This window comes from Lactuca serriola, chromosome 7 (genome assembly GCF_051521515.1).
Source record: "Lactuca serriola cultivar US96UC23 chromosome 7, Lser_US96UC23_V15, whole genome shotgun sequence".
NCBI classification, from domain to species: Eukaryota; Viridiplantae; Streptophyta; class Magnoliopsida; order Asterales; family Asteraceae; genus Lactuca; species Lactuca serriola.
Window position 1 is genome coordinate 77,232,710 of NC_136414.1, and position 72,089 is coordinate 77,304,798.

At 37.0% G+C, this 72,089-nt stretch overlaps 2 protein-coding genes and 1 long non-coding RNA gene across 3 annotated transcripts; 2 read left to right on the forward strand and 1 right to left on the reverse strand.

Annotated features, from left to right (window-relative positions):
- Positions 1–20,563: 20,563 nt before the first annotated feature.
- LOC145063054 (uncharacterized) lies at positions 20,564–21,928 on the reverse strand. Its single transcript, XR_013687825.1, has 3 exons — positions 21,439–21,928; positions 20,913–21,194; positions 20,564–20,824 (listed from the first exon to the last, which is right to left on the reverse strand). It is a non-coding gene; the product is annotated as an uncharacterized LOC145063054 (long non-coding RNA).
- Positions 21,929–21,966: 38 nt separating this feature from the next.
- Positions 21,967–22,555, forward strand: LOC145064130 (AP-2 complex subunit alpha-1-like). Its single transcript, XM_079011640.1, has 4 exons — positions 21,967–22,029; positions 22,097–22,203; positions 22,276–22,380; positions 22,465–22,555. The coding sequence occupies exons 1-4, from the start codon at positions 21,967–21,969 to the stop codon at positions 22,553–22,555; spliced, it is 366 nt and encodes a 121-aa protein (XP_078867766.1).
- A 26,236-nt stretch (positions 22,556–48,791) lies between these two features.
- Positions 48,792–51,597, forward strand: LOC145062174 (PTI1-like tyrosine-protein kinase At3g15890). Its single transcript, XM_079009805.1, has 4 exons — positions 48,792–48,863; positions 48,943–49,090; positions 49,251–49,513; positions 50,679–51,597. The coding sequence occupies exons 1-4, from the start codon at positions 48,817–48,819 to the stop codon at positions 51,388–51,390; spliced, it is 1,170 nt and encodes a 389-aa protein (XP_078865931.1). The 5' UTR covers positions 48,792–48,816; the 3' UTR covers positions 51,391–51,597.
- Positions 51,598–72,089: the final 20,492 nt, after the last annotated feature.

The following is a 72,089-nucleotide window of genomic DNA, read 5'->3' on the forward strand; positions in this document are numbered from 1 at the left end:
ACAAGTATATCACCAATACAGAGATATGAATTCAAGCTCAAAGGAAGTTTCCAGCCAAAATTCTTTCCAAGGAAGAGTAAAGGATATGGTTTGATGTATCATGGCCATCATCGTTAGCTGACGTACTTCAAAGAAGCCGTGAAATGGCTAAGAAAAAACCAAGCTGACTATTGATGCTTTCCGAGTCACTCAGTCAATGATGCCTCTAATTCTCTCACCAAGAATTGTTCCCATCGACGAAGGTTCTCCACTTCGGAAACCTGACAACATTCTTAAAGGGCCCCTAATTCCTCATCCTCTTGAATTCACCGTCAATGAAAACATGCAACATATCATCTCAGTCCTCAAAAAGCAACAATACAAGGGCAAAAAGCCCATCTCAGAATTTCAAATCCCTGAACAGACCACCTAGAAGCCTGATGGTTGATCTCAGCAATAGATCGCTCAAGCTCTTGAAGAGAGCATCCTAATTCAAGCTCTAAAAGACAACCCCAATCCGATGTTAAGACTTTCCCCACTCTACAGAGAAGGAAGAATTCATAATCTAGATATTGTTCCTTTAATGTATTATAACCTCCCAACCTAGGATTCAGACCAACTTGATCTTCCTATCTCTCCATATGGCAAGTTTTATATCAGATTTGATCCTCTCCACCTAGAAGATGATCCTAAAGTGATTATCAGAAACAAAAGAGAACGTTTGAATACTTTCTACTCCTTGAATGCACGTCCCCAAAAAGAAGTGTGGTCTCGGAAGAGAATTACCAAGATTTTTGGGTTCGGAAGGAAGGTGCTGACAGAGTTTTATTTGGATTGCCTCTTACATCGCTTCTATGTGTATTAGAACAAGACAACACAACTCACCATCACGGACACCGACTTCCCAGTCATCAATCCTACCATTGTTTTCCATTTCCAAACGTGTAAAGACAATCAGATGAGCATGGATGCATAAAGCGCTGCAATGATTACTTGAAGGATTATGTAACTGAGTTTTGTAGATGCGACTTTAAATTGGCTCCCTTGTTCATAATTGAAAAGTTCCCAGCAAAGATTGACTATAAATTGCCAGAAGCTGAAATCTTGGCAGAAGGGCCAATTGATGAACCGGTGTTAGTGTACGTCTACCTTCAAAAGAAGACAAACAAGGACTTCTTTTGAGTCCTAGATAAGCATCTCATCCCCTCCAAAGCTCTTAAAAAGTTTATCAAAAATGAAGCTAAGTCTGATGCCCCCAAGCATGTAAAGTCTAAGCTTATAAGTTAACTCCAATGGTATCTTGAAATTCGAGATTGGTTGTTTAGAGCTCATGTGTTTATCTAAGAGGAAGCCAACTAGCTAACTAGATTGCTAAGTTCACTTAGGGGGAGATTGTTAGAACCTGAAAGTGAACCTCTAGAAATCACAAGTATTGAAGATCTGAAGTCAGCAGGTTCCAAAGCAGAGAGGAGTCCAAAGTGAAGACCATTCCGAGATGAAGGAAAGATTCGAAATTGATAGTCTGTTTATGCATTTGTTATTTCTTGTATTTTCTGTGATGTAATGTTTCATAGTAGTTAGCTTTTTGTATATGTTGGATAATCAGTTGTTAGAAGCTGTTTATTATCCAGTCCTAGGAAAGTATTGAAGTTTGTACGATGTACCTCATTTTCCTATATAAGGAGTGATTTTAATGACAAGAAAGACACAGATTGTTCTTCTAATGATAGCAAATATTTCTCTTAAATCTCTTTTAGTTTTCTCTCAAGTAAAAACCCTTCACAACATTCTTGTTGTTCATTTAATGTATTTACATTGATTACACTGATGGTTTCTTCATTTAATACTTGTGTACTTTGTTGAATCTTTACGTCAAGTCTCGATTGGTATTACCAGACTTGATTGGAACATCAATTAAAAGCAGACATTGATCTTTAAGATTAACTCATGGTTTTAGTTTTCAAACCTTGTCCTTACGCATTGATTCTTGTACTCACAGGGAGCCAATGGCATTCCAGGTAAAGACTAATGGGTGAGCCTATGGCATTCCGGATAAAGACTATGGGGGGAGCCCATTGCAACTATATGTATGTTGCATGATAATCTGTGGTTGTATGTTGTATGGTATTTTGGGGAACCCACTAAGCTTTGTGCTGACGGTTTTCAATTTATGTTTTAGGTACTCTGGTTTTCAAATGGGAGAGCTCGAGATGATTGTATAACACATACCACATGTTTCCGCATTCTATGAATTACTCTGATTTGATGATGTTTTGTTAAATATCGGTTTCCTTGGTTTTATTGAAATAATTTGTACTAACGAATTATTAATCCAAAAACAAAAAAAATTTATGCCATGCTTTTCGGGACGTTACAAGATATTTTGTATTTATTATGTTTAAAATCTATTTTATAGCAACAAAGACAATCTCGAGAGAAAAGAAGCTAAAAGTCGAGCTGGAAGCTGGAAAACTGAAGACAAGCATCAGAGAGGAAAATTTGATAAAAAAGAAAACCACAACTGTGCGGTTATTTATTTACCACGTTGCGGTGACGTGTCATGACAAATAAATTTCCAGATTACATATATAGTTGCATGGGGGCTACATGAAAGGGTGTCCACCATAGTGCGATAATACATCTAACGCGATGCGGTGGTGTATAATATGGAAAATTTATGAATATATTATTAAATCATTCTGAAAAGAGAGCTGTAATTTTATTAGACAAAAGGTGACGAACGACTTTAGAGCAAGATTTGAGGAAATTGAGAGTTAAAGAACACGCTAATCATTTGGTTTGCTTACATAACCATGTTTAGTAAAGTTTACTACATTTTTATCTATTTTTCCACTCTAGTTATGGGCTAATAACCCTTTACTTTAGTTTGGTGTAGAGAAACCTCAAAACTATGTGTCGATTTCAATTATTTTGGATTTTACTAGTGTGGTTGTTAATTGTGTTGATTGATCACTTATCTATCGTGTTAGAATTATTATTTTTATCACTTGTTACTAAGTTATGTATTGTTTAGGTGATCAATCAGATTACACTAACTTTTATCTTAATAGCTTTAAGAATATAAACTATTAAGACTAGAGATTAAACAAGACCTAGGGTTAGGTGATATTAATTGTCAAATTTGATTGTGTTAGAGAGCATTAGATATCCATGCTATATTCTTGATTAATTGTCATGACCATTAATAAGAAATCATTAGATCATATCTCCATATTCTTAAAATGTTAAATTAATTATGCGTTCACTGATTGCATGATTGCTGTGTTAGTTGTACATTGATTAAAGTACTAGAAAATCCGACCAAGATAACTAGTCACATTAGAATTTGGTAACCAACTAATAAAACCATTATTAATGAAATTAACCATAGGAGAGAGGAGAGACGAAACTAAATGGAAGTACTCTTTAACATTTGATTTAAATAATTATCTATTTTGTTTGTCTCAGTTTGAATAACTATTTGCTAGTTTCAAAGTTGAATTGATGTTATAAGTTTATGAACTTGAAAATTCTTAAAACCCTTTCAATTTACAGTATTTTTTTAGTTTAATTAGTAGCAGATACTTTTATTGAAATCATATTCATTCCCATAGTGTTTGAAAACCCATATTTGTCATTCCTATACTATCTAAGAAATAGGTACACTTGTGTTGTTGTGTAGCAGAGTAGCTGTGATTAAGTGTAATTATAAATATTGAAATTAGTAATATAAAAAATACACATCAAAATTTTCACGTTGTTGCCGACGGACGGTTTAATTTTAGTGAAATTATCTGTCATTAGTTATTCAATCCTTTTTGTGAGGTTAAATCAATAAAAAGTTATTTTTAATCGTTAATCAAAGCTAGTAACTGCCTTCAACGATCCATAATCAAAGTTTCACAAGCGAAAAAAAAGTAAGAAAGAAAAATGGTACGAATCAGACAAAACCGATCCAAAACCAAAATCCAACTCACTGAAAGAGAAGGAGACGATAGTGACTTAGAAGGCTTGGCTAACAGTTCATACATAACTATGGATCAATACACGAACCAAATCCGGGAAGATAACGTACCAAAACTTGTGTGACCAGCAATCCTGCCCGCAACCAAATTCGAGTGAAAAGGGCAATTTCTTAATTTGCTGAAATAAACACCATTTTATGGGAAGGATCACGAAGATGCCGACAAGTATATCAATGGAGTGATAGAGATAGTTGACTAATTCAACATACCTAGGGTCACGAGAGATACAATTATTCTTAGAGTTTTACCAGTTATGTTCAAGGACGTGGCCAAGCATTGGATCAAGTCTTTACCACCAGGTACAATTACGACATGAGACCAATTAAAGAGAAAATTTATTGAGCAATTTAGACCTCCGTCCAAGACTGCCAATTTGAAAATCAAGATCATCAACTTCCAACAACTTGATGTGGAGTCACTCTATGAAGCATTGAATCGATATAAAATGATGCTACAAAATTATCCACAACATGATCTTAATGTCCAACAAGAAATCTAAAGCTTCTACAACACAATCAATGTGTGTAGAAGACAACTCGTAGATTCCCAAGAGCCACTTATGAAAACGAATCCGACGACTAATGATGCTATAATCGAGGAATTCACAAAACACCCTCGTGAGTATCATAATCCTGGAAATGATTTCATACGAGGAAAGTCAACCTGTGATGTAGCGTTAGAAGGGTTAACTGCTATAAATGGAAAGCTTGACACGGTGGATCGTAGCATAAAGAAGATTACTTAAAGTATTCATGTCATTCAAGTTGGGTGTGATAATTGTAGTGGGCCTTACTTAGCAAAGGATTATGATTTGGATGAGAATGGAAACAAGAAAGCTCAAGTGTGCTACTTGTGTGGTGATATATATAATAAGGATTAAAGGAAACCAAAGAAAGAGTGGAAGATTTATGTTGAGTATAAGAAAGAGAAGGAAGAAAAGTATCAGCAACAAGGTTGGGATTTTTACCAAAAAGAACACCCGACTTCCAAAAAGAAACCCGAACTAGAGGCAATCTTAGCTCATTTTGCCGAGGCATCCAAAAAACGATAAAATGACACTGAATCTGCTTTAAAGGACCAACAAGAAGCACTGAGAAACCATCAAGCTTCAATTCTAAATATAGACACACAAGTCGGGCAACTTTTGAGACGTTTGTGTAACGTCCTAATTTTCAACCCAAAATTTTCACTTTTATAAAAAATATTTCATTTATTTATAACAACTATTTGGGCTTTTCAATCAAAAGTCATTTATTTTATTTCAGAGTATATGCAAAAACATGATTGCGAATATGCATGTACAAATAAGCCTTTGCCTTCTCATGAAGTACCTAAAATACATTTCTAACAATCAGGTAAAGCATTATGCTTAGTGAGTTCCCCTAATACACTATATACCACAATACACATAAATGCATACAAATAATGGTTGTATTTTAGACTTACGGCCTACACGCCATTTCGTCTTCAACACGAGTCTATGTATACTTATGACCTTCATGCCATTTCATGATGCGGTTCTATGCGTACTTACGGCCTACACGCCATTTCGTTAACATGTGGGCATATAGGCTCCTGACCTCTTTGGCGTTCTGCCATCATCCCCTAAATAATTCGCTATAACTTATAAGTATATCAATAATCAAGTAAGTAGATACTACATATTCAACTCTATAGGCACATATAAAACTATACTATGGGTTATACACTATTGGTTCCTACCTCATAACATACACTGATATATATTGGGATACATAATATAGTGAGATGAACTCACCTGCACAATTGCTATGAAAACTAACAATAGTTTACGGACGATCCAACTGATGGTAGCATACCTAAACAATATTAACCTATAACACTACTTCTTATTAGATACTAGGGAAATCTAGAAATGTAGGTTAGACCTATCACTAATCCCAATGGATACTAATAGTTCAATCAAACAAGGATCAGCCAGGTAGGACAGTTAGGAGGGATGACCATTTTGGTGTATAGCCTTTTCTGAAATCTAACAACCAAGACAACATGATCATTCTAGTAACCTCTTTCGTAAGTAGATCAATCAACATAAGAACTTGGAATTACTAAGAAATCTTAAATATAGGTTCCTAATAACGAATCATAACTATAATTATAAATTACACGGAGCGTAGTAAGTATAGCTTACATAGAGGGTACTACTGATGAGAACCGGGCTCTAAGCAGGCAAAACACAGATTAGAGAACTCCTACTTGAAGATTAAAAATAGCAGAGCAGTCAGGGGTGTCACAGGGCTTCGACACAGGTTGTAAAATCAAGGAAATAGGGGCTACAGGAGGGAGAATTAAGAGAGAGAGAGAGAAAGACTCTAGGGGATTCATGTGAGGAGCTTATACGATAGAGACTATTTATAAGATATTATACTTGGTGTACCATGTGCTTCTGAGGTGTGCATCGTGTGATTTTGCGACGTTGCTCCTCTCCCCCCGACTTGTGCCATGTGTCGCAATAACACTGGTCCATATATGCCTCTTCGAAAAGGTGGCATATGTGACCTTCCTATGGTGTCATGTGTCACAACATTTTGGAGCCATTTCAATATATATCAAAAGAAAGGGGCAACCCCAAAATGGCCACGTGACACTCTCTTGTGGTCCAACATCATCATGTACGTCGTGCACTTTGGGCGCACGATTTTCCATATTTTTAAAATGGCGTAACTTCTTCATACGAGATCCGTTTTTGATGTTATTTATATTGTAGGAAAGCCCTCGATGAGATCTACAAGTTTCCTTTAATTCCCAATAGCTAGTTGTCACTATATCAAAAAGTTATATTTTCGATAGGCTTACACTGTTTACAGATCGCTGTAGAAGGCATAACTTCTATATACATACTCCATTCTTGATGTTCTTTATATTGACAGACTCCTGATGAAGAGTTATTCACCTCATGTTTAGATTATTTTTCGTATTAATCACCATTCTAAAATTTTGATTTTTGTATCGCGTACTAGTATACCCGGTTGTACAGAAACTTCAGAAAACCATATATATTCCATACCGAGTCGAATTTGGGTGTTCTTTATGTTGTAACACTCCAAATCAGGTATTACCTTGAAGCCATTGAAGAATTTCAAATATAGCATAATAAGTCTGTTAAGTATGTTGGGCATACTTATGGGTACGCTTAGCGTACTTTGCAAGTAGGATTGCATAGGGGCAGCACGTACGCTGGGCATACCAGGAATACGTGGGGCATATGAGATAGACATCTAGAACCCTAATTTCCGGACTTGAGGCCTATTTAAATGTCCTTAAGCCTCTTGGACCTAACCCTAGACAGCCTCCACAACCTTATTTTGCCCTTTTACTCAGAGAGAGTTTGTGAGATCATTTATGAGCTTAGAGAGTGCATTTGGGGACATTTTAGTGTCCATTCAAGAAGGAGAAGTTGTCAAGCAAGCTTGGAGTGACATTGGGCTTCAAGAATCTGCACCTAGTTCACCTTGAGGAGCTTTTGGAGGTATAAAGCTTTGATCTTTCCATATTTTTCATTAGATCTAGTTAGGATTTTCTAGTTTGGTCCCTTTTGTTGGTTTTGGCCTCCTCTTGTGAGTTGAGCAACTCCAGAGGTTGGAAAGGTTATATCTGAGGTCCTTTGGTCCATTTATAACATAAAAAAGAAGTCTTGATGGGTGTTGTGACCTCATGCATGGATTAGGAACCTTAAAAAGGTCTTAATGGGGTTGTTGGGAACATATGAGACAAGCAAAGGCATAAAGTTGCCAACTTTACGCCCTAGGTCGTCTTAATAAGCTTATATCTGACTATTGGATGTGAGAAAATCGAGTATTAGGCACTTAATTAAGAAAGCGCTTAACCTGTTAGTACGTTGGGCGTAACCTAGCGTGCGCAGCGCGTAAGGCCCAGGGACTCAGTACGCTGCGCGTACTAGGGTGGTATGCTAAGCGTACACACAACAAATGGACTTGGATTTGTTTTGGGGCTTTGAGCTTTTCGGCCTCAATTAGTCATTGGGCCTGGTCTTTTTTTTGGGGTTAGGGGGGCAGTTTATCTTTTTTGGACCATGGATGCTATGATTGGGCTTTATTGGGTCATGAGGACCATTAATGAATTTGGATATGGACTTTTGGCCCATTAGCTAAGAAAGACCTTTTGGGCTTCTATGAATGGAGTTGGGGATTTGGGTTCCGCACTTAGATGGTGTTTGATCCCAACATTGGGTAATATTATTATTGTTCAGCACGAGTGTCTACGAATTGTTAGGAGAGTAGCCTTCGGATTCTACACACTGAGTTGAGTCTTCTCACCATACCAGCGGATCTAAGGAACCAAGGCCGGCCCATTTTATGTTATGAGGTACATTAGCATTTGTAGTGATATGTGGCATGCTAGTGATTTTATGTTATTGCATGAAAGACCCCGGGGCGAGCCCGTGGCAATTGGATATAAGACCATGTGGGGTAGCTAATGGTACGAGGGTGTAGGACCCTGGGGGAGCCCATAACATCCTTACAGGTTTATGTATGTGTATGTAGTATGTTAGATAATTATGTGATATGATATGCTAGGTTGATTATGTATGTTATTGCATGAAAGGCCCTGGGGGAAGCTTGTGGTAGCTGGATATAAGACCATGTGAGGTAGCCCATGGCATTACCAGGTAAAGACCACTTAGGTAGCCCATGACATGAAGGTGGAAGACCCTGGGGGAAGCCCACGACATCCTTACACGTTTATGTATGCATGGTTTATGTGGTATGTGTGACATCCCCAAAATCACAGCCAGAAAAAACCGGTTTCATTTATGCTTTTAAAATAATTTCAGAGTAAATCCATTGATTTAAAAGAGTTGCGAAATTTGTTCCCAAAAACAAAATATGATAAAAATAATATTTACTAAAGCATTTCATAAAGAAATGTATTTTCATTATATAATCAAAACTCGGGATGTCATGTTCCGATACAGACACAAAAGCATAAACGACAAAATATAGACCATACAACAGTTACATATAACAACTGGTCTAATAAACAAAATAACTTGATGATTCATCCATCTTATGCCCTCGCGCCACTACCTGTAATACAAGTAAACTGAGTGGGTCAGACTTGGAAGCCTGGTGAGCATATAGGGTTTTCAACCCACAATAAATAATTATATTTAATTTCACCAACCAACAATAACCTGATTACCTATTCCCGTTATCCTCACTTTACGTCCCTAAAACAACATCTATTACTAGGGACCTAATCTAGGATTTTCATCGGGACGAACATTACTGCAAAGGGGTTTCCTTGACAATAGATGTCCTAAAGGCAACAATGAGGGGGATAGAATACACTGGTGAACACATCGTTCACAACACCTACAGGTTACGAACCTACTAGTGTTCCACTGGACTGTCTAGAAAGAGTCCGTCGTCGTCATCCATACTCCGCTAGATGACTAGGTCAACAACAACATCGAGGCCTCTCATTTGTTTATCGCACATCAACTATCTACCCATGTTCTACCCAACATATTAGTAGATTAAAATATACATTTTTATACATAGTTTAAAACCTGTGTAGCATTCTCATTCAATACATATTCCAAACAACAAATGAGACACATACACATAACACGTATTTCATAGAGAACAAATCATATCTATGAGATAGAACAAAGTGAATATACATTCACACATGTAACAAAAAAATATACACATAATACGTATTTTATATAAAATACTTCATAATTATGAGTTAAAAGAAAGTAACTACAAACTCACTTGATCAGAAGATGATCGGACAGTGCTACGGCTTGTAGAAGTAGTATTCTTCGGTAGATCTGGAAGATCTTCACAAAAATTGGCTTCTCGCGGGCAGAGCTTCGGCTCGGGAATTGCACTTCTCGGGATCTTCGGGGCTTTGGGACTTGCTTCGGGTCTCTGGGTTGATACTGGGGCTTCGGGGTATTTCTTGCACGCAAAACGAGGTAAAACGCGAGAGAAAGGGAAGAATGGAGCACCAAAACTCGGCAGCCCTCAACATCTATTTATAGGGTGCTGGAAGAAGGATTACGCTGGGCGTAATCTTTAGTTACGCTGGGCGTAACCTGGATAAGTCGCTGACTCCCCCCCCCTTTGGATAATATCATAATTTATAATTAAATTTAATATTTTAATTATTTAATAAACTTCAAAAATTCATATCTTCCTCATACGAACTCCGTTTTTGACGTTCTTTATATCCACGCATAGGTGAGAATACGATCTACAACTTTCGTTTAGACTCTGTTGACTAATTTTGATTTGATTTTTATTATTTATTTTTAGTAAGCCGGGACAAGAAAACTCCGTTATAAATTCATAACTTCTTCATCCGACGTTCGTTTTCGTCTGTCTTTTTACCGTTAGATGACTATCGACGAGATCTTCGATTCTCGTTTAGATTGTGTCGGCTAAAAACCACTCGATGTCAAATCGATTATTCGGGCTGCATACCACTAAGTCGAAACTTCGAAAAATCATAACTTTCTCATACGAAGTCAGATTTGGGCGTTCTTTTTATGCACGCTTTCAGTTAAACGTATTCTATGACTTTAGTTTACATTACTAAGGCTAAATATCACTCTATTGTAAATTCACTATTTACGTCACGCTGTGCCGTACCAGTTTTGTCACGAAACTTCGACAGGTCAGAAAGCTCGTTCCGACCACTACGTCTTCATGTATCATACCGGGCTTATCTAATATTTAATTTTAACTCATATTTTTATCCTTAATTCATTTAAGTCACACAATTAAGCACAAAACACATAATACTCAAATAATACATTCTTTTTATTTCAAAATGGGTTACAAAGGTTAACCTAGATTATTACATTGCTATTAATTACAAGCCCAGAAACAAGGGCGTTACAGTATGGGTAGCTTTATAACTAATATGATATGTGTTATGTGGATTGTGTGCGGGGTGTGCTCTAGGGAACTCACTAAGCATTAGCTTACAGTTGTGGATATTTTTCAGGTACATCGGATCCCAAGGGCAAGGGCAAGACGTGATGGCACGATGTGCACTCTCACACAGGCATTTTGCGGGACCCTCTGATGTTTTTAAATAAAGTTGTAATGAATGTGGATTTGAAAACAATTGTTTTAGGATTTCATGGTTTATGGAAATATGTTTGATTAATAAAAAATCTGAAAATTTTTCTTTTGAAAATTGGGTCGTTACAAGTTGTTATCAGATCCTTGGTTTGAGGGTTTCAGGCACCCTTTTGGGTGTGTTAGAACTCAAACTAAGGAAATGGTAAAATTGTTTTCAAAAATAGAATGAAAAATCTTTTAAGGAAAGGAAAAGATGAGAGTGCAACACACGTGATCAGCCGAGCCAAGTAAGTAGTTTCCCAATATGTTAGCCATGTTATACACATGTTTGAACTTTGTTAATCATATGGACCTTGCTATATGTATGCTTTTAAAATTATATACAGTTAGGAGCTTATAGCCTCATAATGATTGATTTGGCCTTATTTGCTGTTCCTTGTTTGGTTGTGGTCCTAGGGTAGAATCTTTTATTCGAAAGTCTATTTGATCCTTTTATGTGTAAAATTTGCATGCATTAAAGCAACCTGTGATGATCGGTCTGATTGATGTGAGTAGAGCAACTCTTAGACAACCTGGGATTTGATGTATGTGGTAGTCTGTGGGATATGGCTTATTTTGGGACGAATTGGAGTTTTCAGATAGAGCTTTGGGGAAATGTCCAGGTAGGTGTAGAAGGTAGTATTGGGCCCGTACTACTGAAAGCGCAGGACCTATACCCAAATCAACTTTAGACCTGGGAGCTCTAAGGAGGGCCAGTGTGGGAAGATCCATGCTATGGATATCCTGATGATTATCTTTTATGGTATTACAGTACAATATGATGGTGACACGACATGGGACTGGGGGATTAGGATCGGGATCTAAATCTGGGGGTGGATCAGGCGACACTACCGATGTCATTGACGAGAGGCTGCGTGAGCTTATTGCAGCCGAGGTTACGAGGGGCATCCTTTGTGCTACACTATTCATCTTTGGGACGGTCAATGAGGGTATGATGGAGATTATGGAGGAGAGGCTCAGGGCATTTAGAGCTGATATTAATGCAGGTCAGGTTGGGGCCCGGACTCCCTCATTCAGGGAGTTCAAGGCATGCGGGGCACTAGAGTTTTTCGAGGTCAGGGACCCCATTGTTAGCCGATGTTTGGTGACGGATATTTAGAATGCCCACCGTACGAGTTCTTTCCCAAATGCGGAAAAGGTTGGATTTGCTTCTTGCATGCTAAGAGACAGGGCCGGAGATTGGTGGGGCAAGCTTACTAGCCAGGCGGTAGCAGACGGTGTGGTTGGGATGACATGGGTCGAGTTCGTTCGGCGATTTGACTTGGAGTTTGCACTAGCCAATGAGGTGCAACAGCTTGTGAGAGAGTTTCATGACCTTCAGCAGACCATCGAGACTGTGACAGGGATCACCACCATGTTTCGGGAGTGAGCTTTGTTTATCCCACAGTACGCTACCGATGAGGAGATGCGGAGGACAAGATATCATTCCATGCTGCGGGTTGATATTCGGGAGTTTGTGAGCTTTACAGGGTGCAAAACCCTGAATGAGATGGTGGAGAAGGTCCAGGAATGAGAGATAGAGTTAGACTTCCGCACCAAGAGGAAGCCGAAGAAGGCACAAGCAGCGGTGGGTCAGGCTAAGAAGCGTAAGACCTTAGAAACTTCTAGCAGGGCCAACAGAGCCAGGGATGATGTGCCAGGTGCGGTAAATCACACGGTAGGGCTTGTCAGACAGCAGGGATATCGAGATGTTACTCTTGTGGTTAGCAGGGCCATTTGAGCAAGGATTACCCCAAGAAAGGCTTGATATGTTTCCACTACAACCAGAATGACCATAAAAGGCCGACTGTCCGAGGTTATAGGGAGGGGGAGGAGAAGTGGTGGTGCCTGCATCTGCCACAATGAGGATCACCGATGGCCACCCTACTAAGGAGGATGCCCCAATGGTAAACAGTCGCACATTTCAGCTGACTACCGAGGAGGCTTGGGCAACGCCAGATGTTGTGGCTGGTATGTGACTATTATTCTCTATTCTTATTATTTGTATGACTTATGTGTACTTTATGCTTGTATGGGGACCATTTTGGTCAATGTTATGTTTGCTCATGTTTTATTTGATTCGGGTGCTACGCGATCGTTCGTGTCTCTTGCACTTAGCAATACGTTTCAGGACACGACGAGAACTTTGGATTCCCCGCTCTAGGTAGAAATTACAGATGACTGCACTGTGAGTAATGCGAGGGTGTATTAGGACTGTGTCTTGAATGTGCTTGGCGAGAGGTTCCGCGTTGATCTAGACCCGATACCGTTGTGAGGGTTGAAGATGACTATCAGGATGGACTGGTTAGGGGCGAATGGGGCCATGATTGCTTGCAAGAGCCAGCTGGTGAGGGTTCGAACACCAAGTGGGGGAGAAATGGTTATACATGGTGAGAGGGCCTCGCAGGGGCCAACTATTTGTTCGGCTGAGAGGGTTAGGAGATTTCCTCAACAGGGATGTATGGGAATTCTGGCTTATATCTCAAATACGAGGGTGGAGACTGCGACAGATGTGGGTATTGTGCCAGTCATAAAGGAATTTTGGGATGTATTTCCTGAAGAGCTACCAGGAGTGCCTCTGGAGAGATAGGTGGAGTTTTGCATCGATTTGGTGTTGGGTGCTGCTCTGATAGTGAAGGCACCATACCGTTTGGCACCACTCGAGATGCATGATTTATCTATGCAGCTTCAGGAGCTGCTAGACTGAGGGTTCATCCGTCCGAGCAGTTCCCTGTGGGGAGCACCAATCATGTTCGTGAAAAAGAAGGATGGAAGAATGTGCATTGATTACCAAGAGCTGAACAAACTAAGGCTGAAGAATCATTATCCATTGTCGTGGATCGATGATTTGTTTGATTAGCTGCAGGGTGCATCTTTGTTTTCCAAGATTGATCTTTGTCGGGGTATCATCAGATGAGAATTTGGGATGAGGACATACTGAAGACAGCTTTCAGGACTCGGTATGGGCATTACATGTTTGTGGTGATTCCGTTTGGGCTCACTAATTCCCCAACAACGTTCATGGATCTCATGAACAAGGTATGTAGACTGGTGCTGGATCGGTCGATGATCATTTTTATTGATGATATCCTTGTCTATTCTAAGACCAGGGAGCAACATGAGCAGCATCCAAGGGAGGTATTGGAGACCCTGAGGATGGAGAGGCTATATGCCAAGTTCTCTAAGTATGATTTTTAGCTGCGAGAGGTACATTTTTTGGGGCACATCATCACCCAGGAGGGCATTTCGGTTGATCCAGCCAAGGTTGAGGCAGTAATTCTTGGGTTTAGCAGGCTATTATCGGAGATTTATCTAGGATTTCTCAAAGATTGTTGTGCCATTGACCCATTGACCAAGAAGAATGTGACATTTCGGTGGGGCACGGATCAACAGTTGGCTTTTGAGACTCTGAGACAGAGGTTATGTGAGGCTCCGATTTTGGTACTACCCGAGGGGTTAGATGATTTGGTGGTGTATTGTGACACATCGATTTCAGGGTTAGGTGCGGTACTGATGCAGAGGGGGCACGTGATAACTTATGCCTCGAGGCAGTTGAAGCCTCATGAGGCAAATTACCCCACTCATGACCTGGAACTGGGGACAGTGGTGTTTGCCCTCAAGATTTGGAGGCATTACTTGTATGGAGTGCGGTTCACCATCTATACTGATCACAAGAGTTTGAAGTATTTGATGCATCAGCAGAACCTCAACATGAAACAGAGGAGGTGGTTAGATGTGCTGAAGGATTATGATTGTGAGATCCTATACCATCTAGGGAAGTCCAACGTAGTGGCCGATGCTTTGAACCGCAAGACTGCAGGGTCCCGGATTGTGAATGTTTGTATGAGGATAATGGTGATCTCTCCATTTTTGGATATGATCAAGGAGGCCCAGGTCGAGGGAGTAAAGAAAGAGAATTGGAAGATAGAGCATATTCGGGGACAATATCCTTTGTTTGTTAAGGATAGTCGTGGCCTTTTGACACACTGTGGCCGAGTGTGGGTACCGATGAATGGAGGAGTGAGACAGAGGATACTAGAGGAGGCACACAATTCCAAGTTCTCTATACATCCAGAGGCTACAAAAATATATAGAAACTTGAGACTGAGTTATTGGTGGCCTGCATGAAGTGGGAGATCGCCTGGTTTGTGGAGCGGTGCTTGACCTATAGGAAGGTAAAGGCCGAGCATCAGAGGCATTTATGTACGAGAGGTGGTGGATAGAGACGGGGTGCTAGTGTCGGTAGTCTTTGACAGAGATGTTCAGTTTACATCCAGGTTCTGGAAGAAGTTCCACAAGGAACTGAGCATTTAGCTACATTTTAGCACATCGTACCACCCCCAAACTGATGGCCAGAGTGAGAGGACGATCCAGACATTGGAAGACATGCTTCGGGCATGCGTGTTGGATTTTGGAGGGAGTTGGGACACATACCTCCCGTAGGTAGAGTTTTCGTACAATAATAGTTATCATGCAAGTATCGACCAAGCTCCATTCGAGATGTTATATGGTCGGAGGTGTAGGAATCTGGTTTGTTGGGACAAGGTTGGGCACCGAGTCATGGAGAGCACTAAGGTAGTGCTCAAAACTACTGAGCTGATTCAGTAGGTACACGACTGGCTGCGGGTCGCGCAGAGTTGTCAGAAAAGTTATGCTGACCGGTGGCGATCAGATCTTGAGTTCCAGGTGGGGGATTTTGTGTTACTGAATGTGTCTCCCAGGAAAGGGATCATCAGGTTTCAGAAGAGAGACAAGTTGGGGCGTCGGTACATAGGCCCGTTCAGGATCATGGACCGAGTTGGCAAGGTGGCATATCATTTGGATCTTCCGGAGGAGCTTAGCTAGATTCATAAACCCTTCCACGTGTCTCAGCTTTGGAAGTGTGTCACTGATGAGTCCGCAATCATTTCACTAGATGATATTTAGGTAGATGGGAGCCTGAACTACATCGAGAGGTCGGTTGCTATCTTAGACAGGAAGAAAAAGGGTCTTCGGAACAAGGAAGTGAAGCATGTAAAGGTGCAATGGCAGCACTGTAGGGGCTCAGAATGGACATGGGAGCCGGAGGAGGAGATACGAGAGTATTATCCCAATCTATTCACAGCTTCAGACTTTGAGGACGAAGTCTAGTTCAAGTTGGGGAGAGTTTTAACACTCCAAATCAGGTATTACCTTGAAGCCCTTGAAGAATCTTAAATATAGCATAATAAGTCCCTTAAGTATGCTGGGCATACTTATGGGTACGCTTAGTGTACTTTGCAAGAAGGATCGCGGAGGGGTAGCACGTATGCTAAGCGTACCAGGAGTACGTTGTGCGGATGTGACAGACATCTAAAACCCTAATTTCCAGACTTGAGGCCTATTTAAACGTCCTTAAGCCTCTTAGACTAACCCTAGGCAGCCTCCACAACCTTATTTTGGCCTTCTACTCCAGAGAGAGTTTGTGACATAATTCTTGAGTTTAGAGAGTGCATTTGGGGCTACTTTAATGTCCATTCAAGAAGGAGAACTTGTCAAGCAAGCTTGGAGTGACATAGGGCTTCAAGAATCTGCACCTAGTTCACCTTGAGGAGCTTCTGGAGGTATAAAGCTTTGATCTTTCCATCTTATTCATCAGATCTAGTCAAGGTTTTCTATTTTGGTCCGTTTTGTTGGTTTTGGAACTCCTCTTGTGAGTTGTGCAACTCCAGAGGTTGGAAACGTTAGATCTGAGGTCCTTTGGTCCATTTATAACATAAAAATGAAGTCTTGATGGGTGTTTCCACCTCATGCATGGATTAGAAACCTTAAAAAGGTCTTAATGGGGTTGTTGGGAACATATGAGACATGCAAATGCATAAAGTTGCCAACTTTACGCCCTAGGTCGTCTTAATAAGATTTGATCTAACTATTGGATGTGAGAAAATTGAGTATTAAGCACTTAATGGAGAAAGCGCTTAACCAGTCAGTATGCTAGGTGTAAGCTAGCGTAAGCAGCGCGTAAGACCAAGGGACTCAGTACGCTGCGTATACCAGGGTGGTACGCTAAGCGTACACACAACAGATGGAATTGGATTTGTTTTGGGCCTTTGAGCTTTTGAGCCTCAATTAGTCATTGGGCGTGGTCTTGTTTTGGGGTTAGGGGGCAATTTATCTATTTTCGACCATGGATGTTATGATTAGGATTTATTGGGCCATGATGACCATTAATGGATTTGGATATGAACTTTGGGCCGATTAGCTAAGAAATACCTTTTGGGCTTTTGTGAAAGGACTTGGGGATTTGGGTTCCCTACTTAGATGGTTTTTGATCCTAACATTGGGTAATATTATTATTGTTCGGCACGAGTGTCTATGGATTGTTAGGAGAGCAGCCTTCGGATTCTACAGATAGAGGTGAGTCTTCTCACCATACCAATGGATCTAAGGTACCAAGGCCGGCCTATTTTATTTTATGTGGTACATTAGCGTTTGTAGAGATATGTGGTATGCTATTGATTGTATGTTATTGCATGAAAGACCCCGGGAGCAGCCCGTGGCAATTGGATATAAGACCATGTGGGGTAGACCATGTCATTCCCAGGTAAAGACCATGTGGGGTAGCCCATGGAACGATGGTGTATGACCTTGGGGGAGCCCACGACTTCCTTACAGGTTTATGTATGTGTATGTAGCATGTTAGATACTTCTGAGACATGATAGGCTAGGTTGATTATGTATGTTATTGCATGAAAGACCCCGGGGGAAGCCCGTGGCAATTGGCTATAAGACCATATGAGGTAGCCCATGGCATTCCTAGGTAAAGACCATGTAGGGTAGCCCATGGCACGAAGGTGTAAGACCTTGGGGGAGCTTACGACATCCTTACAGGTTTATGTTTGCATGGCTTATGTGGTATGTGTAGCTTTATAGCTAATATGATATGTGTTATGTGGATTGTGTGTGGGATATGCTCTGGGGAACTCACTAAGCATTAGCTTACAGGTTGTGGATTTTTTTCAGGTACATCGGATCCCAAGGGCAAGGGCAAAGCGTGATGGCGCGGTGTGCACTCTCACACATGCATTTTGCGGGACACTCTGATGTTTTTAAATAAAGTTGTAATGAATGTGGATTTGAAAACAATTTTTTTGGGATTTCTTGGTTTATGGAATGTGTTTGATTAATAAAAAATTTGAAAAAAATTTCTGTTGAAAATTGGGTCGTTACATATGTGCATGCTCTTAGTTTAACAACTACTTTGAATTTTATTTAGATCTCTTAGGGTAAAAAGTGATTTATCAAAAAATTACTTTTTATGATACGCAGAGTCGTGTAGGTTAAATTGTGATACTTCGAAGAAGCATAACTTCATCATACGAAGGCGGATCTAATCATTTTATATATTTGTGAAAATCGTATCGATGATAATTACATGGGCTAACAAGTAATATATTTATAATTTTAATCTTATAAATGATGGTGTAAATTGAATCCTATGGAATGGTAAAAACAAGGTGTTACAAGTCTCCCCAACTTACAATGATTTCATCCCTGAAATCATACTCCTAGCACACCTAGACGCTATCTTACGAGAGTTATCAAGATATAGTCGAAATTGTTGCATCTACATATCTCATAGAAGTTTATTTTCTAACTTAGACGTACTCCTGAGATCCTCACGAAGTCTTCCAAAACTGGGAACTCAACGATTGGGACTCCCTGGATTAATATTTTATGATGAATGGTCACATTCAGACGTGAAATGTTGATTCATTTTGTTGACTAGGAACACTTTTGACTTGTTTTAATGCGAGTAGCTAGCGAAAATTATCTATGAAGTCCTAGTGGAAATCACTTTCAAGGACGTGCCTTTATAAAAGGCTTACAATGTACTATTTATTATGTGTCCTATGATATTTTCTATTACATAACCTTAAACCACTTACGGTCCTAGATTGTAGGTAGCTTATCTACTTAGTTAAGGTGTCCTAGCAACCTGAAATTTAACTAACGGGTTTACTAAATCCTTACTATGGTTTGAATTAAATTTATAAGTATTGTATATGTATTGAGTACTTGATGCTTTTTATAGTGATCTATGCAATCTACTGAATTTCTTATCTACCGATCCTCTATTGCGAGGATAAATCCTACATCCTACAAACTTATCGGGTCCTCTTGGTTGTTTGAGTTTTACCTAGGAATTTGGTAATTTACTAAATCCAATATGATGTTTCGGAGGAAAGAGAAAACCTTTCCTTAAGAAGCAAGAAGCTCATAGCCTATAGATAATCTTAGCAGGAGACTTTCCTTACCCTAAACCTAAATGAAAACTACTATCTATTTGGGTCGTATTCCTTATGACGAATATGAAATGAACAATCTCCACCTAATTGTGTTGCCACTCCTACACCTTGGTGTCGAAACCAAAAGTTAAGCTGCTCCTTGTACTTCTTCCTTAAGGGTTGCTCTCCCTCACTTGGGGTTGACCCATTATCTGCTACTATTTGTTACTAATCAAAGTTTAAGATGGATTCGATTATATAATTTGTAGTTCCTTTTTGAATTTGTAGAAACTCATGTTTATTATATCCAATGACCTTCTATATTCCTATCGTACTACTACTACTTGTATTCTTCACAAGTGACTTCATTAAAGTAGGATATGCATAGGTTGTTTGGAAATAAACTAATGCATACGTTTGACTATCCTTATCACTAGCAACTAGGTGTAAAGCAAACATCCCATATTTATTATAATATTGTCGTTATACATTTATTACATTAGTTGAAGGCGAAGAGTATTATTGACTTCTACGACATGATCTCACTCATGCCAGAGCTTTCCCTCAATCAGAAGAACAATCAACCATGTTCTCTGATACTACCTTTGATTCCTATGTTATGAGTTGAAAGGCTTGCCCTTTGACCCTTGGGGCATCAAATCTGCCTCGTCTTCCGTCATTTAACTTTAATGTTGCAGGTGTTTGAGCATTTATTGTGCCTGTTGGGTTTAGAAGAGGATAGATAGTCTTGATATGGCCCATTTGGTAGCAGTGGAAATAGATGCACACTCCCTATCACTACAAGAAAAAAGGCCTTTTACGACGCTCATTGCGCGTCGTAAATGGCTCAGACGACGCGCAAATGCGTGTCAAGGAAGGCCATGTCATAAAGATAGACGACGCGCATTTACGACGCGCATTTACGACACGCATTTACGACGCGCGGTTACGACACGCAATGCGTATCAAGGAAGGCTCTGTCATAAAGGAAGACGACACGCATTCGCGTGTCGTAACCTTACGACGCGCGTGTTAATGACACGCAATGCGTATCAAGAAAGCCCCTGTCAAGAAAGGCCATGTCATAAATGAAGATGACACACATTTTTGCGTATCGTAATTTTAAATTAAAAAAAAAATTATTTATGGATTTACTTATTTTCATATTAAATTTGCATTTTATGTCACATAATGGAAAATAAAATACCATATACAAATAATACAATGCATTGCACAAAAGTTAATGTTATACAAATAATCATTCGAATAGTAGACAAATGTAATACTACAAATAATCATTCCAATAGTAGACAAATGTAAGATTTCAACATTTTTTATATAATTAACTAAATTATTAGCCAAATTTCCTAAAATACCAACATACTTTTCTATGAAGAGCATTAACACTATTCTTTTCCATCAAAAACTTCAAAACCTGCATAATTAATTTAATGTTTAATCAGCTACAGGTCAATAAGGTAGGTTTAAGCAAAAGAGGTTCATAGTAGTAAGATTTTACTTACCACTGTTGTTAATGACATTGAAAGAAGCAGCCCAACAAACACCCCCTCAGAAGGATTATTACTAAATGAAACCACAAACAAAGTTAAAAAGTCAAGTATTTTGTGACAACCCCGGAACCAGGGGCAAGGCTGTTTTTACCCATGGTATGACCTAATACATGATAATAAAGACTTGTTTAACAAAAAGAAAAATGATTTCTCACGTGACATCACCATTAAGAATTGATGAAAGAGGGTACTCCACACTGTATTGCCAACAAGCTTGACACCAACACCTAAAAGCTGGAAAAAACAATAACATAAATAAAAATAAATGTAAGATTTGAGATAACAGATGCATAATTCACATGTCTACTTTTACCAATTTATTTTATGCAACATATATGCAGCTGACATGAATGAATTATACAACAAGTTAGGAGTAAAATAAGGGATGGTTGCATATTTAGTATGATAAATAAAGAGATTTGTGGCATAAGGGTGCATAAATAATAAAAAGCAAAAAGGAAGAGGAAAGCTGACTTACATAATCAGCAAATTTCTGAATTGGTGCTTTTAACATAATACATAAGAGTGGTCCCGAAGGGATAGCTGGCAGCAAAAAATCTCAGGCAAAAAAAATTCCAGGAGAAAACAATTAGTACCTCAAAAGCAAAGGTTTTATAGGGTTAGGCATGCACCAGCATGACAGGGACTAAGATTATAAGTGATGTGAATGGGACATAGTAATTAAAGGAATTTTTGTTACCATTGTTCCATGCATAGTGGTTGGGGTAGAGTGTTTTTCCATCACTGTTAACACGGAAGGGTCCAAGTTCTTCCATGGCTCCATATCCAAACAACAAGCATCCTAGCCCAGTAGAATACCTTCATTAATAGTGGTTCGATCTTACTCTAAATTTTGGTGCATTTGGATGATGATCTTTAGAATCTCCATTCTGATTCATGAATATTCTAATTAATTTGGTATTGTAGAATGTAGATTGGTATCTGCATTATTAAAGTTCATAGGACTTACTACTGACTCACTTTTCTTTTTTTAATCATTAGCCTTATGCAGCTCTCAAAGCTAGAGAATAATCTTGATAAGCCTGCAATACATGAGACAATGGTGAAGGTATGTAGATTATATCTTATATTTCCTACACAAATATAGACAACTGTATGCTAATGTCATTATGCAGGTTAGCGCTTATCTGCTTGGAGAATACAGCCATCTTTTGGCCAGACGACCTGGGTGTAGCCCAAAGGACATTTTTGTCATTATACATGAGAAGCTTCCTACTGTATCGTGAGTATTTCTATTTCCATACATCTATGTTTTCTTTTGTGATCATCATCTATTTTTTTTTTGTTTCTACAGGACTCCAACAATATCCATTCTTCTCTCAACATACGCAAAGATTTTGATGCACTCTCAACCACCAGATCCCGAATTACAAAACCAGATCTGGGCAATATTCAGCAAGTGAGTTTATAATAAATAGGAGCTACACGTTTTTTTTTTGTATATGCAAAATTTGATAATATTTAATTTCACACACATTGACAGATATGAAACATGCATTGATACTGAGATACAACAAAGAGCTGTACAGCTATTCATTTTCAATAGCACACTTGCAAAAATTTTAAACTTTTAAAACCCATCTTAGAAGGACTAAAGGTTAGAAAGGAGAAGTAATGAAGCTATGAGTTGAGAAAAGAGTAATCACAGCAAGGTCTCTAAAACAGACCTGCTGTTCAAAACGGATTTACTCCAAAATCTAAAACAGAAACATAGCTTTAACTAAATTTTATAGAAAACTATGATTGTTCAGGATTCCAGAACTATAAAGAACTCCTTCTAACTCCAAAGGATGAATTAAATATGAATTTTACAAAAAGGTGTATCACTTCTATCTCCAACAAGATAGTCAAGTGAGGTTGGCCAATTCTACCCAACTTGTGAGTAGAATTCGTCCATACCAAAATTCAGAGAAGTAAAGAACATACAAATGAAAGTCTCAGAGTTGGAATTGAATGAAAAGCATTTCCCAAGCTCCGGATATAAAATTTACATTGTGGACAATCACAACACTAGTAAAAGCTGGTGACTGCCCACTGATCTGGAGTCTGGATCAATTCTAACCAATTTATAATTGGAAATAACACCCCATCTGCTCCAGATCTTAAATTCATAATATCAGGAACATATAGAAACTTGGAATCACTCTGGATCCTTTTCCAAGCCTTATAAATGATGAAAACAAAATGACATATCAGAACAGACCCGGATCAGACCTAACAGCAAACATTCCATTCTTGCACATAGATAACGTCCTTACCAGTGAAGTTGGGCTGCTTAAGAAAGTTAGCCAACTCAATTTGTGAACTTTGGGAACTGGTTTGGGGTCCGTTTGAGTTCTATAGCTCAAGGTATGATTTTTACAATATGACTATAGATCTGATGGAAAACAGAATCATAGCCACCCGTGATTCCTTTTTGGCTTATCCATCCTTCTCCATTGTTAAAAAAAAGTTCTACTAAGAACTGATACAGATACAAGACATGAAATCTAAGTAAACCATTGAGATGAACATGTAGTCAACATTTCATAGATGTAAACATGATATCCCATGCCTCTAACATGGAACATGATATACACATATCAAAACTTTTAATTGAATTTACAAATACATACACTAGCCAAAATCAAGGGATATCAAGTACTTTAGTTGATGACTTGAGTAGTGAACTACAGTCATTTTCTGTGCAATCCATCATGTAGATCATTGAAACTGGGTAAAAGAAGAATAAAAACCAATGAGTGGACAGAAAAAAAAAGTAAACAGGTAAAAGGAGCTAAACAGAAAGTTATACGAAATGAAAATACAAATGCCATCTACGCCTTACCATTCCTTGAATGTCTGATATCAATATCATCAGAGAGTAGCTGGAAGCCTAAATCTTTAGCAAGTGAAAGAGGACATTTTGGGACCAAACTAAAAAAAAAACTAGCTGCACTCAAGGCCAGAAGTGTAGTTTACTATATCTTCTTTATAAACCATCATCTGGAATTAATTTTCACAAAATAAAAAAAAAACATATAAGGTTTTCTCAAGTATCAAATATAAAAAATAAAAACCAATTTCCACTAATCTCGATTGATGTTACTGCTATTCAGATGAAAGAAGAAGAGGAGAGAAGTAAAACAGAGAAAGGAAAAGAAGGAGCTACTGTGGATCTTATGCAAGTGCTTCTTGCCAGCACTAAAGAAGTTAAGGAACAAAATGATGGGTTTGTTGATGTGGTGAAGAAAACCAAAGGAAATAATGGAAATTTGTTTTCAAAAGAAGCTACAGGGGGGAAAAACAGTTTTCGAGTCAGGGGCATCAAGGGAATTTCTCGAAAAATGAAGGTTCAGGGGTTTTTGCTGGAACGGTTGACCTGTTCTTTCAAGCTCCCCATCATCCCTCTCATGCAAATCATTCTTTTGTAAAACTACATGAACAGGTGTGATTCCAAATAGAAAACAAACTGACCACAAGATTAGGAAAAAACTCATTTAAGAAACGAGTTGGGTGAAATTAAATGGAAAATAGAAAACAACTTCTGGTACATGTACAGATGAGAAATATATACTGTAAAATTTCAAAGAACATTGAGGAAGAGTAAAGATTAGTGAGAAAAACCTACCTCCAACGATGGATTTTCATGTGCATTCATCTTTTAGGTCACCTATTTCAATGCACTCTCATTTTAATTTTTAAAACTTGTAAGCACATACAAATTAGGGTTTTTTCGTATGGAGAAAGAGGAACGGTAGTGGTGGTGCGGTGTGCATTGCTAATGGTGATGGTGTAGTGGCTGGTGTGATGGTGGTCATAAATGAGCATTTTAGAAAGAGAGAGAGAAGGGTGGTTGCAGTGGTTTAAGAGAGGAGCAACAATGACGATTTGGAGTGGTAAGTGGGTCTAATGGTGGCGGTGCGGTCGTCTGACGTGTGAGGACCGACAATGGTGAGGGAGAGAGAGAGAGAGAGAGAGAGAAGAATGATTGAAAGAAGGTAGAGGAGAGCATGGCGGGGTTTTTAATTTTTTCAGAATTTCATTTCCCCCTTTCCCCCACTATTAAAGGATGGAACGCGCGTTCCATTAAAAAATATAAAGCGACATCCGTAGACGATGCGCATTTTATTATAGGTGCCCTCCGTGTTTTTTTAGACACTAATTTAAGGGCGCTCAATAATGCGTGTCTTCTATCCTTAAATTTTTTGAAGAGATGACATTTTTCTAATGTCACTCTCCTTTGCGTAACATAGATCAATGAGCGTCGTATTTTGCGCGTTGTAAAAGGCCTTTTTTCTTGTAGTGTATGCTACTTGCTAATAGTCTCGGCTGTAATGTCTCTCCTTGCCACAATTGTAGCATATTATAGCATCACAAATCCCTTTGTGTGATTTTCCAAACTTACCACATCTTAGACCTTTTTGTCCTCCAGACATTAAATCCGTGTGCTTGGATCTTTTGGATGTCGGCAGGGACATAGCCGGAGTCTGCCTATTTTCCTTCGCTTGAGTTTCCAGCTCAGTCTCCTCCTCCTGGCATGGTCTTTCATCTGTGCCAGGGTCTTATATCGATTGCTTGATACAAACTCTCTGATATTTGTCTTGAGTATGCTCAGGTACCAAGATATCTGCACCTATAAGTGGAACATACTCTTCTGTAAAATTTTCAAAAAAATTGTTCCCATGTCACTATGCTCTTCTCAGCATGTGAGTAGTCCTTCGTGACAAAATTCCACGAGTCTTTCACCCCGTGATGGAGAAGATTCTGCGTATACCTGAACTTTAGGTTGACTTGGAAAGCATAAGTGTAGAATCATCCTTCTACGTCGGAGATCCACCTCATTGAATTGATTGGATCCATGACAACTTCAAAATTCGAGGGTTTGGTGTTATTGAACTCCATATAGGGCATTTTCTTGTCCTTAAGAAAGGTTGTGGCAGCAACGACTGCAGTGGCTGTTGCGGCGGTGGTACTAGCTACTACAACATACCGTTCGTCAAATATGGCGATTAGTTCGGTCTTGATAGACCCAAACATCTCTGGAATCATTTCTCTTATAGCGGTTGATACTGCTACTTCTATCCAGTCACAAATTTCAGTTTCGCTTGGTCCTAATCCTTCTTATCCAAAACTTAAACCGCTTCCTCTTATGGTCATTACCATTCTGTAGATATATATGGGGCTAAATTAATAAGAATTTATAAAATATTTTGGGGTAACGATTGATCCTTTACAACTTCTTAGTAACCTTGTTATTCTTCTTGATTCAAGTATGAACCCTATATTTCCGGTAGTATGGGCCCTTATACTACTTTCCATACATGTTTATACTCATTCCACGAATTATCCCAATGTTTCTATGTCACTACACTCTCCTATATATAAGCCTTATCAAACACAGTGTTCAAGGGTCTAACTACTCTCTTTCCTAGACTTTGCTAGGATTTTATGTTTCTACTGACATCTTATTACATGAATATATATCCTATCGAGCATATATTAAATTCCATAGACTCTATTTCTAGGATTATTTCTGCTTTACCCTACTACTTGCCGAGGAAGATCTCCTACCAATACTAACTAATTATCTGATGATTACGATTGCATGCCTCTAAATCAAATAGTCTGTTGACTGAATGATCTGACACTTCAATGACTGGACTCAAACATGAGTTGCACAATAGTGCCAAATCAGGCAATATAAAATGATATCATTTAGGGAGCATGAAACCTAACATATTTGTCAAATACCTAACTAATATGAGTGTAATTTCTAAGTAGAAAATAACAAGTAAACCCCTAAGCTATAAGACATCTAATTTATCAGGCAATTCTAATCGGCAATTCCTGAAAAGATCCCTAGCCTACATGCTATCATGTATTTCTAATAGTTCATATATTAATTAACATAACAAATATGGATATTTTGGGAATTACTTTCCTTTCTGAGCTTTGGCTGACTGTACGCATCACATTCTTTTCTTTTGAATATAGTTCTTTTTCTTGAAAAGATTTGCTAAGAGATTTGAGTATGGGATCGCATGAGTTTTCATCCAATTCTCTCAAACCAGGCTCTAATACCAACTTGTAACATCCCGATTTTCAAACAAAATTTTTCATTTTTATAAAACAACATTTCATTTATTCATAACAACTATCTGTGTTTTTCATTCAAAAGTCATTTATTTAATTTCAGAGTATATTTGGAAACATGATGGCAAATGTGCGTGTACATTCGAGCCTTGCCCTTTTCACGAAGTACCAGAAAGATATTTATAACAAATGGGTAAGCACTAGGCATAGTGAGTTCCCCAAATATACCATATACCACAATACACACACCAGTCTATGATTACTGACGGACTTCATGTCATTTCATGACACGGGTCTATGTGTACTTACGGATGTGTACTTATGGCCTACATGCCATTTCACTAACATGTGGCACTATAGGCTCCTGACCTGTTTGTCGTTCGGCCATCATCCCCTAACTAATATGTAATAACTTATAAGCACATCAATAATCACACACATAGATAATACATATTCGAATTTACATGCACATAGAACTATACTATAGGCTCCACACTACTGGTTCCTATATCATAAGATACAATGATATATATTGGGATACATAATCTAGTGAGATGAACTCACCTAGACAGTTGCTATGACAAGTAACAACAATGTACTGATGATCCAACTGATGGTAACGTACCTGACGAGTATTAACCTATAATACTAACGATTATTAGATACTAGGGAAATCTGGCAATGTAGGTTAGGCCTATCATTAATCCCAATGAATATTAATAGTTCTATCAAATAAAGATCATCCAGGCTGGATAGTTGGGAGGCAAGACAATTTCGGCATATAGCCTTTCTAAAATCTAGCAATCAAGCCAACATGACCATTCTAGTAACGTACCCCATAATTAGATCAATCAATATAATGACTTGGAATTACTGAGAAATCTTAATTATAGGTTCCTTATAACGACTTATAACTATAATTATAAATTACATGAAGGCAGAGTAAATATAGCTCACTTATAGAGTACTATTGATGAGAATCAAGATCTAAGCATGCAGAACACCGACAGGGGAACTCCTACTCGAAGATTACAACTATTGGAGCACTCAGTGATGTCGCAGGGCTTCGCCACAAGCCATAAACTCAAGGAAAAAAGGACTACATGAGGGAGAACTGAGAGAGAGAGAGAGAGAGTTTCTAGGGGATGGATCTGAGTAGCTTATACAATAGGGACTATTTATAGGCAATTATCCAGTTGCACCATGTGCATTTGTGGTGCGCGTCGTGCGCTTCTATGACGTCAATCCCTTTGGCTCGTGCCACGTGTCGTGATATCGGTGGTCCATATACGCCTCTTCTAGATGGTGCGACATCTCACCTTCCTTTAGTGTCACGTGTCACAACCTTGTGGAGCCACGCCACCATGTGTCGAAAGAACGGGGCTGCCTCGACATGGCCACAATGATTTTATCGATTATCAAAAAGGAATAACTTCATACGAGCTTCGGTTTCGACTTTCTTTATACGTCTGGAAAGCTCTCGACGGGATCTAGAACTTTCTTTTGGATACCAACAGCTAATTATCAATCTATAAAAAACATTATATTTTTGATAGGTTGAGATTGTTTAGAAATCGCTGCAGAAGGCATAACTCCTACATATGAACTCCGTTCTTGATGTTATTTATATCGACAGACTCCTATTTATGAGGTATTCAACTCTTGTTTAGACTATTTTTCCTAATAATCTACCATTCTAAAGTTCGATTTTTGTGTCGCCTACTACTATTCCTGGTTGATATGCATGCTCTAGGTATAACAATTACTATGACTTTCATTTAGATCTCTTAGGCTAAAAAGTGATTTATCAAAAAATCATTTCTTACGATAGGAAGAGTTGTGCTAGTTAAATCGCAAAACTTCGAAGAAACATAACTTCTTCATACGAAGTTAGATCTAAACGTCCAATATATCAACATAAACTGTATCAACGACGATTACTTGTGATAAAGAGTAATATATTTCTACTTCGAATTTTATAAACAACAATTTATATTGAATCCTACAAAACGGTAAAAATGGGGTATTACAATTTGCATGAGCGATTACCGAGCGCTCTTCCAAGCAATGCCGAGACAAACCCAAGAGCTCATGTTTTGGACGTTATGATTGAAGGGGGTTAGAGGACTGATCCTTTGGTGTTGTTGCATAATTCCGTTACACCTAACGATCAACAAGCCAAAGGAGAAGCCGAAAAGCAACAAGAAATCGCCACTACCTAGTTACCACTGCCTGGTGAGCACACTACCACACCGCAATCATCTTCACATATTCCTAAAGATCCATTTTCAAGCCATATCAGCCATCACTACCATAACCGGGACGACATAAAATGTTCCAACTAGAGCAAGAGCATAAATAGATTTGACTAAACTTAGTTGCACATGTAGGCACACCACATTATAGACAGAGAAATTAGAAGCTAAGTTATGACCTACTAGAAACTTGGAAACAAGTAGAATTGAAGGATAGTGTACTTAGGTTTCACATTGATATGTGAATTCTACATCTACTTAATTATAGTGACTAAAAAATCCCGGGCATTCCATGACTCGAGCATTTTTGTATATTCAAGTAGGCACATAATGCATTTGACCTAGTAGTAGAAATTAGGTCAGAGTCTCGTAAGAACTTAAGTCAAAGTGGAAATCTAGGACTAGTACACTTGATTCTTTCATTTCCCTTGAATCTCGGAATCAATACATAGAAATGCCAATAAACTGACAAAAACAAATTTCAAGTATTTTTATAACTAAAAAGAGCTATAAGACTGTAAAACAATTTGAAGTCTCAAAAATTTAAATTATTTTGATATCCAAAGATTTATTAAATCCAAAACCCTAAAAGTCCTAAAAACCTATATTTTATAAATTCAACCTCAAACATTTATAAAAAAATTATTATGAACCTTATAATATTATCTTATAATAATTAAAATTATGAAAATATAATCAAGAAAATAAAAATTGAAGACATTAACATTTAACCTTGATTTATAAATTAAAAACCAAGGGTTTTTATAAGTCATAATTGATTAAATGTGTATTTTATAAAAATGAGGATTTTTATAAAAGTTTAGGAATTTCTTTTTATAAAATTTAAGAGAGAGGGAAACCCCTCTCTCCTCCTTCATAATTTCGGCCTCCATCTCCCAAGGAAGCCTCTTCCCCCAAAATCTTAATCATTTCTCTTTCTCTCGCACACTTCAACTTCATATCTCTCTCATTTCACTCTCACACTCCACCACTCCATTTCTCTCTGCCTCTCTCTCAGACCCATGAAATTTTCCAGAAAATAAGGCTAAGAACACTCAAGATACACAAAATCTTCAACATCTAGTGGTGTTTATCAAGGTAGAACACAAATTTCCTTCATTTTCCTTCAAATTTTCAAGGATTTTCTTGCATTTACTTCTTCTTCTACACCTTTCTATTTGAAAATCCATGTGCATGTTCATGCAATTCAGTTTTGATGATGATGGTGACAGGATTTCACTAAAACAAAACAACATTTATGTTACAAATGGTGAAGTCCCATGACCCAAATCTTTATCAAACTCAAAACAACTCATTTTTATACTAGTTTTGAAGGAGAAATCATAACATGAACCAAAATTTTCTTTCAAAAATGATTTTTATACTTTTCAAACTCCTGCATGGTCCTTAAACCAACATGCATGTGATGATCTTCAAGCTTAGATGCAAGATGATCAAAGTATGTTATTAAGAGCTTCAAATATGTTCATAAACAACTTTAATCCACAAAAATATCTAATTCTCATTTTCTGTCTATACGTAATTTTTACCAACATCTTAGTGGTATAATACAATGATCTGGATATTTTCAAAAAATAATTCATTTTTCTCGAATTATTATAATATGTGCAAGAAAATAAAACAATAATTCACATAAAATACTTTTCAAAGTCAATAAATTCTAGTAAAACTTTGAGATGACTTATACATTGATAAAAGGTACTGTATAAAGTTTTAATAATTTTTACGACCATTTTTTATGCATTTTGATTTTTTTTTTAATAAAAATAAATGGTAAAATACAGTTACGTATATCAAAAACTATTTTTGATAATTTTTTATACTATCTAGACACTTGCAAACCTTCATACAAAAACTTAAAGATTTTTCCATTACATTTTCTTATTTATACCAAACTTAATGAATATTTATGGGGTTAAATTGATAATAAATAGATACTTGTATCCAGAAATTATAAAACTTTATCCAAATATCTTATATTACATACTAACCATAATTAAAAAGCTTAGTGAATTGTCTCTAATGTTTATTATTTTTTCACGAATTAACACTTATTTAAGATAATAAACCATGGGAATTACTAATCTAATCACAAAGAATTACCAGTAAATCGTACATTGCAGGATAAGCGTGGATAAAAAGTTTGGGAATTTTCTAAATTGTTTAATATTTATTTCTAGTTATCTTACATTAAATAATCTTAAATATTGAAATTGGGTTGACTATTTTAAATACCCATTTTTATATTTTTTTTCCAGCTTATATACAATAAATATATATCAGTGGTAAAATAAGTTTGGAAAATTTTATTAAGTCATTGCTATTTTTATTTTGACTTTTTGTTGATTCAAGTACTTAAATAAACTGAAATTAGTTATACATCTCTAAAATTCATGAAATATTTTCTGAAAGCCTTTGAGTGCATTCGAAATACAAATAAAAAGTTTTATGATTTTTAATTGTTAGTTGCATTTTTTCATGTATTAATAAATATATATTGGATTAAATGTTGAAAAATAGCTAGACTTGACCAAAACTTCCAAGAAATTACATTGAAAGTCATGAATATTTTTAGGACCAGAAAATTATTTTTCATAATATTGTTTTAACTGTGTTGGATATTTTTGGGAATTTGGGATCATTTCTTGTTTATTTCAAACATGAATTTGTAACTACGAGTCTCTGATTCTCAAAACACAAACTAGTATTTTTCCCAACCTTAGCGATGTTAGGTGGAATTGTAAAAATATTTCATGAATTATATCAATAGTTTACTATTTATTTCAAATTTCTTAGTATTAAGAACACTTAAATTATAAAAATCGGGTTTTATTAAAAGTGTCATTTAATATTCTTCCCAGGGGCACTATGAAATAGTTAAATAAAAATTCCAAGAATGTTTCATGATCATTTACTATTTTTTTCATGATTTTAAGATTATTAAAGGGATTTAATGGTGAAAAATAGTTAGGCATATCAAAAATTCAACAAAAATTACAAGTGATTTCTAAATTATAGTAAGAACTTAAATCTAAAGTTTGGAAAATTCTAGAACTGATTTGATTGAGTTTTTGGATTTTTAGCTTATAAAGCTCTTCCAAAAGTGCTAAAATACATTTCAAATAGTAACATAAAGTGATATTTGTCACTTGCAAATGTTAACAAGTCAATTGATACACAAACCTATATGCAACTTGAAAAAACCTTAATACAATATTGGCATAATTCTATTATAGAAAGTAACTATACTAGCGTTAGATTTTCGACTAAGGACTGAATAGTGTATAACATTGTTGTATGACATCGGTAGTGGTACCAGTGGAACTTACTTCAAGGTATCATTTGCATCATCGGGAAATAAGTTGTCAATATTCATAACCCCTTGTTACTGTTTTCATGTTTTGGGGTGGATAAAGCATGTTGTAAAATCAAATATGTTCGTTGTACTTATGTTAAATTGCATCAAATGTGATATCTATGTACGTGTTTGCAATTGTTAATTCATGAGGCTTATGTCGCGGTTAATCCTTGGAATCATTTCACACAAATTATTAATTCTTTTGAGCCCATGATCATTATGGATAATGCTATTACGAGGTAGACAACTCCCAATTCACACAATTTGCGGAGTGCATTTTACCATATCTTCCCATATGTTAGTGATAGATATAGTGTTCAAAAGGTCATCCCTTGGTCATTAGATTTGGGTTGTGAACTCATGGGTTGATCACTTTGCACATACAAACTTTATTACATACATTGGTATCGATCTTTGTTTCTCATGATGGTAACGGACTTTGTTTCTCATGCAACGAACTTGTTTCTCATACAGACTTTATTTCATTTGTTGGAAACGAACTTTAATTTTTCTTTTTTATGATAACAATGAACTTTGTTTCTTAGGTTGGAAACGAACTTTGTTTCTCATGTTAGCAACAAACTTGTTTACTCATTTTAGCAATGAACTTCTGTTTATAGAAACTTTAGTTACTCATCTTAGCAACAAACCTTTAATTATCTCACTTATTTCAAAAAACTGAAGTTCTTGACTTATAAATCTTTTATCTTGTAAACCTGCGAACTCACCAACTATTTCGGTAGTTGACCGCTCATTTTAAATGCTTTTTCACAAACTCGTCTATAAGATGGTAGTTAGGGATACATCACGTGTAGGATCATTCACATGTGTCATTTTTTTAAATACATTGTAATTTCTTTTAAAAGTTTTTCAAACTCATTGTAAATCATAATGTTTTCAATACTATGGTTGGTGTTGTCTTCTAACTTTTGCTATGAGAGCCTTTGTACTATTGCGTCTTGTGTTTCCGCTTTAGTGTGGTGTGACAATTAACAAGCCATTTATTGATGTCATTGCTCATATGTTGAAGTAAGCTAAATTTATCAAAGATCTTCTTAGAAATCGGAAAGAGTTTGAGCAAGCTTCAAAGGTAGTACTTAATGAACATTATGCAACATCTGTTATGAAGGCGATTCCTACTAAAATGAGAGATCCATGATTTATTAAAATTCCTTACGAGTTATGAAATTCTACAAGGAAAAATGAACTAGCCGAATCGGGTGCTAGCGTTTATTTGATGCCTTATTCATTCTACAAGAAGCTAGATCTCCAATAATTAAATCCTATAAGGATGGCTATTCACATGGAAAAATGGGATGTCAAATATCCTCAAGGTATCATAGACAATCTACTTGTTAAAATAGGGGCGTTCGTCTTTCTAGTAGACTTTGTGGTCCTCGACATGAAAGAAGATGAAGATATTACGATGATCCTTGGGAGACCGTTCCTAAGTACCACAAGGGCCCTCGTGGACATTAAAGAACTTCAAGTTTTATTTTTATTTTTATATTATTCTATCGTATATATGCTTGTGAAATTAGCAAAAACACATTGAGGATAAATAATTCTCCGAGATGTATTCGGAGGGATGCATAAATGAATATTATTGAAAATAAGCGGGGAACGTTTATGAGGAATGTAAATATTTAGGATTTGGGAAGTTGCTAGGATTTTAGAACAAATATATGCATGTGGTAAGAAGTAATTGGTGAATTCAAATTGAGTTATTATGTTTGATGTTGGTGGGCAAGTTTTTGATGTATGATATTGAAATGAAATCATGATAAAAACCAGTTTTGCTTGGCAACAATCAAAAGACAAGTGTAGCGTATTTTAATATTGCCATATTTAGTCATATATTTTAGGCAATATCTTAGTATTTGCAACTACATTTTAGTTATTATATAGTTATTTGGTACTTATTTTGCTTAAAATCCAATTTGTAGAAACAAAGAGATCCTGGAGAGAAAATGAGCTAAAAGCCGAGTTGGATGCTGGAAAACTAAAGACAAACATCAAAGATGGAAATTCGATAAAAAAGAAGACCACCACGGTGCATTCATTTATTTTCCACACCGCGGTGACGTGTCAAGACGATGAAGTTTCCGGATTATGTGCAAGGTTACTTGGAAGCTACGTGAAGGAGTGTCCCCACAATGCGATAATACATATACTGCGGTTTGGTGGCATATAATATGGAAACATTATAAATATGTTTTTAAATCAATATGAAAAGAGAGGTATGATTTTATTCACCAAAAGTCGACTAAAAAGCTTTAGAAACCCTAAAGAGGCTAGATAACATCTTTGGAGCAAGATTTAAGGACAATGTGAGATGAAGAACATGTTGATCATTCGGTTTTCTTAAATAATCATGCTTAGTGAAGTTTACTACATTTTTGTCTAGTTTTCTACACTAGTTATGGGCTAATAACCCTTTACTTTCATTTGGTGTAGACAAACCTCAAAACTATGTGTAGATTTCTATTTTGAATTTTATTAGCTTGGTTGTTAATTTCGTTGATTGATCACTTATGTATGATGTTAAGGTTATGTTTTTTTAATTATCACTAATTAATGATTTATGTGTAGATTAGGTGATCAATATAATTCTATTAACTTTTATTTTAATTGCTTTATAGCTATAAATTGTTAAGAATATAGATTGAAGAAATACCAAGGTTAAGTGATATGAATTGACAACTTTGATTGTGTTAGAAAGAATTAGATATCCATGATATGTGCTTGATTAATTTTAATGACCATTGATAAGAAATCATTAGATCATATCTTTATATTCCACATATGGCAAATTAATAATGTGTTCACTAATTGCATGATCTTTGTGTTACTTGTACATTGATTAAGAGTACTAGGAAATCTAACCAAGATAACTAGTCACATAAGAATTTGGTAACCAACTAATAAAACCATTAGCAACAAAATCAACCATAGGTAATAGTAGAGTCGAAGCTAAACGAAAGTACTCTATAAATTTTGATTTAAATCGTTATTTGTTTCGTTTATCTTAGCTTGAGTAATTGCTTTCTAGTTTAAAATTTAACTTGATGTTATAAGTTTCTGAACTTGGAAAATCAGAATCCCCCTAATTTACATTATTTTTCTAGTTTAATTGGCAACGACTACTTTTATTAAAATCATACCCGTTCCTCTAGTGTTTGACAACCTGAACCTGCCATTATTATCCTGTCAAACAAATAGGTACACTTGCCTAGTTTTGTAGCAGTCTAGTTGTGATTAAGTGTAATTATAAATATTAAAACTAGTAGCATCAAAAATATTGTAACATCCCAAAAATTCAGATAAAATTTTCATTTGTAAATTCATTCCAATCATATAGTAATCATATCAAAATAGTTTAGAGTAATCATAGCAAGATATTATCAAAGTATAAAATCCTAAAAACACGTGATGCAGAAAATCATAGGTAGATGCGGTGCGATCAGGCCGGGCCCTTCCTTTTTGAGTTGGAATTACCTTAAACATAAAGTAAAAACCATAAGCATAAAGCTTAGTGAGTTCCCTTAAAATAACCCATACCATACATATATAACAGTAAAAAACATAATGGGTCTATTTCACCGCCTTCAGTATCTTTCAACCGGTACTGAGTCTATTACACCGCTTCGGTATCTTTCAACCAATACTAGGTCTATTTCATCCCCTTCGGTATCTTTCAACTTGTATCGGATCTCTTTCACCCTTACCACTAGCACATCTAATCATAAAAATAACAGTCACAAAGACATCAAGGAGATACAGGCATAACATGTAATTGTCAAGAAGACAATCATCATACTACAAACATGGTCTAGTGGGCCGACATTGGTGCATTTGACCCATAGATGAAGTTATAGAAACTCACCTCAAATGGTAGATATCAAATCACACTCAGGATGTTGAATCGTGAAATCCTTTCACTAAATCACAAGTAAAGAGACCCTAATTAGAAATTAGGTCAATAATCCAACCCATGAGCCCGAACCCTAAATCCTGACTTTAAAGGCACACAGGTTGCTTACTCATTGCCTTATTGGGCTTTCCCCACCAAGGCCTAAGTCCAAACATGCCTAAAGTCATTCTAAGTCCGAATAAAAAGGACCCTAAGGCCAAACATTGGCCAAAGAGCTCCTTGTTGGCCTTAAGACGACTAATGACCTGATACCACACTTAAACCTGAGGCCTAACTCAATATAGACAAAAAGCTCATCTAATTCCGAGCCCATGAGATCCCTGGCTGGTAGGCCCGGCGTACGTCGTTATCGCTAATCCAAAAACAGGGCACTGGTCCATTACACGCAACGTAATCATTAGTACGCCCGATGTACTGTTCGGACAGCCACCCTTCTCAAATTTTCTTAACCTATTAATATTTTGCTATCTAAAATGAGATCCTAGGTCATTAAAATGTATTAATACATAAAGTTTCAAATTTAAGCTTTTACATGATTAATGGGACTCAATCCATGAATTACGCCTTCTATCTCGCTTAAGTGGTCACTAAGTCATGTATGGTTGAGTTCTAACCTCCAAGATTCGATTTTTATAAATTCATGAGCCCCTAAGATCCCAAAAGGACAGGTCAAATGGTCTGGAGCAGTCCATACTCCATGAGACCAAGTTATGGGAACAAAAGATGCTAAATTCTTCCCCAAACCTAGACCTAGACTTAGAATGAACAAGTTTTAGACTTTATACCTCCAATGAGCTAGAAATGATGAACAACCACTGGAACTACAAGATTCTTCTTGTCTAACGCTTCTCCTCAAGCCTCCTACTTTTTCAAGATCATAAAAGAACACCCAAAAACTCGTTGTAAGCTCAAGAATGCTCTCAATATAGCTAGGGTTTTGTGATTAGCTCAAAAAGGCAATGGGAGCTGATACGGTGAAGGGCTTGAGGGGCTTAATGAGCTTAAATAAGGTGCAAACCTTAAAATTAGGGTCTTCCTATGGCTTGCGTACGCCCCGCGTATGCATGTGTACACCAAACATATGCTGGGGACATCCCCACTTCGCATATGCAAGGGAGTACACGGTGTGTACCTTGTGTACGCACAACATACTCTGGTCTAGTCCATGAATCATAAAAATAATTGAAAAGTTTTACCTGGAGCTTCGGGCGTTACAATTTTCCCCCACTTGAATCAGAATTCGTCCTAGAAGTCCACTGTCACTAATAACCATGGGTAATGCTCCCTCATCTCTTTTTCATGCTCCCACGTCCATTCAGAACCCTTCCTGTGTTGCCACTGCGCCTTCACCAATCCCACAACCTTGTTCCTCAAGGTTTTTCTCTTCTGGTCAAGGATTGTTAGTGGTCTCTCAATGTACTTCATGTGGTTATCCAATTGAATATCCTTCAATGGAACTACTATGGAATCATCATCCAAACACCTCTGCAGCTGAGAGACATAAAAAGTACTATGGATCTGACTGAGCTCCTTCGGGAGATCTAATCAGTACACTGCTCTCCCCACCCGGGCTGCATCCCTGAAAGGACCAATATATTGGGGCCTATCTTACCACGCTTCCTAAATCGGATGACACCTTTATAAGGTGACACCTTCAAGAGTACCATATCCCCAACCTGGAACTCCAAGTCTGATCGACGTTTGTCTGCGCAACTCTTCTGGAACCTGTGTTGTCTGAAGCCTACCACGAACCTGTTGAATCATCTTGGTCGTCTTGAGTACCACCTCGGTACTCCCCATAACCCTCTAAACGACCTCACCCCAGTATATCGGGGTCCTACACATCCTCCCATAGAGCATCTCAAAAGGAGGTCGATCGATGCTGACACGATAATTGTTGTTATATGGAAATTTCACTAACGGAAGATATGTATCCCAACTACCGCCAAAATCCAAAATGCATGTTTGTAGCATATCCTCTAATGTTTGGACGGTCCATTCACTCTGACCATCCGTCTGTGGGTGAGCAACCATACTAAAGTGTAGAAGAGTACCTAAATCCTCATGGAATTTCTTCCAAAATTGGATGTAAACCGAATATTCCTTTTCAAGACTACAAAAACTTGCACCCCATAGCATGCCACAACCTCTCGAATATATATGTCTGCTAAATTCTACGCAGAGATACTCTCGTGGATCGGGATAATTTTCATGCTCTTACTCAATTGATTCACAATGACCGATATCGAATCCACTCCGCGTGCCGTTCGAGGAAATTTACTGATAAAATCCATCGTAATCTCTTCCTATTTCCAAATGGTATTGTCATATGGTTGCTGATGCTTGGCCTTGAATTTCCAGCAACTCAAGAACCTCTCCACATACCATGCCATGTCTCGCTTCATACATGGCCACCAATAATCAGGTTGGAGATCTTTATACATCTTTTTTGATCTGGGATGAATAGATAATCTCGACTTGTGCACCTCTTCCATCAAAATCTACCACGCACCACCCTAATATGGAACCCACACCCTCTGATGAAGGGCCACTAACCCCCAAATATCATAATCGATGGAAGCCACCGATCCCACAATGCGCTCACTCTTCCGGTGCTCTTCCTTCATAGCCTAAATCTGAGCCTCTCAAATATGCTCCAATAATTGGGTAATCACTTTCATCCTAAAACATAAATCCCTGATCAGATCAGCGACTTCCTTGTGGCTGAGAGCATCGGCCACCACGTTGGCCTTCCCCGAGTGATAAAGGATTTCATAATCATAATCCTTCACCATATCCAACCATCTGTGCTTCCTCATGTTCAGATTTGGATGATCCATCAAATACCTCAGGCTCTTGTGATCCGTGTAGATAGTACAACGGACCCCATAGAGGTAATGTCGCCAAATCTTGAGGGCAAATACCACCACTGCCCCCAACTCCAAATGATTCGTAGGGTAATTCGCCTCATGATGATTCAACTGCGTCGATGTGTACGCAATCACATGACTCCATTGCATAAACATTACATCTAAACCTGTGATCGAAGCATCACAATATACCATAAAGTCCTCAACATAGGGCAGGGTCAAAATCATTGCCTCACACAATTTTTGTCTCAAGGTCTCAAACGCTGCCTGTTGCTCAAGCCCCCAACAAAATGTGATAGTCTTATTGTCAGCCTGGTCTAGTGAACCGCTATCTTGAAGAAATACTGAATGAATCTCTGATAGTAACCTAGTAATCCAATGAAACTCTGAATCTTATATAACGACCTCGGAACCTCCTACCTCATCACCACCTCAATCTTGGCCGGATTGACCAAAATATTGTTCTGGTTAACAAGGTGCCCCAGAAATTGCACCTCGTGCAACCAGAACTCACACTTGGAGAACTGCATGTACAATATCTCCTTGCTCAAAGTCTCCAATACATCCCTTAGGTGCTCTTCATGCTGCTCTCGGGTCTTAGAATAGACCATGATGTCATCAATAAACACAATCACAGACGAAGCCAACATGGGCCTGTCCACCCGATTCATGAGATCCATGAATGCAACTGGAGCATTGGTGAAATCAAAAGGCATCATCACATACTCGTAATTGTTCTTTAGCTTTAGCTTATTCATCTCCCGATAGTCAATACAAATCCAAGGCGTCCCATCCTTTTTCTTCACAAATAAGATCGGCGCTCCCCATAGTGAACTACTCGGCGAAATAAATCCCTTGTCTAGCACCTCTTGCAGTTGCGTAGACAACTCCTGCATCTCCGGAGGTGTTAACCGATAAGGTGCTTTGGCTGTCTGAGCCGCACTTGGAACCAAGTCAATCTGAAACTCTACTTGCCTCTTTGGAGGCACTATAGGAAAATCCTCTTGGAACACATTCTGGTATTCCCGAACAATCGGCACATCATCAGTGGTCACCTCCCTTTCCCCAGGGTATCCCTCACATATTCCAGAAACCTAGAAAACCCCTGCTGAAGGTAACGCTTGGCCCTGGCTACCGAAGAAAGAGCCTACCTATGCTGAGCACCCTCACCATGGATCACCAAGCCTCCCCCACTTGGAGTCCAAACTTGTACCAACTAAAGACCACAATCAATCATCACCCCCATCAAGGCTTAACAATCCATCCCCACAATGACCTTGATCTCGTGAAGGGGAATCGAAACCAAATCAATTTGATACTTCTCAATGAATAACATTGAAGTGCATCCCGGTGAACCCTCGAAACTTGCACTAGAGGGTCATCAACTATCTCAACCTCTAATGAATACTCCAACTCTCTCGGAACATCATCAAACCTCTTTCTAAGCACAAGGTATACAAAAGATCGGGTAGTCCCCGAATCAAATAAGACCAAAGCAGGAATACGATTCACAAGGAGAGACCCTAAAAGGTAATACATTCATATAAGCATAAAAAAATAACATAAATAAGAAGATAAGGAGAAGATATATATCAACAACGACATCAGGTGTTGCACGAGCCTCCTCGAATGTTAGCTGAAATGCCCTGCTCTGAACAACTGGCGCCTCCGCCTTGCCCTTGTGGCCATGAGTGATCCTTAAAGTTGCTGGGGCATATGCTGCTACTGGTCCTGTTGATGATAAAGTTGAGCAGTTCGCCTTCTTGTGGCCCCTCTGATTGCAATGGAAGCAAAACAGATCTGATGTCTGGGTGGTGGTGGTCGTAGTAGTGCAAACCCTGTTGAAATGCCCCATCTTGTCGGACTTGTAGCAGCCTGAACCACCTGCTCTACATATTACGACATGTGCCTTGCTGCACTTACCACAACGGATCCGACCCTGCTAGCCCTTCGATCTCGAATCGAAGCCCTGGGGTTTCTTCGCCAAAAACCTAGTCGTCTGCCCGCTTCCTCTTCCCTATGTGCTCCAAATCAATCCCATATTCCTGAACCCTAGATATCATGTCGTCCAGAGTCTGGCAAGTAGAAAAACTAACGAACTCCCTAATATTAGGTCTCAACATGTTATGGTATTGAGTCTTCCATATCTCCTCGTCTGTGGCATACTGGGGTACCAATAGGGCTCTCTCATCAGAACTTGGTGGCGATCTTCACCACAGTCTCAGTCGCCTGTCTCAAATCAAAAAAATCCCTAGCTAGCTGTTGCGGCTAGCTGCACCTCAATAGCTGGTGCAAACTCCGCTCGGAACCGGGTCACAAAATCCAGTCAGGTCATGGACTCAATAGTTGGGGCTCCCAAAGTATATCCAACCTCCTCCCACCAATCTCGAGCTCGCTCCCTCAGACATCTTGCAACAGACCTCACCTTCATCCCCTCAAGGAAGAAGCTCGTCATCTATGCACACTCAATGGCTTCTAGCCAAGGCCTGGTGGCAATATGGTCCTTTACTCCAAAAACATTTTGTGCCCTACATTTCCTGAAATCCTTGAAGGAGAGAGTGCAGGCCCCAGACTGGCTAGTGGCTAGATCGGCCTTTAAAATCCAAAAGCGATCCTCCATCAGCTCAATGATAACCTCCTTGATCGACCCAAACATCATTTGGGTCTCATCAATGATGCCTCTAGTAACCTATGACGCAATGAACTCGCGTAATCCCTCATCAATTGATTCGGTGCCCGTTTCCGAAACAAATCCAAGTTCTGAACCCCCTGCTCCATTGCGTATCATCACTATGCGAAAACATAACCACATAAACAATCAGTAAACACACAAAGAGCTTCACACACTCGAGCTTCCTATATTCATCGTGGTCTTCCTGGTCTCAAGTATAAATCCAATTCTTTTAGTAGTACAGGCCCAGTACTACCTTGCATACCTATTTCTACCCTCCTTAAGGACTACCCTGACTCTTCCAAGTCACTCCTCCCTATCTAATACTCTCCTCATATCCACATAATAAAAGGCGTCCTATGCGCCGATACATATCCCAAGGACTTCTTAGGGTTCCTTTCCTCACCACTCTCTACTATTAGCTACAGAAGGAACTCCCACTAATACCATTTAACTACCACATGAATACAATTACTTACTATCGGTGCAATATAATTATTTGAATGAAAGGTCCCACACTACAATGGTTTGACTGAAACAAGAGCTGCGAAATAGAGTTAAACCTATCCTTCTGAAATTATCCAATCTAAATAATATGTAACCAAACACATTCATCTACTAGTTATTTGGTACTACTAAAATTTCCTAGAAGAACAAACCACACAACATTGTAGCATGAAGCAATTCAAGTCAGAACATAACCAATACATGCCATCCTATCAAATAACTGATCTCATACTAGCATGCAGATCTATAAGCTTATACAATAGGCATATAAAGGCATCTCCCCTATCATACTATCATGCAATCATAACCAGATACTTAGTCCTAATCTAGCATGCGACCAACATATCATAGCTTAAAGCATATAACATGTATGGGTATTTTGGGAAGACTTACTTGAGCTCGGCTGATTTATAACATCCATAAAATTATGAGGTAAAATTTTCATTTTTAATTCAACCAAAACAATATTTATCTTTAAGTCATTATTCCTTTTCTAAATATTCAAATATTCAAAAGTAAAAGGCTTCTAGCCCAGTGGTATCCGATGTTGCCCTCCTCCTTAAGGTTGAGGGTTCAAGTCCCGTCCTGGACATAGGTGGATTTAAGTTGTAGTTTAGGTTAGATTTTCCGTTTCAAAAAAAAAACTTTGTAAGAAAATAATTATTAGAATACCATACCAAAATCATCATAATGTGGAAACATGGGTGGATGCGCTGCGATCAAGCCGAGCCCTTTCCTTTTGAACCGGAAGTACCTGAAACCATAACCATAAAACTGTAAGAATAAAGCTTAGTGACCTCCCCAAAATACCACATATCATACATATCAAGCAGATAACGGGCCCCGTCCACTGAGTATAATGGGCCCCGTCCAGACTTGCATAACAAACCCTGCCCATACTCGCATAATGGGCCCCACCTAATAAGTATAATTGGCCCCGTCCATACCCGCATAATGAGCCCACCGATACTCGCATAATGGGCCCCACCCAATGAGTATAACAGGCCCGCCTAGACTCACATAGCGGGCCCCACCCAGCATATAACAACATACAAGTATAACAAATGTAATAGCATACACAATAATCATTGGGCCACACCCAGAAAGCATACAAGCACATACACATGCAAGAGTCACATAGACATCTTGCATCCTAACATAACAACCATGAGCCAGTATTGGTGCCTTCGACCCGCTAAACATGGTGAGGAAACTCACCTTAGTTTGCTGATAGCTGAATAACTGCTTGAACCATTGAACTAGATAACCCCGCGCTAAGTAACAATAAATAAAATATTAATCAATAATTAACCCAAAATCCGAGGCCCACTCCATAAACCAACATCCTAAAGGGTAAAAGACCATTTTACCAATTTCTTACTTATTTCATAACCAAGGTCCAGCCTAAATGCACAAAAGCCGAAAATGGCAACCCAATGCCCAAATCAAAAGCAACAAAAGCCCATTATGGCCCAATAACCCGATTGGGCCCCAAAATCATCTTGGACCTACTTCCAAGAAAACCCTAAGTCCATCCATGGCCCAAAGTCAGAAGTCCAATGGCCCAACAAGGCCTAATCCTCAAAAAGCCTAAAATGACAAGCTGGGGAGTACGCCCTACGTACCAGAATGCTAGGCCCCGCGTACTCACGCTCGAAGCATAGATTACAAGCGACTGATGCACAAAACCTTCATTACGCTGAGCGTACTTCCTGCATATGCCCAACGTACTCATCAGGGACCAAAAATCCGTATTAAGCTCTTAATGGTTAAACCAATGACTTCCAAACTCAGATATGACCCTAATGAGATGTCTTATCAAGTAAAGTTGGCAACTTTACTCCTTTACATGGCTTAATGGGACCAACTCCTTAATAACATCCATAATAAACATCCAAACTCATTCATGGACTTAAATAATTCATCAAGATCACATTTTTATGAACAAGGGACCTCCGAAGGCCAAGATCCAACATTCTAAGCTCTTGGAGTAGCTCATACTCACAAGGATGACTCTAAGGAACAAAATGAACCCAAAATACTACTTAAACTAGATCTAACACTTATATTCATAAAGATAGAAACTTTAATCCTCCAAAATGTAGATCAAAATGCAACAAGCCTGGACCAAACTCTTCAAGCAATCACACACTTGTCCAAGAAGTTCCTTGTTTTTTCTATGAACACCAAAATGCATGAAATATCACCAAAAGCTCCAAAACCACTCAAATGGGGGCTAGGGTTTCAATTTTAGGGTTTATAGGGATGGAGGTTGAAGATAATAGGGTTTGGTGGTGAGTTAAGGACCTTAAATCGGGTCTAAGATCCTAAATTAGGGTTTGGGTCTGACTGGGTACGCTCAGCGTACTCCATAAGGCATGCACTATCATTTTCCTTTATTACGCCCAACATACGCCCAACATACGCCCCACATACTAGCCTTCTTATTAGTAGGCCATACATACACTTGTGCACGCCCCTCGTACTTAGTTAAACCCTAAAACAACAAAAACTGATGAAGGCCATAACTTCTTCGTTAGAAGTTCATTTCCGACGATCCTTATATGCATGAGAAGGTAACTAGAACCTCTACTCTTCTATCAACTCATACTTGCCTTAAAACTTCCTGAACTAAAATCCAATTTCCTTAAATGCTCGAACTAACACTTTACCGATATACCCATTGGCTCTAAAACACAAACCAAATTCCCAGATCATCTAAATTACATTACCCACACTCATATAGATCTAAATCCCTTTTAGTCAAAGGCCCCCAGCCTGATGATACCCGATCTTTGGTCACTACCCCACACTAGGAAACGATTCAAAAAATAGTGTTACATGATTGCAAGCATCACGCCCCTTTCTTTTATTAAAATTCCTTAGTTTAAATGTTTCTTTTTATGGATAGTCTACCAAATCACATCAAAACGGTCGTGAGTATATCATAGTAACATATTATCAGAGTACAAAATCCAAAAAACATATGATGCGTAAAATCATATATGGATGTAGTGCGATCAGATTGGGCCCTTCCTTTTTGAGCTGGAAGTACCTGAAACATAAATTGAAAATCGTAAGCATAAATCTTAGTGAGTTCCCGCAAATTACCACATACCGTACATATATAACAGTAAAAAAAATACTAGGTCTATTTCATCCCTTTCGATATGCTTCAACCGGTATTGGGTCTATTTCACCCCCTTCGGTATCTTTCAACTGGTATTGGGTCTATTTCACCCCCCTTTGTTATCTTTCAACTAGTATTGGGTCTATTTCACCCCTTAGGTATCTTTTAACTTGTATTGGGTCTATTTCACCACTACCACTAACACATATAATCATACCAATAATAGTTACAAAGCTGTCAAGTTGATATAGGCATAACAACTAATTGTCTCAGAGAAAATCATCATATTACAAACATGATTTATTTAGCCGAAATGGGTGCCTTCGGCCCATGCATAAAATAAGGGAAAGTTACCTCAGACTGAATATATCAAATCACTCTCGGGGGTTATGACTCGTGAAATCCTCTCACTAAATCACAAGTAAACAGACCCTAATAAGAAATTAGGTCAATAATCCAATCTATGAGCCTGAACCCTAAATCCTGACTTTAAAGGCACACATGCTGCTTACTCCTAGCCTTATTGAGCCTACCCCACAAAGTCCCAAGTCTAAACTAGTCTAAAAGGCATTCTAAGTCCAACTAAAAAGGACCCTAAGGCCTAACATGGGCCCAAGAGCTCCCATATGACCTTAAGCCCATTAATGAGATGATACCGCAATTAAACCTGAGGCCCAACTTAATCAAGACAAATAGCTCATCTAATTCCGAGCCCAAAACTCCCAAGGCTCATAGATGGATGTACGCTCGACGTACATAACTTGTATGCCCGATGTACATCGCTATTGCTGATCCGAAAACAGGGCGTTGTCCTAGTACGCAACCTACTCATGAGTACGCACGACGTATTGGTTGGACAACTACCCTTCTCAAATTATCTTAACCCATTAAGCTTTTGACATCCAAAATCAGATCCAATGGCATTAAAGTGTATTAAGCCAGAAATTTGTAAACTTTATGCTTTTGCATGACTTAATGGGACACAATCCATAAATTAGACCATCTACTTCCCTTAAGTGGTCACCAACTCATGTATGGTTGAGTTCTAACCTCTAAGATTCAATTTTTATAACCTCATCCACCCTTAATAGCCCAAAATGATAGCTCAAATGGTCTGGAGTAGTTCATACTCCATGAGACTAACTTATGGGACCAAAAGATGCTAAGTTCTTCCCCAAACCTAGATCTAAACTTAAAATGAACAAGTTTCAGACTTTATACCTCCAATGAGCTAGAAATGATGAACAACCTCTAGATCTATCAACTCTTTCTTGTCCAATGTTTCTCTTCAAGCCTCCTTCTTCTTCAAGATCATAAAAGAACACTAAAAAACTCTTTGTAAGCTCAAGAATGCTCTCAAGATGGCAATGGTTTTGAGATTAGATAAAAAAAAGGCAATGGGGGGGGGGGGGGGGGGGTTGATAAGGTGAAGGGCTTGAGGGGCTTAATGAGCTTAAATAGGGTACCAAGCCTAAAAATCAGGGTTTTCCCTTGGCTTGCATACGCCTCGCGTACGCAGGGGACATCCCTGCTTCGCGCATGCATGAGAGTACGTGGTGCGTACCTTGTGTACAGCCAGTGTACTCCGATCTAGTCCATGAATAATAAAAATAATTGAAAAAGTTACGTCTGGCGATTCGGGCGTTACAAATACACATCAAAGTACCATGGACTTATGAAAATGCAATGAAGGGTTTGTGTTAAGAGAGTTGATTGGAATAGATACAACATCAATAGATACGTGGGAGGAGAGTCGAAGGTACATGTAGAATATGATGCAATTAAACGCCAAATATGGTGGTAGAAATTGTTAATCAAATTTTGGAAATTTGTTGAGCGCGACAAAGAATGAGGGCAACCTATGGCTTGAGGAAGGAGGCATGTTGCGATGTGGAGAGTGGACAACTATGGAAGAGGGAGGTGGGAGGTGGGAGATAAGGATACACGTACGAAAGGAGGGACCGTTCAATAAAAAATAGTAATTAATATTAAGAATAGATATAATTATTAGATAAATAAAATAAAAACAACCATATTTTGGTAAGTAAATATCTTAGGCCATGTGCAATACCTCTCACGGACCACGAACCACCTCTAGCTCCACTTAGCCATCACGAACCACGAACAAAGTCTGGTATATGGACCACGACCACGAAGAGAGAGAGAGAGAGAGAGAGAGAGAGAGAGAGAGAGAGAGAGAGAGAGAGAGAGAGAGAGAGAGAGAGAGAGAAGAAGAAGAAGAAGAAGAAGAAGAAGCAGAAGACCGAGCAGTGGCGAAGCTTGATGTTTTAATTTGGGGGGCCGAAAATAGAATACGTATAAAAATTGAAGAATAAGGGGGTCAAAATCAAATTTTATCGTTTTAGACATAATATGTAACTTTTGTTAAAGTCATGTACTAATTAAAAAAAATAGGGGTGGGAGGGAGGGGGGGGGGGGGGCACAACCCCCTGACCCTATATAAGCTCCGTCAATGAGACTGAGAGAGACCCGTGCTCTTATCGGCACGACCATGGGGAGAGAGAGACTCATTTTCTCATTGCTTGTGGTGATTAGTGTCGGAAAGGGAGGACTTACAATGGGGCAGTGCCCAACAACAACTAAAAAAAAATTTAATTAAAAATATTTGTTTTTTAGAAAATAATTTGTTTTGTCATTTTCAAAATAATATATTTTGACTCTTCAAATTTTTTATTGCAGACAATACTACTATGTATAGTAAAAAAATTCCGGATAACCTGCTGTTTATCAATTTTCAATATTAGAATACCAAAATAAGTTGGAGAGGCCCTTTGATTAAACATTTAAATAAATCATTGCAAGTGTCATTAGTTGAAGCACTACTTTCATATATTTGATTAAACGAGTTTATACTTGAGACGGAAGCTGAGCCGGCCAACGTCGGCAGTATTACATATTATATGAAACAAATGTCATCTACTTCTGCTTAAAAAGGAAAACTTTGTTTTTCAAATTTGCAAAAGCGATATTCTTCGAAAAGCCATACCCACATTATGGGTTCCGCCTGCAGCTGTTGTGAGTCAGACAAGGTTGATGAAGGGTATGCAAAACTTTATTACGGATTCTTATTTCAAATCTTATAAAAACTAATGGAGTATTTTTTTTTTCTTTCTTTTTAGGGTTCTCTCAAGAGATGGTCATTCTCCATGGCGGATCTTTACCTTCAAGGAGTTGCATTCAGCCACTAACGGTTTCAGTGAAGATAATAAGCTTGGAGAAGGAGGTTTTGGAAGCGTTTATTGGGGAAAAACGTCCGATGGTCTTCAGGTCAGCTTTTTCTTGTTTTGTTTTCTTGAAGATTTCATCCTGTGATTCATGCATGCACTCCCGATATACGCATATATAGCTCGAGTCATGCATGATCATGAATACTGAAATCATTCTACGTATATTTTCATCAATTGCTTAACTGTCTTTTATCATGCAGATCGCAGTGAAGCAATTGAAATCGATGAATTCAAAGGCTGAGATGGAATTCGCAGTGGAAGTGGAAGTTCTTGGAAGGGTACGTCACAAGAATCTGTTGGGACTGAGGGGTTATTGCGCTTCGGCTGAACAACGACTTATAGTCTATGATTACATGCCGAATCTTAGTTTGTTATCTCACCTCCATGGCCAATTTGCTAATGAAGTTCAACTTGATTGGAAAAAGAGAATGAAAGTTGCTATCGGCTCAGCTGAGGGACTACTGTAAGTTTCCATAAATACACTTTTTTCTTTCGCTTTCCAACTTTTGCATAACTGAATAATATATACTCCGAGTAGGATTATTCTACCCTTTATTAGAACAGCCGATATTTGATTAGTTAGAGATACATCAATCAATCAGCGAAAGTCTCACCATTTGTATATGAAACCTACCTTAGACGTCGATGGTCAATATACTTTAGCAAGTGACGTTTTTCTTGAAAACTTGAGAAATGAGTAAATCTTGTCTTTTATTTATTAAGAGGATCTGCATGCCATAGTCGTTTCCCCTAATTAGGTTGCTTAAAATATACAAGATATTACTCTAAGTTAAGAGATGGCATTTTTTTGAGAAGATTATTGTATGTTTCGCCATATTAAAATATGCCTAGCTAGCTGTTCGTGTTGCCGGCCGTTGTACTGAAAATGGGATCAAGAAAAAGACGAAAAACTTGTTGAAAGTCAAACTATTTGATTTTTGTATATAAATATACGGTTTAGTTGTTTTAATAGGTATTTGTTCGATCATTTTATTAATCAATAAATATTCATCCACTCTTCTTACATTAAATTACTCTATTTTTAACACGGGAAAAACATTAAGAATCAAAAAAAAAATGGAATTATGAAGTTATCTTTATTAAATGATATTAAAATTAACGATGTGTGTCCAAGAGTGTTAGGTGTTGACCAATATAAAGTTAGTAGTAGTATTATTACAAAATTTAAAAAAAAAAAACATAAAATAAATAAATAAAAAATAAAAAATTTACTTTATATCCAGAACTGTAGTTAAGTTACAGACTTAAGATTTAACTGTTCACCTCCGAAGACAACACAATTTTTACCATCTAAAAAATATCTCAAATGATTAAACGGAGACAGGATCTCTAGTATAAGATGAAAAAACAATGAACGCAAATAGGATAATTTATCATAAAAATAATAATAAGTAATATTATCGAATTTCACAAGCTTCAGTATTAGTGGTATTCAATGTTTTTTAAGAAAATAAAAATAATAAGCAGTACTATAAATTTTCAAAATAAATGAACGTAAAAAACACTAGTTCTTTACAATTTTTTCAAACAAACCTTTAAATTGTGTTTTAAGCAAAATGGATACTCGATCTTACTACTATATGAAGACACTATTTTTGCTTTTATAGGTACTTGCACCATGAAGTAACACCCCACATAATCCACAGAGACATAAAGGCAAGTAACGTCCTCCTAGACTCGAACTTCGATCCACTAGTAGCTGATTTTGGGTTCGCTAAGCTAATCCCAGATGGTGTTAGTCACATGACCACAAGGGTGAAGGGAACCCTAGGTTACCTAGCTCCTGAATACGCCATGTGGGGAAAGGTCTCAGAAAGCTGCGATGTTTACAGTTTTGGCATTCTTCTCCTTGAACTTGTTACAGGAAGAAAACCCATTGAGAAGCTCCCTGGAGGTGTCAAACGAACCATAACCGAATGGGCTGAACCTTACATTGAAAAAGGTCGTTTTCGCGAGCTGGCTGACCCAAAACTGAGAGGCAATTTTGACGAGGAACAGTTGAAACAGTTCATAAATGCTGCGGCACTTTGTGTGCAAAGTGAACCAGAGAGGAGGCCTAATATGAAAGAAGTTGTCGAGCTGCTTAAAGGGAATGAACCTAAAGGGAAAGTTATGCAGTTGAGGTTGAAGAGTGTCAAGTATGGTGATGATCTTGTGAGTATGGATCAAGCTAGTGATGAGGATTATGACAGTGATGCAAAGGGTGGTGGTCGGTATGATGAAAGTGATGCTTATGGAGTGTTTGGTGCCATGAGTAATGTGCAGAGGATGCATGATCCATACAAGAGGTATGCAGACAGAATGGGGAAGAAAGGCTGAGATGAAGATCTTGAAATTTCGATTGAAAAAGATCAAATCTTCCATTTTCGGATGCGGTTTCCTCGGATGTTTAAAAAAAAAAGATATTTGTTGGATATCCCATCGCAGAAAATTATGGGTTTATATACAGGGAGCTTCTATATATTTCTTAAATTATTAATTTGTTGTTTAATTTAATGTTGTAAATTACAATATCTTGAAAAAATTTTTCCTATGTTAAGAAACTTATCATTGCATAAGCTATTTAAGTTCATTGTAATTTAATGTTGGAATTTTATAATATGTGCCTTAAGGACACATATAAGAAGCATTAATTAATAATAAATATTATCATAATTAAATGTAAAATACATTAATTATAAAGAATCCTTATACTAATAAAAGAGTAGTCATTTTGCCATTTGTCACTATATTAGACCTCTTAATTAATATGCTGTCACTAGTCATTCTATTAGTTCTTCATTTTAAATTTATTAGACCTCCTAATTAATGTGATATTATTTGTCAATCTATTTATTCTCCATTTTAAATTTTAAATTTTATATTATTGTTTTCATTAATTCAAAAATAAAAAATGTCTAATATATATTAAAAATTAATTATATATATTTATTTGAATCAACGATTATAATTTCACAAAGCTAATAAAAATATATCGTACTTAATAATTTATTTAAAATAATTAATTATTAATTTTGAGGTTTTACTATAAAATTTCAATTAATTTTATAACCGTGGTTTCCACGGGTTATAAACTAGTATTATCATAATTAAATATGAAATGCATTATTAATTTTCATAATAAATGTATTTTGAATTTAATATTGGTAATATTTTTCATAATTAATACTTCTTAGATGTGCCCTTAGGGCACATATTAGAAAATCCCATTAATGTTTGATAATATACATAAAATAGTTCATCAAAACTTTTAAATTAGATTACATGTTAGTTTTTTTAGACTAGACGGAGTGGGCGTGGTTTCAACTGCGGTTCAGCCATATCATCACCTAAAACACCATCCTCTCAGTGCAGTGTATACCACACATTCTCTCTCTTCACCCGAATACTACCACACTCACATATTCTCTCTCTCTCTCTCATTTATTTTCTTTCTCTCTCCTCTCTCGACCAATCATTTTGTTTTTTTTCTTCTTTATTTTCTTTTCTCTTAACCATTCTCCCATCCCCTTGTTGTGATATCAAATTGATGAAATAAAAATAATATGAGTTGGCATCTATGTGGTATAAGAGGGAGTGCGGTTTCAATGACACCACTCCCTCCAGCCTTATAAACTATTTGACATATGTGTAGCTCGAACTAGTACCATTCTTTCATGTTGTATAAGAGACACATAGATGAAGGGATAAGAATGTCCATTATCACGACATTTAGTCAATTTCGCAACCGTTTAAGCCTTGTCTTCCATAGGTTAATGTTGTGTTTGCCTAGGACCAACTTTGACCAACTACAACTAAGATCACTAGAACTCGGAAAATCTTTGTCAGCTGCCATCCATAAAGACATCCCCATATAGCACTTAATATATTCGATCCGCAGCCTTCAAATTCAATGATCCTTATCTTGGTTGAGGTGAATCTATGTTGGGTATAATCTTGATGTTGAAAGATTGAGCTGAATAAAAGAGAATATGTCATAGATTTGACCAATATGCATGGGAGTGGACTGGGTATTATGGAAATCATGTATACCCATGTTTACTTGTAGGATGTGTACCTACTTTATATGTATATTTGTTTAGTTAGTAGTCTATAAATAGGTTGGGTTGTCATTTGTTTTTGAGTGTGTAATTTTCGTTTTGGAGCAGATCACGCACCAAAGTACTGTTGTGCTTTGTTTGGTATACTCTTCTTTCTGTAGTAGAGTTGTTTACAGAGGCTGGTTCCAATACTTGGTATCAGAGCACCCAGGTTCACATCTAGTTCGTAGCCAGAAAGAGAAGATTGAATGCAACTATAGTAATCAAGTGGAGAGGAAGAAAGCAAGTAGAAAGCATGAAGACCGACTGCACATCATCAAATTAGAAAGAAGAAAGAAGCAGCAAAAGTTTGTTGTATGTTAGCAAGAAAGAAACCAAACACAATAAGATTAAAGCAAGATGGCAAGACTGAACCTAGGTGGTTCGAATAACAAGTTAACTAGCAAGCAATAAGATTCGAAGTAAGCAAAAAAGAGAGTTTGAATCAAGCAAGAAAATAGAAAGTTTGGCAAGAGCAAACTTTGTGTTCTTAAAGCAAGCAACAAGTGATTAAGAAGCAAGAGAGGGTTGGTTGCAAGAAAGAAAAGCAAGTAGCAAGGTTGATCATGTTTTGGTGATCATAAGAAAACAATATAACAATCAAGAAGTTTGTAGCAACTAGCAAACTAGAAGTATGTAGAAAGTAGCATCAAAATCAAAATGGGTAGCATTCAACAAACATAAGAATAAAGCAAGAAAGCAAGCAAGGAGGTGAAGCAATCAGTAAGGTTGATCACATGTTGGTAATGAAAAAAGCATGAGACAGTATGGAGTTTGAGCAAGATTATAGCAAGAGAAGCAAGGTCAAGAGCATCAAGATTAGGGGGTGGTTGTTGGGTATAATCTTGATGCTGGAAGATTGAGTTAAATAAAAGAGAATGGGTCATAGTGTTGACCGATATGCATGGGAATGGATCAGGTATTATGGAGATCATGTATACCCACGTTTACTTGTAGGATGTGTACCTACTTTATAGGTATATCTATTTAGTTAGTAGTTTATAAATAGGTTAGGTTGTCAATTGTTTTTAAGTGTGTAATTTACATTTTAGCAGATAATAAGATGTGAAAGTTACACCATCTTGTTTTTTTCATTTATGTTCTCCTTCCAGCAGATCACACACCAAAGTACTGTTTTACTTTTGTTGTTACACTCTTCTTTCTATAATAGAGTTGTTCACAGAGGTTGGTTCCAACAATCTACACATGTAAATCTATTAGAGCTTCCAAATAGAAAATATGTCTTCTACTAGAATGCTACTGGCTCCAGTTCCACTGAATATTGACCATCGTACAACGTAAGACAAACCTTTTATAAGATGCTAAAACTCATATCAGATTCAAATACAAAAAGTAAGGAAATTTGTATAAGAGCTTCATGTTATCCCACCAGCTATCTAGTTATCAAGTCAGGACCTTACTTGATTGTGGGTCTAAAAGAGTGGTGTAAAAGACTTTAAGGTCCACCTTGAGGGTATCCACTATATTATCTATATGGTTTACAGTTTCCCAAACGCTCTATTTTCAAATGTGGTTATTCTTACAATTTAGGTCTTTATTTCTACCTTGTAAAGACAATACGACAACTTTCCACAACCCATAAGTCTCAGACTTGCCAAGAAGGTGGATGTTAATAGATTTCAGGCTACATATGATGACATATTGGCTCTTTCTTTTAGAAATCTTAGACATGAATTTCTTGATATGAAGATGCTCACGACTCAATCCTACTCACGATGAAATCTACCAAGACTCCAAGTTACTTAAAGTGGAAACAAAGCCCCTTAAATTTGACCACTCTTGCAATGTATATTAACTACAAATATCCAACACAAATACCCATAAGCACACGATTATGATAAGTTGACTTTGAGCGTGAAAGTGGTATGGATTAATGTGGTGTGTAAAAGATATTCTATAAAATTGATATAACTTGAAAACCATTCTATTTGATAATGGCACCAAAAACTTATGATATAAAAGATATAGACCTGAAAATGCAAATCTAGTTTTACATTTATAATACTTAACAAACCAAACTGACTATCTACACTAAGCAGTGTACTTGATTAATGACAACATAGCTTAGGTAAGTAAGGGTGTCGAACACAATGAGAATAGAAGTGTACTAATATATTAGCATCTTCTTATTCATCAATCTTAAAAGAAGGCATATAATGGGGAATTAAGAGGGTGTTTGGCTAAGCTTATTTAAATGATAAGAACTTTTAACTTACAACTTATTGGCTTATAGCGATGTCAAAATAGAGTTTTTTTAAAAATGTTTTTATTATCTTATCTGGTGTAAAACCCTATAAGTTGATAAGCCCTTTTTAGTGTTTGACAAAATTACCAAAAAAAAAAGACTTCCAAGATTTGTTGGACAACTATTAAGTTATAAGGAGTTTTGATAATTTAAGTGTTAGTAACTTATAAAAAAATAACTTATCTCCAGTTCCACAACGCATAAGCTATTTTTTAAAAAACAATCTATTCAAACACTCATTTTAACTTATACCGGTGTGGAACCGTAAATAAGTTAAAAAGCTCCTTTTAAGCTTATCCAAACACCCTTTAACTAGTGTCACTAGCATAATCATATAAATAATGAAACAAACATAAAACCATGGCTAACGGTATGGATAACAAAATCTAAGGGTAATCATATTCGTATTCAATTCATCTTAGTTCAATTAATTAATATCCTTTAAACAATATTGGTAAGTTATCCATCAATTCCTAAATTGATTAGATCAGATGGTTAAGTCACTAATCCTATGGTTCTAAGTTATCTACCAATAAGGATACCTCCCTAAGACTTGGTCTATTATGTCGTATTATAAAATACTCAATTGGTATGATCAGTCTCAGGGTTAGTCACGACTTCTCAAATTGTCCAAGCTATTCGGTCAATCACGGACATTAACTTAATTCTATTATGTTTAACCTAGGGATATGGACGACCTCTAGTCCTAATGCCTACCACATTAATGGAGTGTTGGGCCAATAATGTTAGCAAAACCAAAGTGATACAAAATATATAATTCGAACCTAATCTTAGATCATGCACTTAGTTACATTAACATAACAAAACCAACATTTATATGCATGGGTCTTTAAGTTGGAGAAATAATAAATTGAATTCTCAATACCAAATATCAATTAATCAAACAAACTACGGTTTCACAAATTGATAACACAATGATTCTTCACTTGATCTTCAAAATTCCGATTCCGTATCAGCCAGTCCGCTGGTATAGGCTTTAGACCTTCAAAATGGCCTTTTCTAGACATATTCTTCTGTATTTCTCTAATTTTATGATCTTTTTGTGATTTGGACGAATTTAGAGTTCTATTTGTAGTTTTAAAAACCAATTAAATCGCGAGGAAATTTGAAATCTTAACAAGAAATAAAAAATCCAAAAATTATATGTTGAATCTTCAGATTTCTTTCCATGCTTAACTCGAACTACCTTGCTTGCTCATTGCTTCACGAAATAATGCCAAAATGCCATTTTCAGCTACTATTTCACCAACATGCCATATTCAGTTGCAAAATAAAAATATAAAGTAATTGAGTATCTTTTGTCTTATTTTAGTTACAAAAATGGCTCAAAAATGCCCCCTAAAATATGTATAATTTAGGACATATCAAAATACATCACACTTGGCTTTTTCTCGTCTTAAAGGAAAATATAAAATAACTTATGTCATATTTGTGTTTTACATTACATAATATAACCTTATTCTAAAACCACAGATTACATTCAGCTTCAATGCACATATCTATGTCTAAAGCCTAATAATTTTACCAACTTTAAATACTCATAATCTTCATAAATGCTCTGCATTTAGTATGAACAATACAGACTTTTACATCCCTTCAAATACACCCTTATTAAAAACTCCTTAGCCTCAAGGTATTTTTACCAAGTTCTCATACTTTATATACAATCCCAGAATGATGTTTCTATTTGAGATACCACTTTCCATATTTCCTTGGTATATAATTCTTTCATTAATATAAATTTATTGTATATAGTACCAAATATACTAGCATTATTTCTTGACTTTCTATGGGTGATTTTTGGATGCGTGTTATTGCTCCTCCCAAAGGCCACTAAAAGTAGTCCATGACTTTCGATACAATCCATGAAACAAGAATTTTACTTGATGATCCTTTACCAAATGGATCATAGACACCAGACATTAAGTTTCCTTAAGGGTTTACTATCTACAACTGTAAAGGCCACACATTGACTTCTCCTTTTGAGTTCAGCTAGAAAATTATAATTTTTCCCTATTTTTCAGTATTTAATATTTGAATCTTTTTTTCCCTTCTTTTCTATCCAAGTTGGAAAGTTGACATCAACCATTATGATGGGTTTGATACCTAAAATAGAGAGTTTTTTAATAAAAATTGGCAACAGAAGCTTTTAAATTTTCTAAAAATTATCTAGTATATAACAAAACCAAACCATCAAGGATCATTTTAAAGAGATTAGAATGATATTAAAACAATCATAGGGTCTTTTAGAATGACAACCTTTGAAGCCTTTAGACCCTCTTGGATTTGGGGTGTTGAAATAGATGGTAAGAACAAGAAGCATGATCTACTCTACAAGTAACCCACTAACAATATTAAGGTACCAAAATTCTAGTTTTCTTCTTATATTACTTTGTTCTTTAAGCCTTCAAGGGCTTAAACAATTAATCACTAAAGGAAAAGACGAAGTCATCGAAGTAGCAAAAAACCAAGAACCAAACTTCAAAAGTGAGAGAGATTGGAGCTCGGGAACCCACGTCTTTTATGCAAAAGATGAGAGAATTCTAAGTGTAAAAAGCTAGCAACTTTTCATGCATAAGAGTCCCATTTTATATCCCATGCAAGGTAAAGCCTTTACATTAAAATACCCTAAAATATTGGCTAGAAAGAGGAGCATGAGGGACAAGAGGATGAAGGTTGACAAGCAACTTCCATCCCTCAAAGAACTTACGGCCATAAGGCCTAATGAGGAGAATTTTTGTTTGCTAGTTAATTTAACCATGGTAGAGTAACTCACTAATTTAATCTTAGGTAACCAAAGTGTCCAAAACTTTGTACATGACATATTATATCATACATATTATATCATACCATATTATAGGATCATATGTCATTAGCAATATCACTCAATAATGATTCTTGGGCATATAGATTTAACAATCTCCCACTTACACAAGATTCATTAAAGACTGACATAGATAGTAGCCGATGTCTAACAACGGTCTACTGCCCCTAACAACAGACGAAAGGGTGTCATCAATCAACATCCAATTCCAGGAGCTCAAAAGCTGCAATTGAAGTATAAGATAAGTGTATCAATATTCTCTTTGTTACGAACATCATGTTGGATATGATACATGGAACGTAATTATTTTCATTTGACATCCAACTTTTAAGTAAGGCACCATAAATGGCTAACTCTCAACACATAGGAGGAACAAATCACATCTTGACTACATACACAATCTCATATAATTCATGTTATACCGAACGAAAGCTTTTATGACCACACAGTTACATGAGAGTTTAACCATGTTAAAGTATAACAATCTCCATACTTAAGTTCTCCAATATGTTACTCATGTCGAAAGACTAAAGATATTTACTTGTGTTCAAGATTCACTTATGATAACGATCCATGAAGTGAATCTTAATGCGGGTCATATCCAATAGTTGTTCTTTAACAAGTACATATGAATTTGGATTCAACAATTTGCTATTTCACCACTTGAAATCAACCAAACCGATTCATATTAGTCTTAATTCACAGCTACTCCTACAATAGTGACTGACTATGGAAAATTTTGAATAATCAAATTACCCAAGCATTAAGTAACATGCTAACATAGAACACAATAATATTTAACACAAAGGAGATATCTCATATATCAAAATATATTGTATATCATTGATACATAGTTTTGAATATCTAGATATTAGTAATTTACATTTTTAAATCTATTCACAAGCTAATCGAAGACCGATTCCTTTCACATGACTCACAAAATTGTTTTGAGAAAGAGGATTAGTGAATGGATATACTAGATTATTATCTCTATGAACCTTCTCAATGCATACATTTCCTAATTCCAATTCATGACGAATGAAATTGAATTTTCGTTGAATGTGCCTAGTCTTGTTGGTAACCACCAGGTCTCTTGCAACAACGATAACACCGGTGAAGTCACAAGGCATCTCAATGGAATTTTTAATGCTTGGAACAACATCAAGATCACCGATGAATTTCTTCATCCAATCAACTTATTGAGATGTCTCACACACAACTATATAATCTGATTTTGTTGAAGAAAGTGCGACCACTTCTTTCTTTGAACTTTTCCAGGCAATGGTGTAACGCCTGCAGATTCGGGCTAGTCAATTTAGAGACAATGAGCGTCAAAAATGACTTTTTTATTGAAGATTATTTATAATGAGTAATATTAAACAAGTTATAGTATATGTCACAAGGTTTCTGTACTTATAAAGAACTCTGAAATCCGAGTTATAACGAAGAAATTATGACCTGTCGAAGTTTTACGGCAAAACCGGCATGACACCGGGAATCATAAAAAGTGAATTTACGATAAAATACTTTCTAGCCTTAGAGATCTAAACTAAATTCGTAGTATATGTTAAACTGAGAGTGTGCATGAAAAGAACGTCCAAATCTGACTTCGTATGAGGAAGTTATGATTTTTCTAAGATTTAGCATAGTAGTACACAACCCGAAATTCGAATTTTAGATCGGTCGATTTTTAACCAAAATAGTCTAAATGAGAATTGAAGATCTTGTTAACAGGAGCTCAACGATAAAAAGACAGTCAAAAACAAATCTTGTATGCGAAAGATATGGATGAAACTTAGTTCCTACTCTTCGAGCTTGGTGAATTCGATACAGTTTTGTAAATCCGAGATAGATAGAGAACTAGCCAACTGAATCTAAATGTAAGTTGTAGTACTCGTAAATAACAATGCATGGATATAAATAACGTCGAAAACGGAGCTCGTATGCGAAAGATATGGATGAAGCTTAGTCTCTACTCTTCGAGTGCGATAAATACGATACAGCTTTTGTAAATCTGAGACAGAATGAGAATTAGCTGACGAGGTCTAAATGAAAGTTGTAGTACTCATAAATACCAACATGTGGATATAAATAACATAGAAAACAGAGCTCGTACACAGAAGATATGGACGAAGCTTAGGGGCTACTCTACGATAAAATCCCTATAAATAAAGGATGAATCTTTCATAATTTCTTCACACCATAACCTTTCTTTCTCTCTCAAACTTCTTGCTATCCTCCTTAAACCCCTCCCAAGTCTAGGGAACCTCCCTAGCACGAGAAGGAAGCCCCGGAGTGCCCGACGGCTACGAGAAGAAAAGCTTTCGGCTCGGAAACGCTCCTCCAGTGAGTGCATAGTTACTTTCATCTTACACATAGATATGAACTATTTTATATAAATTACTGATGGGTATTGATACTAGGTTTTGTCGAAGGAAATTGTTTTAAGTGTAACGAAGCGTTGTCTGAGTTTAGAATCACCACCTTACCAAGTGAGTGCATAGTTACTTTCATCTTACACATAGATATGAACTATTTTATATAAATTACTGATGGGTTTTGATCATAAGACATCCTATGTGCTCATACCCCTAATGCTTGGATCTAGGTTTCTCTATTGTACATGCAAGTTATCCAAGACTATAAACCCTAATTCTAGAATTCAAGTAATCATATTAACATAAGAATAGGTTTAAGATGTTACCTTGATTGTTATGTTGCAATAACAATCCCAAATCTCCTTGTATTGACTTTAGAAAGCTTAGAGTCACAAATGTCACTCCTCTAATGGTTCACAAACACCATGAGCAAGAGGATGAAGAGGAGAGAGGATGGATGCTGCCCAAAACATGTTCTAACCCTAGAAGAATGATTCACCACGTTTTTGGGTCATAAGGGTCTTATATATAGTGAGGCTATTAGGGTTATCTAACAAGGAAACCCTAGAAGAATGATTCACCACGTTTTTGGGTCATAAGGGTCTTATATATAGTGAGGCTATTAGGGTTATCTAACAAGGAAACCCTAGAAGAATGATTCACCACGTTTTTGGGTCATAAGGGTCTTATATATAGTGAGGCTATTAGGGTTATCTAACAAGGAAACCCTAATTTGGATGCTTAAGCCCTAAGTAACCCATGGACTCCTTTAATTAGGGCCTTGGACGATTTCCTTATGGGCTTCCCCATAGAATTCGTCCACTCCTTAATTTAAGACAATCCATAGCCCAAATTGCAATTATCTTATAATTACAATTCCAGTCCCTTAAGTTTAATTAATCTATTTTAGTCACAAAACTAATTACCAATTAATTATTGACTAATATTAATTAAACAATATGATTTCTCCTTTAATATATTATTCTCATAATATATTAATAAATCATATTTAATCTTTTCTCTCCATAATTCATCCTATCAAGTTGCTTTGGTGAAGGCAACCCAAAAGGACCATGCACCATCGGGTCAAGTACATACCAAAATAGTTGTGGACTTAGACACTAATCCAGCAGTCTCCCACTTGGATAAGTCTAATAACTATTATGCGTATGACTTCAATCGTAGCTTTCCAAAGCCGCTGTCAACTCTGATCCTATCAGATACGCGTGTCCTTAGATAAGGGATCATATATTCCTCCATTCTAGATATCATATGAGATATGATTTCAAATCATTCTCTTTGTACTATATCTCGATTCCCGATTTATGATGACTGACTAATTGAACAAATCAAATTAGCCCTAGTCCGGCCGAGCATTTACGTTTGTCATCACAAAATCATCGAGGGGCCCAAAGATATCGCTTTTATCCTACTTTGGATAAAAGGAACGGATAAACTTTGATACAATGCTTGCTTGCACTCACTCACCGAATTACACACAATAATATGTTTTATAACACCAAGTTACTAGTGCGTTTACATATTATCAATGTGCAACCGATTCGCAAGATACAACTCACACATCTCGGTTTCAAGAATATAAGATGTTATCGTCTCACCAATCACTCGTGATACAATCCATGAAGTGATCCAAGTGAGCGTGGGTTTAATCAAATGCTCAAATCATATTCATAAGCAATCACGAGCGTTGCAGCAAACATTTGCTTATGTCTAATACTCTTTTAGACAATCCACACACCAATTCACGATAGTCTTCATTCATATCTACTTCCAGCATATGAACGACTGTGGCCCGTTCGAATAATTCGATTGTTCTTAATAAATTCAATTATTCTGGAAGTCAAAACATGCAAATGTGAAACACAAGAATAATACTAATCTCATATGGCCTCAAACCTTTGAGTATAAATAAAACTCATTTTATTTATCACCATATCGATTACTCATTATTTGTCGTTTCGGGTAATCAACTTCTTACTTGAATTATTACACTTGTCCCATGCTCTTAGCATGCACACAATGTTTACCTATGGTTCTTACTTTTGTGAAATAGATCAAATTGAGTACATTTCTAATCATTCTCATTTCACAACTCCAAATCCTTTTTCATAAGTGTAAGAATATCAAATTCTTGCCACTTATAGAATATGCTTGATTCTAACACTTTATGCAATCATCCTTTCGTAATGTCACTGCACCAAAGTCACAAAGACTATTGCCAATGATATTACAAAGTCCTCTATTGGAGATTGTTACAATACAATTCTTTAGATATGATGTCTCTCACTCAAAGTACATTCCTTTGAACATCCTTTTGCATAAAAGTTTCTAATCTAGACAAAGATTTTCAATATTCAATTCCCAATATGGACACGCTTCCATATTTTCCATATGACAACTCATTCTTAATAGAATCTTATCTATTCATAATGATGTCGATATGGTCCATCCAATATGGAAACATTTCCATAATTTCCATATGACAAGTCATTCTTAATAGAATCTTTTCTATTCATAATAATGTCGATATGGTCCATCCAATACCATGCTTCCAACTACTCACAAGCGACCAATCCTCGTCAAACTTTGGATTGTCCTTTGATAGTTGTTTAATTATTTTAGTCAAAACCGATTCTATTCCTTTTTCCCTCTAAATGCGGTAGACATTTGGAAAATTTTAGAATGGTCAAATATTAAAGCATTTGCAATCGATCCTATACCCGAAGCGTATGGGACACGATGCATAATGTTTTATTTGCTATGTTCTCAAAAATTCGAATTGTGAAGAGGAATGTCGTAATCATAATCGAAAATTTGAGAACACACTATATACCTTTGACTAAATTTATTAACATTCCACAACCTAAGCCTTTAGATTTGAAATGAAGCATAATATTCTCTCCCTTAATTATAGCAAAACAACTTTACAACCCTTACGACTTTGCAAGGTATAACTCTTGTTTTCTATAATTAATATTGCCAACTTTCAATACGTGCCTTAATAATCATACAATCATAACATTTATGCTCCCACTATCATGATGATTATTATAAACATAACACTTATGCTCCCACTAGCTTTGACATGTATTCAGAAACAGCTTAACTTTCAGAAAAACAATGCTTATTGAACTTCTTAAGTTCATGTTTCTAATACTTAGTGCTTTGATAATCTTTTATCAAGGCTTCTTGAAATTATACACCTTTGCCTTAGATAGTTCATATGTGTGTGTAAACAATTGCCAAACCTCACAATTCAAATTATGGAAAGGGATACCGTAACCATAATTGAATTCGAGAATGCAATTTTACAATCACTATCTTCTTAAAATCTTTCTTAGTGAAAGCATTTCCTCACAATCATTTTCATGAAGGAGGAAATCTTATGACACTTAGATTTAAATGGTTTATTTGTTCCTATCCATGTGAATTTTTTTAAAACAAAGGTTTACGACAAATTGAAACTCATATGGATCGAACTTTCTTCATCTCGATTTCTTGCCTTATGGTAGCACAGCTGCCCACCATGTCTTCCAAGTAGTTGAGCAGCTCACCTTTTCTTATCAATGTACTTTCCATCGATCAAGGTCCTTGCCTTTTATGCATTCAAATGAGAACTCATAGGACTCACATGCATAATTAACTCAATTGGAACGGCACAGAAACAAAATAATGTCAACACGATAGGTTGTAAACCTCAACTCGTGTGCTAGTGATGATCGATAAGGTCTATTTGATTTGTTCTTGAAACCTTTCAAGACCAATAAGACTCCCACTGACTCCTTGACATATAAGATTCTCTTGTCAAAACATTTCTTGACAAACAAATATTCAAGAGTTAGTGTAGCTTTTATCAAAACTCTTCATAAATTGGTCCTAGTTGGTCTTTGTCTTATCCAAGACATCACAACTTTCCACATTTGATGAATGTTATAAACCTTCTTAATACTTTTTACTCAATGTCACAATCTTAACTCTAAGACTTGTGATTGGAACGAAGTATGATTGACTTCTTGATTTAACCATTTCTTCAATTCTTGATTCCTCTTCTTAGACATACAATTGTACTAAGACTCACTTAGAGGATCAATTGAGATATGGTTCTTTATCATTAAGACCTATCATAAAGCATAAAAGGTACTCTCCCTTCTTCTTAGAATAGAGAAACTTTTATCTTTCTGCCTACTTGATTCTTCTTATTCGTTCTACTATTGATTTAAACCTTTTCAATCAATTCAGAATTACACTTAATCTTGTAAGTATAATCATATTTACTAAACCTTTAGTAAATGATGACGAATATTTTTGTTATTCTTATGATGGACTTGATCAACACGCAACTTTGTGTACTCGATCTCCTAGTTCTTCACTTGACACTTTGTCAATGAATTAGTCTAATTTCCAAATATGAAATTTCTCATTCATCGTGCAACCAAGTTGCATGATTCCAAGTTTCTGTCCAATTGAAACTTGGGTGATGAGAAACTCTCCCTATTTGGTAAACTCTCGACTTTCCATAAGTAACATAATAAGAACCAAACCCATTATTGCTAATAATAGAAACATTCAAACATCAAATTTTCATATACGCCATTGCAAGGATAAATAAATAATATAAAATTAAATTTTATTTTATTGCGGAAAAATTTTGTCCTTACAATGCAATTCATTGAAAAACTATGCTAATACATCTTTCTTAGCAATCTAATTCTAACTCTAAGTAGTAGCTCAAGAATCTAATCTTCGAGAAATGCGATCGAAATCCATTCCTTCACGGTTAGATTCTGCTCACTTCATCCCTTAAGCTTCCTTTCTTTTATTCGATCCTACAAAATATCAATTGCAATCTTATCACATTATGTATTAAGAATCTAGAATAGAAGCTTAAAAGAGTTAGTTAATGGGTTTTACCTATATTAGAGCCATACGTTTCGACTCTCCCATCTCTTAGATCTCTTAGGTAAATCGGGCAGCTTCGTCTCCATTGCCCTTTTTCTTGGCAATAAAAGTAAATTGACTCTTTTGGAACATGACATGGAACTACTTCAGACATTGGCTTTCTCTTATGATCAAACTTTTTGATCATAACATGTTTTTTCGTTGCCATTGTCCATATCCATAGAGGTGTTGAAGGCAGATTTACCAATCAACTTTGTTTTTCTATTGCGCCAAACCATTGCTGATTCAGCAGCAATAAGCATATAATTAAGTGAGATCTATAAGGGTCACGTCGTGGTTTATCATATAGTACTCTCTTACGAACTCACTATATGAGTAAGGAAGTGACTGAAGAACCCAATCAACAGCCATCTCCTCACAGACAACGGATCCCATCATTCTTAACCTATCAATGTGTGACTTCATCCCTAGGACGTGTGCACACACCGACTTTCCTTCTTTATGTTTACTTGCCAAAAGGGCTTGACTGATCTTGAACTTTTCAAGCCTTCAAACTTGAGGGTTAGGGAGAATAATTGGAGGAGGAGGAGGAAGTGAAGCATGATTTCTTGTTCCTCGATCGAATCGTGGAATATCATCTTCATGTGGAATACTTGTTCCACGAGATTTGGGAAGACCATAGTTGTCAAACTTTGACATCTACAAAACGGGAGAAAACGAATTCAAGTTAGTTGATTGATTGAGTCCTTAGTAAACCACCCAAATGAGATACTAAGGCTAGGACCCAACACAATATTCTACAACTCGGGAGAGGGATGCCGTAACCCAAATTGCAGAACATTTGAAGGTAAGTGAATGACGATTCACTAATTTCCACCATGAAAAACGAAAAAGAAATTTAAGTTTTAAATCTATGAATACTCCTAGATCCTATGAGATTCATTGAACATTTCAATGGCATGTTTAAATCTCGATATGCCCCTCTTGTTTGTGACTGGGATGCCGAGGATCACAAAGCGGGTGTGAATAACCATGCCAACTACATGGTGCCCCCACATGTTACAGTCACCTATTCGATGTGCCGATAAACCACACACGCTCCACCGAACTATGACAAACATTGAGTCACCCTTTGCTACCTTTACTTAGAACCATTTAGTGTGCCGGTAAACCACACACGCTCCACTAACGTCTTCGCAAGTGCACAAAGTATAATTTCATGGAATTACATCAATTCACTTTTGCCTAAGTAACTAAGTTTGGGAATTTTATGAAAACATTTAGTTACTTTAATAATTCATTATACTTATAATGGAAGGTTTCGTCCTATCCTACCCGTTCGACTAACGACCCTCCACTAGTCAAGAGTGCGGTGGGTAAGAGTGGATACCCATTCAATCGCCATTTTATAGGCAATTTCCTTAAACACCCCTTATAGACCAGCTTCGTGAATGAGGCCTACTAACAGTAAGACTAACTTTTACTCATACACATATATAATGTTAGACTTTTAATGTTATATAGTATAGGGTGTATTTTACACTTTTAAAATACTAGGTCGCTTAATTTAACAATTATACTTTTAATTCAATTAAATTGTTAACCTAACTTTTATGGATTTATTAAACCTCTTTTAATTATACACCTTAATTAATTGATAAAACCATAAGGGAGTGATTCGAACTTTTCAAAACATTACTAGGGTTTTAGAATTTAACATTCCTAATTAAACTTTTAATCAACTTTTAAATTCCAAAACTTGAGGGCAAGTTTTGAAACATTTCAAACATTAGGGTTTAGAATTTAAATATACATCAAAATTAAACAATTAATCAAAATTCAAATTCCAAAACTTGAGGGCAAGTTTTGAAACCTTTTTCAAAACATTAGGGTTTCAACTATTTAAATTTCAAAACAACAAAACTTTTTGGGTTCAAATTTAAACTATAAAACCTAAAGGGGAAATATGAAAGTTTTCAAAGCATAAGGATCAAATAACAAATAATCTAAATTAACATTTAATCACATAATTATCCATATTTGATTTATTTAATGATTTCTTGCAAAACAATTTACCAATTTAATCAAAATAATTAATCAATTATCACATAAGGAAACAAATATTTTATTAATTGATAAATATCTTCAATTAGATCAAGAATATAATCATATATATCATAAAAACGGATTTATATTGATCTAATATGATAAAGGCAAGTATCTCAAAGATAAACAACAAGAAATCCCGAAAATAGCTCCATCTGACGCTCGAACTCGTCGAGTACCACACTGTACTCGCCAAGTTGAGGCCTACTCGCCGAGTACACTGTGGTACTCACCGAGTTCATCAGCCAGGGAGCCCAAAAATCGATTTTGCAACTTGAATAAACACACAAGGCATCAATACAATAGAAACCAATCAAGGCTCTGATACCACTGATGGGTTTTGGTCATAAGACATCCTATGTGCTCATACAAACCCTAAAGCTTGGATCTAGGTTTCTCTATTGTACATGCAAGCTATCCAAGACTATAAACCCTAATTCTAGCAATCAAGTAATCATATTAACATAAGAATAGGTTTAAGATGTTACCTTGATTGTTATGTAGCAATAACAATCCCAAATCTCCTTGTATTGACTTTAGAAAGCTTAGAGTCACAAATGTCACTCCTCTAATGGTTCACAAACACCATAAGCAAGAGGATGAAGAGGAGAGAGGATGGATGCTGCCTAAAACGTGTTCTAACCCTAGAAGAATGATTCACCACGTTTTTGGGTCATGAGGGTCTTATATATAGTGAGGCTATTAGGGTTATCTAACAAGGAAACCCTAATTTGGATGCTTAAGCCCTAAGCAACCCATGGACTCCTTTAATTAGGGCCTTGGACGATTTCCTTATGGGCTTCCCCATAGAATTCGTCCACTCCTTAATTTAAGACAATCCATAACCCAAATTGCAATTATCTTATAATTACAATTCCAGTCCCTTAAGTTTAATTAATCTCTTTTAGTTACAAAACTAATTACCAATTAATTATTGACTAATATTAATTAAACAATATGATTTCTCCTTTAATATATTATTCTCATAATATATTAATAAATCATATTTAATCCTTTCTCTCCATAATTCATCCTATCAAGTTGCTTTGGTGAAGGCAACCCAAAAGGACCATGCACCATCGGGTCAAGTACAGACCAAAATAGTTGTGGACTTAGACACTAATCCAACAATTACATGCTATGTGTGTATACTGTCTGAATACTTGCTATTTATGTTGGATGAAACATTTTATACATGTTTTAAATGATCTAAAATGTATATAGAGGTGGCAATCGTGTCGCGTCGTTTCGGGTTCGTGTCGTGTCGAAACACTAAACGGGTTGAAAGTGCTTGACCCTAACCCGACCCATTTAATTAACGTGTCGTATCGTGTCAACCCGTTTATTTTCGTGTCGAGTTCGTGTCGGGTTTCGGGTTAGGGCTATACCTTGAAATATGTCGTTTCATGTGAGGTTAAAAGATTGAGCATGTTGAAAGAGTAGGAGTTGGGTAGGTGGATAGGAAAAACTAATAGTTTGGAGGCAGAATAGATGAAGTCATAGCAAGTTCAGATGACAAAATTAAAAGAGTGGGAGTTGGGGAGGTGGATGAAAAGGTCGCGAGGATGTGAGAGTGGTGAAAGAGACTGGATAGTATGGGAGAGAATGGAAAAACTTAAATTAAGACTTGATCTAGATGGCTAAGTCATTTCAACATTACAAAACGACTCAATTCGAAGGTTTTCTTTTACTTATGGTTTTGGTTTTGTCTCTTTCTAGTTTATTTAAATAATTCAAAAAATTTGCATATAAATATACGGGTCATTTTCGAGTCATATTCGAGTTGAAATTCTCAACCCTAACCTTACCCGTTTAATTTTCGTGTCGTGTTGTGTAACGCCCGTAGATCCGGGCTTGTCAATTTAGAGGCAATAGGGGTCGAAAATGACTTTTCGACAAAATATTATTTAGAATAAATAATTTGAACCAAATTGTAGTATATGTCACGAGGTTTCCATACATATAAAGAACGCCGAAATCCGAGTTATAACGAAGAAGTTATGACCCGTCGAAGTTTTGCGACGGAACCGGCACGACACCGTGAAGCGTAAATGGTGAATTTACGATAGAGCGAGATTTAGCCTTATGAATCTAAACTATAGTCATAGAATACGTTAAACTAAGAACATCGATAAAAAGAACGCCCAAATCTGACTTCGTATGAAGAAGTTATGATTTTTCGAAGTTTCGGATTAGTAGTGTACAACCCGAAATTCAAATGTTAGATCGAGCGGTTTTTAGCCGACACGACCTGAACGAGAATCGAAGATCTCGTTAAGAGTAGCGTAACGAGAAAACGATGGGCGAAAACGGACGTCGGATAAAGAAGTTATGAGAATTTAACGGACCAATCATGTCACGGCCTGTTAATAATACAAAATTTAAAATCGAGTTAAAATTAGCCAACGGAGTCTAAACGAAAGTTGTAGAGTACGTTCCTGCCTTCGCGTGGATATAAAGAACTTCGAAAACGGAGCTCGTATACGAAAGTTATGATTTTTAGAAATCGGGGAAGAAAAATGCGAAATTGCGAGGAGAGTGATGACGTGGCGTGATCCTAGCCCTCCATCGATGATCAGGATACTCGCTTCGAATTCGGACACCTAGCCCTCGGTACGCCCAACGTCCGAGCTCGGAACGCCCATCGTACAACTATGCTCTGCGAACCCAAATAAGCCACGCACCACCATCCGAAGCGCGACGCGTGTTGTACGATGTGAGAGTACGCCCAGCGTACGTCGGAATTACGCCTAGCGTAACCGAGGTTCCAGGGCTATAAAAGGGTGCGAGGTGCAGCCTTCTTTCCACACAAATTCAAGTCTTCTCTCTCTCTCTCTACACTCTCTCTCTAGCTCCTTAATCCCCATAAACCCTAGATAAACCTTGTAGCATCCGAGGGAAGCCCCGAGGCTCCCGGAGTCCCGAGAAAAAGGGTCTTTCGGTTTCGAAACGCTGCTCCAATTAAGTTCCGATCTTCGATAAAATTCGCTCTAAGTGAGCTACGCTTACGCAATTTTTAATATAGCTTTCAAATAATTATAGGAATGTTATTAGGTCCTTAAAATAATTATTTGAGCTATTATTATGAGTTATATTGAGTGTTATTAACGCTTATATAATAATAATAATAGTCAGACTAATTAATTTGTCGCGGTTATCGTTAGACTAAACCCTAGTGGTATTGGTACTAGGTTTTATCGAAGGAAATCTTTTTGAGAGTATCGAAGCGCTGTCCGAGTGCTGAGTCACCACCTTTCAATTGAATGCATGGTCCCTTCAACTTACACATAGATATGAAGTATTTACTACGTGCTATGTGTGCATATTGTCTGTTTACTTACTGTTTATGCTCGGTGAAAGATTTTATACATGTTTTAAATGATTTAAACTTTATATGTATTTTATATCTACGAAAATGTTGGGGTAAAACATGGGTAGATATAATAGATGAAATATGAGTTGGACAATGAGTTGAGAGGTGATATAGACCATGAGGTATGGGTGAGAGGTGTATGATGTAAGAAGCCTTTTTCCCAAACGATGTCCCCGTCATTTAGCAGAGTATGGATGACAACCACAGACTATTCTAGACAGTCCAGTGGAACACTAGCAGGCTCGCAACCTGTAGGTGTTGTGAACGATGTGTTCACCCGGTGTACTCTAAACCTTGGTGACCATGCAGACTGTCGATTGCTTGTGTTGGACTACCTTTATAGGTCAGCTTTAGGTCTCGGTTCAGGTGCTTTTCATGATTGTGGTGTTTGATTGGGCACGGGCGTGCTATATGAGGACTTCGAGATCAAATAGAAGATGTTCCTTTCCATTCCTCGTGAGCCACTGAATTCTCTAAAACAAGAGATCAAAGTGATCTTCCTCCTTTTTCCCAATAAGTCGACGGGGTAGAGGGCCATCTTCGTTCCCTGAATCCGCTAGGCAGTCGTCATTCAGTGAAGAATCCGCTAGTCAGTCGTCATTCGTGCTAGGGGCACTGAAAGCTATAAAAAATATATATTGACTTTCTTGGATGGAATGACCATGAATCGAACCGGATCGAAACATTCAGCTGTCGACGGACACACTTTGCCAGAACGTCGACCGCAAACGAAGGATAGCCAGGCCCCGATTCCCAGGGTTAGGGTATTCCCTATTATGTTATGAGCCTACTCAGATCAGAACTAGTTTCTTCTCTTTCTCCTATCGGCCGGCCGGCTTTAAGCAACCTTCGCATTTCCTGCTGAGATCCCAAGTCTCCAAGTAGGCCCTGGTGCCTAAACCTTGGTGACCATGCAGACTTGGTACCTAAACCTTGGTGATCATGCAGACTTGGTGCCAAAACCTTGGTGATCATGCAGACTTCATGCCTAAACCCTGGCGACTATGAAGACTTAGTGCCTAAACCCTGGCGACTATGCAGACTTAGTGCT

What these genes read in the sequence shown, in the direction of transcription:
- LOC145064130 (XM_079011640.1), top strand. Translation starts at nt 21,967, where the DNA reads ATGCAGCTCTCAAAGCTAGAGAATAATCTTGATAAGCCTGCAATACAT. An exon ending in GAGAAGCTTCCTACTGTATC is followed by an intron (nt 22,204 to 22,275) that starts GTGAGTATTTCT and finishes TTGTTTCTACAG; the next exon opens with GACTCCAACAATATCCATTC. An exon ending in ATCTGGGCAATATTCAGCAA is followed by an intron (nt 22,381 to 22,464) that starts GTGAGTTTATAA and finishes ACACATTGACAG; the next exon opens with ATATGAAACATGCATTGATA.
- LOC145062174 (XM_079009805.1), top strand. Translation starts at nt 48,817, where the DNA reads ATGGGTTCCGCCTGCAGCTGTTGTGAGTCAGACAAGGTTGATGAAGG. An exon ending in TCAGACAAGGTTGATGAAGG is followed by an intron (nt 48,864 to 48,942) that starts GTATGCAAAACT and finishes CTTTCTTTTTAG; the next exon opens with GGTTCTCTCAAGAGATGGTC. An exon ending in GGCTCAGCTGAGGGACTACT is followed by an intron (nt 49,514 to 50,678) that starts GTAAGTTTCCAT and finishes TTGCTTTTATAG; the next exon opens with GTACTTGCACCATGAAGTAA.